The sequence below is a fragment of the Ammospiza caudacuta genome, chromosome 1 (genome assembly GCF_027887145.1).
Source record: "Ammospiza caudacuta isolate bAmmCau1 chromosome 1, bAmmCau1.pri, whole genome shotgun sequence".
In the NCBI taxonomy this organism is placed as follows: Eukaryota; Metazoa; Chordata; class Aves; order Passeriformes; family Passerellidae; genus Ammospiza; species Ammospiza caudacuta.
In genome coordinates this window covers 116,600,795-116,672,883 of record NC_080593.1, presented here as the reverse complement: position 1 = coordinate 116,672,883, position 72,089 = coordinate 116,600,795, and the positions used below count along the sequence as shown (strand labels likewise).

General features: G+C 40.7%; 1 protein-coding gene across 1 annotated transcript; it reads left to right on the top strand.

Annotated features, from left to right (window-relative positions):
* Window positions 1-37,906: 37,906 nt before the first annotated feature.
* On the top strand, window positions 37,907-55,347 carry BPNT2 (3'(2'), 5'-bisphosphate nucleotidase 2). The gene is made up of 5 exons (XM_058811065.1): window positions 37,907-38,293; window positions 50,528-50,687; window positions 51,634-51,729; window positions 53,563-53,724; window positions 54,885-55,347. The coding sequence occupies exons 1-5, from the start codon at window positions 37,907-37,909 to the stop codon at window positions 55,154-55,156; spliced, it is 1,077 nt and encodes a 358-aa protein (XP_058667048.1). The 3' UTR covers window positions 55,157-55,347.
* The last annotated feature ends 16,742 nt before the right edge of the window (window positions 55,348-72,089 follow it).

Genomic DNA, 72,089 nt, shown 5'->3' with positions numbered 1-72,089 from the left:
AGCCTTCAAGGTTTTTCTCGGCAAAAGAAAAATCGATGTTTCAGTTTTGTCGTTCTCTTGTTACTGTTGCTTTTAGAGGCAGATCAATTTTAAATGAAAACAGTGCTCTCTTGAAATGAAAATGAGAAACTTTTTATCTAGAATATGCCAAGATAAATAGGCTGATATTTTTCACTATTAAAATGTCTAAATTAATGCTTCTGCTCTTTGGTATCTTCCCCCATTTTTTTCATTTTTTGACTAAAATTATTGACTCAGGTTCAGAAAAAAATGGTGCTTATGATATGTCCACAATATGTGCACTTCTTTTTGCCAGGACAAAAGCAGTACATGACAGAGCCTGAGGGCCAGAAGAGCCAACAGCCATCTGCTGAAGCCACCCCAGCCAATGGGAGCTGCCCACCAGCTGAAATCTGTGCACAAGAAGCCACTGCGACACCCAGGCTTGGTGAGAAACAAGACAGTGAGTGGGGGCAACAAAACACATCTGCTTTGGAACGCTCTTTCTCTTTGCAAAGCTATCAGTAAGTGGAAGGAAGGAACACAAAAATACCTACCTTTGGCTACAGAGCTGCTAAAATAACTTTGCTTTGGCTAATAAGTTGTTAGGGAAAGAACTAACAGACATTTAAAAAATTCTTTCTTTTACCTAACCCTTCATTTCAACTTCCACAATACCTGCAGTAAGGTTTCCTCTCAGTGTCAAATCAATAATGCCCCTTCTCTCTGTGTGCTGAGAAGCCCACAGTAGCATGTGCAGGTCAAACCACCTGCCCTGGATCACATCACCTGGCCTTTTTTTAACCAATGGAATTATTGTCTACCTCCCAACTCCTACAGGATGAGGAGCTTCCTGGACTGTCTTATGGAGGCAGCAAACCAAAAACCCTGGTGAGAAGGGGGAGGAGGCTTGCCAAGGCAGACTTCTGCTACTTCTGCAAGCAACCTGAGGAACTGTTCTTTGTTAACTCACATGTGCTAAGCTCCTCAAGCTCCTTTCCCACTCTCCTCACTGTCTAAACTCAACGTCTCAAACCTTTTCTGAAGGGTTGACTTTGGTAGGAATGACTCAATTTTGCAGCAATAAGTGATGAATAAATCTCCACATTGCTTCATGGACCATGCACCACACTTGTGAATCTCTGCAACTTTATTTCTTCACTTTAAAAAAAGAAGGTTCAAATCATAGACTTGCACACTAACTGAGCACTGAAGCAGCCTTTAATTCTGACATTCACTTAATGCTGACAAATTAGTTCAGCTCTTGCAATTTACATGAGGTCTTATCAGAATATAGTCCAATATTCAATTAGGAACATTTTTGGCGGGAGGAGGCATCATGCAGATCTTTGAACACTGTGATCAATATATTAAAGAACAGGGAGCCTTTGAAGCAGAGCTGCTCTAATTAATCCACTTTATTTTGCATTTTGCTTGTCTCAGAAAAATATTCTTTCACTTCAGTCTGTTCCCAGTATTGATAACTGATCCTGTCCCAGCATGGATGGACTGGATGAGCAACTCTCCCAGGAGATATTCAACTGAGATTCTGAGATACTCTACTGAATGAGCTAACCTTGAGCAGCAACCTGCAAACAAAACCAAAACATATTGTCTCCTTGCAAATGCATCCTGGTCATTCTACCTTTACAGGCATGAGCAATCTTGTCTGCTTTCTCTAAAGCATTTAGTGATGTTGTACCAGCCAGGCCTTGGTCTACTGCAGCACGCCAGACTGGGAATCCATTACAACACAACCACTAAATATATGCTAGCAGCAGATGTGCTCAGTGGCTTGGGAAAAATAGATGTTGTATTTAATTATGTGACATAGTAAAACAAAGCAGAAACAAAATCACATGTGCAGTTAATGAAAAGCAGGAAACTTAGATTGTTAGATTAATTTATTAATTATTTTAGATTTATTTATTAATTATTAGATTTAAGAACATAAGACTAAGAAAGTGTTTTGCTCAGATGAGACAATTTACTGAATTCAAGCCACTGCTAAACCTGAACAGTCTGTCTGGATCCTACACTTCTTAATACCTAGAATCAGAGTGTAGAACATTAGGGTCAGAGTATCTGAGGTCAGATTCAAATACCTCCAGAGGGGAGTATAAATAAATGGTTTAAACTTGCAGCCATCTGTGGCGAGGGTTATCATCCCTTGACTCCAAAGAGAGAGCAATTACCAGTCAGCCTCAGCAATTATGAGATGCAGAGTGATGTTACTTCACCACTGCAGGCTTCAGATACCATTACACATACCTACGTGACACTACAATTATGGGATCCCCAAATTGTGTCCTATGCTGCACTGGCAGCCCTCAAACTCTTCCTGTGCAGCCTGAAAAGGACAGCAATGTATGGGGATTGCAGGAAGAGAGCACACACAGCCCCAGCCCTTTCCCAAAGAAAGATCACAAGCTCACATCCCCCCTTCTCTTTCTGCTCTGTACAGGGGCTGAGCACACCAGCACAGGTCACAATTGTGAGGACAAGAAATGCTGGCCTTGTCCACAAATAATGGGTTGTCACTGCTTTCTGTACAAAAATCCCAAGGGATGCTTCTCCAGGGCATCAGTTCAGGCAAGACACTGCAGTGTGGGCTGAGTGAAATGGGTGCATCTGCATTTCTGCCTCACCATCAGCACAGGTGGCAGAGGGTTTGTCCTGCTTGAAACTTCACAGGGACATATTGTGCTTAGCATGGGATAAATAAATTAATATCATATATAATAAAAATATATTATATAACGTATGTATATTACAAATTACATGTTACATATAATACATTATATATTATGTATTATGTATTATAATAAATAAAATTGTACTCCCCCATTCATCTCCCTCACTGTTTTCCCCACCTTTTCCTGATTTTCCCTGGCCTGCACATTTGAGAGCTGTGCAACTGGATACAAAGCTAAGGGGTAAAAATGATTGCTGGATACAACTTTGAGCTTAGAGCATAACCAATTTTGTCCTTCTTGATAAGACTGAGTGATTTGAGAGATAGTCAGACTGTGATTATGCCATTATTTGGAAGACTGTGGTGCAGCCTCAAAAATGCAAAGTGTAAATCTTTGATTGTACAGGCAAACTTGCCTTTGGCACTACATATAAGTGCTTTACCTTGCAGATCTACCACTCATTCAGTGGAGGTCTTGATGAAATACTATTTAACATGAAAAATTATTGGTACCTGAGGACAGATAGATCAACAAATATTACTGAGGAAAAGTAAAAAAAAAGAGCTCTTAGTAAGAATAATACTCTAAGCCCAGTGCCCTTCACCTGTCTGGGGTTTAGGGCAACATTGCATTTACTGTATTTGCAGCCCAGTACCCAATTGCAGGATTTTGCTAGTAATTGACAATTGCCAATACAATAAAAAAAAAATCTGTAAGGTTTATGGAGATTGTAAGGCTTAAAAAAAACCAGAAGCCATCTTCAGCTGAAGGAAAGATCTCTGGACAACAGAGTAAGACATAGTTAGAGTGGAATTTCAGCTAGCTCTCATTGTAATTTGCAAACATAAACTGAAGTGGTTACTGTATATTCTGTGGTAATAATTTATTTTTAGAGATATCTAGCACTAAGCAAGTGGCCAGGAGCACTGTAATGTATTGATAATGAATTATCTTTGAGCAGCACTTTGCATCTAGATTTTGCCAGTGCACTTTCTAGATTAAATACCTGGCTCTTGTAACTCCACTGCAGCTGGAGTGATTTCAGAGAATCCACACTTCTACACTTGAGTGAAGGACTCAATAATATTTTTCTTTTCATGCACGTTGACATTCAGCCACTGGTGAACAGCTGTCTATTAGCTAACAGCACTGCTTCATGTGACCTTAGATAATAATGGTATGAATGAAACCTGCAGGGAAATGAGACAGACCCAAATCATAAACTGAGAGGTTTGCATCTGAATAAATCTGCCGGGGCCCAATTAGCAGCACTATTATTGATTCACATGCTGGAACGCATAAGACAATTACTCAGCTCTTGATTTTCCCCTATAAATCTGTCCAAGAACAGACAGTTTTGTATACAGACTTGTTGAGCCCTTTTTATACCTAACCACTACCATTCCCATCACCAAACACTTCATGTTGGCAGTGAGATTCCCCCATGTAATTCCTTTGCACATCAAAGTCCTTATATTCCTTTCACATGTGGCAGAAATCCCACAAGAATTCAGGTAAAAGTAAAAATAAAAGTGACTCAGAACCTTGTGATTAACCTTCAAGCAATTTATCTAGGATTGATCAGCCAGCTCAAGTCAAATATTAATTACTCACATCTGTTCCCGAGGTAGGTGGGCCTGCCAGAGCCCTCCAGCACGTGGATCCAGAAGGCAACTTTCCCATGTCCATGGGTGCTTGGCTCCAGTGTTTTGCCTGGGGTTTTGCCATCTCTCCTTTCTCTGACAGAAAGCTGTGCTATTATAAATAAAAAACTCCATCTGCCGTACGGGAAAGCAAATTGCAGCTAAAGCGCATGTACTTCTCTTGCCTGTGCTCAGGGAAGGGACTGCCATTCACTGTCACAGGGCTGTACTGATCCAGACTGGCTATTTCTGGGTCTTGGACTCCTCTCCTCTAATGTGTAGTAACAACAGCAGAAAAAATAGTTAGTTCTGACATGGGCAGGGTGGAGTTGCTTCCACAGGAGTAACCCACTGGGATCACCCCAGAGTTGTGTGGCCAAGCACAGGAGGGTAGGGATGCCATCGATCTCAGGAAACTCTGGATCAGGTCTGAGTGCTTGCACCACTTTTCTGTGCCCCTGTTTTCAACAGTGCTTGGCACAGCTCCAGTGCTCCCACAGACCCACCTGTGGCTCACAGCCTGCAGCAGGCTCCTGCAAAGCCTCAAACAGAGGAAGGGCAATCCCTGCAGGAAGGCATGGGGCTCCTTGCTGGGACCCAGGACATTCCTCTGGCTGCCCTGGGTGATGTGAGACTCTGGCAAGGGGCTCAGAGAGCTTTGCACAGAGTCAAAAACATCTGTGCCTTCAAATTTAGTCCATGGAAAAAAATTACCAACTTTGTGTGAAGATTTACAAGCCACAAGAGTTTGAGTAGAATGATAGTTAACTTGTCATGGGGTGAAAAAGTAGAATTTTAGGGGTTTAGAATGGGGGTTCAAGGAGCAAGATGGAGGAATCTGGGCATGTCCTGTCCTTCTTCTCCTTCTTCTTGTCCTCCATCTTCTGCTGGAATGGTGGCACTTTTGGATTGGTTTAGAGACAGACTGTGTAACATAAGTGATAGGTATTGGAAAATAATTGTAAATAAAGTACACGTAGTTCGTTGTATAAAAAATTAACACCACCCCAAAGGCAGGGACTGTGCCACAACCCAACCTGCTGGACAGATCTTGACAGGTCAGAGAAAGAATGTAATAGATAAGAAAAAACAAACAACCTTGAAAAGCAGAACCCATGAATCTCGAATTTCTCTTCTGTCATGGGGCTGGGAAAGAAAAGACTTTTTAATACCTCGGGAGTCATCTCAATCACAGAAACCTGAGAGCTCCTGAACAGTGGCTGGAGCACTGCAGAAAGTCATTAGGATGTTTAAGAGATGAGATGACAAAAGCTTAGAGATTTGCACTTCAAATAGCCAGTTCCCTGGTGCAACACACGTCTCGCGCCATGACAGCATCTCATAGCAACTCCTCATTAATTTGTCTAAATATTCTTCCTGTAATGGACTCCCAGCCTCTCTGACTCCTCTCATTTGTATACACCCATCCAGAACCCCTCCTGCAGAGGCAGGTGTGATGGTCCTGGGAGCTGGCAAGGCAGGTGGCAAGGAGCAAGGTGGCTGTGACCACACAACAGAGCAGGACAGCCTGCTCCTTGCCCCAGGCAGCCGGGCTGTCTGGCACAGGGGGCCAAGGAACCAGGAGGAGGTGATAAATTAGGAGTCCTTGGAATGTCAGCAGCATTCTGGGGCATCAGAAACAAAACCCTGATGTTGCAGGCATCATATTCCCTCAATAAATCCGTTAATAAAAAAGAACACACTATAAATTTTGTTATTAAAATACAGAACTACAGAATGACACCACAGTAGCAATTCCAGACAAAACTAAAGAAATCTGTAATGCTAGTTGAGATCAACTGAGAAAAAGACCTTAACACACGATGAAGAGGGAACCTGAATTTCACATCTTATTCTTTTGTTCTGGGGTTTCAGAAACTTACCTGACATTTGGAACATGCAAAACTTAAGAGATTTCAAAACCAACAAAATACAATCAATGAACTTTATCCAGTTGTCGAAATGTCAAAGTTGTTTTTTAAGGAATTACCCACACTTTAGCATTTGCCTCAACATTCCACTGGTTTAGTATCTACTCCTGATACTTTTCTTCTGGTACACATTAAAGAGGGCACCAGGATAACTGTACTTGCATCACCGGGTTTGGAATGTTGTGATCCCAAATTAAAAAGCATCAATTGTAGTGAGTTTGTAGAGGCTGTTCTCATATTTTACATATGTCTGAATGCCCTCATTTGATGCCAGTGTACATAGCCTGCAATCTGATCAAACTCACGGTAAAGGGTCACTGTGTGACACCTTCAGAGCCATCATGGCAACCCACCAGGCTACTGTGAACTCACTACTTTTCAAAAGTCAACCTGAATATCCAGCTGCAAGACCGTGACACACACCCATCAAGCCCTCTCTATTTTCCTGGGAAAGTAGTTTGCCCAAGTGCCATTCACACTTTATGGCTTTTTGTTGGTCGCTGTTCCAGAATTCATTGTCAGGAGACAGCACTTGGGAATTCAGAGTTTCCGAAGATTTATAAAGCAACTGGGAAAAAAAGCCCACAGAGCTAACAAATAAAAGCATTTAAAATAGATTCCAGAAAAAAAATACTGCCCTGCTATAATAATAATAATATCTCCAAACTATTTTTATACACAGGATCCACCCTGGCCAATTAGACTGTGTTAGATAATCTGGAGAAAATTGTTTTGTGATCATTTAAGATTAATATCTTGTACAGAGCTATGCTTTTATGTCTGCTCTTATGTCAAGCTGTCAGATAAAGTGCTAAAGTAGAAATAAAACAAGTACCAGATTTCCTTTTTTGTCTGGCTTTAAGAAAAGTATACTGAGTGCCCCAAATAAATGCTCATTATGTTACTTTTTTAAAATAAGATTAGTGAGAAAATAGTGTAGCACATAAAAAATTCCTCTGTTATCTTAGGTTAGTTGACAGGCCCTGAGAGAGAGACTATAGACATTCCTTTTATCTGATGGAATAAAATCTTTCTTCCTGGACTGAGTAATGGCAGCTTTATTCATTAGTATTATTATATTTTTCTTTTTTTTTCTTTTCTGTAGAAACATGCCACTGGATGAAGAAGTAGACTATCTTTGGAAGGACATTATTAACCTAGACTTTGGGAAGCTGCAGTTTGCTGCTCCCTGGAGGCTGGGAAAATCACTGAAATCCACACTTGCACTGAAATAAATTCCCTGAAGGAGCTGGGACATTATTTCTCCATGCCACTGCTCACAATCTGGAAAATAAGGGTCAAGTGTTTTGTAACTTTAAAGGAGACCTGAAAGAGTGACACTGCTTGACTTACTGGTAGTCTGAATACAGATATCCACTAGCAAAGGATAAAAAAGTATTCATCTCTGAATTTCATCTCTTCAGCCGAACAGAACTGTCACCTGTAATCAGTAGAACATTTACCACCTTGTACTGAAAAATATTCTAGCACATGCATAATGAGACATAAGGAGACGGAGGGTTAACCTCTCTAGGATGTGCTTGGAGGGTTAACCTCTCTAGGATGAGCAGAGGTTGGTGCCTTTGTGGTCCATGGGATTCGGAGCCACAGAGCACCTTCCTGTTCGGGGCTTGTGCAGTCATCAGTGCAGTGAGTGTCCTGATCAGTGACAGGTGCTCACAGGCTCTGCAGTGCCACTAACAACACTGACAAAGAACAGGCTCAGAAACAATTTGAGCAACCACTAATCTTCCTTAGGTTCAGAGAGATCAGAGATTTAGGGATGTGCAGGTAATATATTGCAGGGTTTTGATTTCTTTTCAAATTGCCAGGCTGGGGAATGTCAGTCGCTGAGCCTTTAAAGGTATGATCAAAATAAGCACACACAGAGCAGAGGAATGCACCACATTTGTCAAGTGGGGTATCATGATGTCTCCAGGAAGACATTTCTGTCAGTTGTGGAAGCTTCCTGAATACTGGGAGTGTCATTTACGTAGAAATATTACCAGAAAAAATGCTTAAAATTGGGACCAAAACTATTACCTGAACTTTTGAAAATTGATGCCATCTACAAGCCAAACAGCATTGTCCATTGCCCAGCAAGGCTGATTAATATCAAAAATTATGTAATATTGTAGCAAATGTCACTTCTGACTTCTATGTTGAGAAACTGTGGATTAAGAGTTTTCTTTGGCAAGGCAAATCAATGCCTCTTTCAACTACAGCCTACCTGAGTCCTCAATGGTAGACACTGGCACCTTCTTACTTTGGTTTCTGAGCTAGCGATGAGCAATACCCCACAATGTGTGGTTCTCACTACCAACACCTTCCCACCAAGGGCAAGACCATAGCAGATTCACCCAACAGTTATTTCTTGCACCATCTTCAAATCTTTTTCAATAGCTTTTGATCAAAACAGCCTGGAAATTCTGGATACAGTGCAAGTTGTCAATGCACACATAGCTTGAACAATAACCATGGCATTGCTCAGCTACTGCTGTGCTTTTCAGCATCCAGCCTGGGCAAAACACATGTGAAATCTCCAGATGTGGAACACAGTGCTCTGATGAGCTTCTTGACAAAAATTGCCAAATTAACACTCTGTTAATGATTTAATCTGGCACTTGCACACTGAACTGAAATTGCATAGCTTATGAGGAAAACTAGATCAAGACTAATGTCTCAAATTTCTTATTTAGGAAAACATTCCAACATTTTTTAGATGATAGGTTTCCTATGATGAAATTTTCTTCTTTTTTGCTTGTGAGGAGAGGCTGAAAGAGATGGGACTCCTCAGCTGAGAGAAGACTTAGGCACCTGATTAATGTACATTGATTAGAAACACCTGATGGGAACAAATGATGGTGGGGAAGCCAGACTGTTCTACTGGCCACTGATTGGACAAGAGGTAACAGACACAAATTAGAACACATGATATTCCAACTGCACACAAAAATAATTTTTTACCATAAGGGCTGTCAAAATCTGGCGTAGGCTCCTCAAGGAAGTTGTTGAGTCTCCATCCTTGGAAGTGTTCAAAACCTGATTGGACGTGGTCCTGGGCAACCTTTTGTTAGGCGACTATTCACACTGAGGAGTGGAACTAGAGGGCTGGTATCAACACAGGCTGAGGACAGACAGGTCAAGAGAAGCCCTGCTGAGAAGGATTAGGTGTGCTGGTAGATGAGAAGCTGGACATGGCCCAGCAATGTGCATTTGCACCCCAGAAAACAAAATGTGTCCTGGGCTGCATCCAAAGCAGGCTGGCCAGCAGGGACAGGGAGGGGATTCTGCCCCTCTGCTTCGCTCTAATGAGACCCCACCTGGAACACTGCATCCAGATCTGGGGTCTCCAGCACAGGAAGGGAAGAAGGACATGGACCTGTTGGAGCAAGTCTGGAGGAAGACACCAAGATAATTAGAGAGATGGAGTACCTCTCCTATGAGGAAAGGCTGAGATTTTTCAGCCTGGAAAATAGAATCATTCAGGCTGACCTAATTGTGACCTTTCAGTACCTGAAGGGAGCCTTGAAGAAATACAGAAAAGGACTTTTTACAAGGCCATGTAAAGAGAGGACAAGGGATTTGGTTTTCAACGGAAAGAAAGTAGGTTTAGATCACGCATTAGGTAAAAATTCTTTATTCTGAGGGTGGTGAGGCATTACAACAGTCTGCCCAAAGAAATGGTGGATGCCTGTTCCCTGGAAGCATTCAAGGCCGGGCTGGATGGTGCTCTGAGCAACCTGCTCTAGTTGACAGTGATCCCACCCACAGCAAGCGGTTTGGAAATGGATCATCTTGAAGGTTTCTCCCAAACCAAGCCATTCTATGGTTCTGTGATGAACTTCAAAAGTCCCTTCTGACCCTAATCATTCTGTGTTTCTTTGCTTCTGTTTTACTCATAAAGCATTGCATCTCAGACATGATGTAAAGGTTTCTGAGACCATGGATGATCCCAAACTGCTCTAGTAGGATTCATCACAACCAAAACCTATGTATTCCAGAGTATCTTATGGCAGCCACAGTCAGTCATCAGAAAACTTCTGAAATATAAGAAAGAAATACAGTGCCATTCTGGGCACAAGGTACAAATGGTTGGTCATGGAAATTGGCATCTCTTGTAGGTGCTGATGGAAGTATTTTAAATCTGTTCTAGGGTTATAGCATTTGGTGTTGGAAATCAAGTTCTCTCTGGACTCTCACATTTAGCATGTCAGAAATTACTTTGCTTCTCAGACCCAGAAAGAGTTGCGGTTACCCATTAAAAATCAGATAATTTTCTGCAAGAAGATGTAATAGAGCACTGAATGGTCAGGAACATGACTGGGTTAGAGGTATTATGATGGGTCATGCTTCATATGTGATTCATGATAAAACCTAAAAATTGAGACCAAGAGAATGAAAATATGGATTTTCCTGACACCCTATTTCATCCTTCATTGCTGAAAATAACTCCATGTTTTCAGTCAAAATTAGTGAAGAGGGCTGAATCCTTTCCTTAGTGGGGAAACTAAGTAATATATCTAAGGATTTGGGACTCTGTTGCTGCAAATACTTCAACTGGTAATTAGTTTTCTTCTAATAGTTTCATTACCCCTGGTCATACTAATTATTTGCATGACTGGAAACATAAGTCAAGTTCCAGTCTATTAGTAAGGTGACCCTGAAGACACAGACTCACCAAATAGGGATGAGGAGCAAGATGGAATTTAGTTAATGTGATTTGAATCTTCATTTTATAATTAAATAAAATTAATTGTGAATATATCTTCATTATATAGTTCACATTAAAATGTGAAATTACAACCAATAAATGTAGTTCATTTGAAAATTTATGTCTTACCAAGCCTGATTGTAATGTAAGGCTAAGTTCACATCTTAATGTTCTCTTCATCACATCTCAAATCCACAGATATCCCTTTTTACTTTTTTAAAAAAACAGCACATTAAAGTCTTGGCTAACTTCATAATACTATGTAGAGTTACATCCACCAATTCTTTGACCCAGAACTGCATCTTGAGAACAGAATATACACATTTTATGAGGAAAATTAAATGGAAATAGGCTAAATTTAAAAAATGAAAAAAAACCACAAACAGTATTTTTTTCACTTTTGCTGTTTCAGTTCTGTCATCTACATAAAAGATTTGCAAATGGTAAGAGAAATGTGGCATCTGGCTGTGAAATAAAGAGTATTTTTAATAGATCTCAGAAACATATCTGTTGCAAAGGCAGACCCTCAGATCTCTTATCTAACACTAAATAATTAGCTTCAGTAGTGAAAAACTCATTCCAAATGAATAAGCTTTTGATAGGAAATGATCAAATTTCAGTGAAAATCTGATCATAGGAAAATTGCTCATGGAAAAAAATGGCTCGACACCTGATGCGTGCCTTAAAAACAAGGTGTCCTTGGTATTATCTCATTTAATGGAGATATTGAAAACAATAAAATCCCCATATATTACTCATACTAAGCAGCTTTCTTCTGATTAAAATGCATTAAAATTGAAATTTAAGTTTATCTTGAGTTAGAACTTTATTCCATGGTGGATGTTTTTTTGTTGTTGTTGGTTTTTGGTTTGTTTTTTTTTTTTTTTAATAATGCAATCTGGTTTTGTACTTCAAATTTATATTTAAATTTATGCTAGACAATAAATGACAGGCCCAGGAAAAACTGAAAGCTAGTAATTTTTTTGTTTTGTTTTGCATGAAACATCTGTCTTTTTAATATTTTCCCCACTGTTCAATATATTTCTTCTCCTGTCTTAATCACAGGTAGTTAATGATGGGACCTTTTCTTTGCAGATAACCAGTGGAGGTCTCATCATTTTGCAATATATAGCAGCCACCATTGCTTTTAATGGGTAAGAGTTAGGGTTAAGCACTTTTGCAGCTCTGGTAATTTCCTTTAGTTACCTAATTGCCAAAATGACTCTTTGCAAAGGCCTGCACTTCTCAGAGTGAGCGGAAAAGGAAATATTGATGAAAAGTTCGGAGTATTGATGGGAAGCATGAAGGTAATTGAAATGGAAATGCCTTCTAATTAAATATCTGGTTTAGGATTTGGAAATGTACATTGTCCTAGATAGGCCATTGATCTAAGACTATTGCAAAGCACTGTGTTCTGCAGGACAAGTTCTTGGGACAGGAAAGAAATCACATACAAGCTTGTCCTGTTCCACCTCCTTCCTGGCCACCCAGGGTCACCACTGTTATGACTATTATGTTCTCATCATTATTAAAGGGTAAAATCCTAGAACAAAAGAAAAATTGCCAAAGTTACTTTAGCTGTTTGGTCATTTTTTTTAGTGATTTAATTCCAGCCAGCAGCAAAGTACCCCACAGCTGCTCCCCCACTGCCTCCCACCCCTGATGCCAGTGGGCTGGAGAATCAGAAAGAAAAGATAAACCTCATGGGCTGAGATAAGAGCAATTACATAATTGAAGCAAAACATAATAATAATAATAAATATGCTTATAATAATAACAATAGTAGTACAATACAGTAATAGAAAGGATAAAGAGAGGGTGAAAGTGACAGAACCCAAGAGAAACAAGGGGTGCCCAACACAGTTGTTCACCATCTGCTGATAAACAGCCAGACCATCCCTCAGCAGTGGTCATCCATCTTCCAGGTAACTCCCCAGTTCATAGACTGAGCATGACCTTCTGTGGTGTGGGACTCACCCTTGGCCAGATCAGGTCTCCTGTCCTGGCCATGCTCCCTCCTGGATTCTTGCACAACTCTTCATCAATACATCACGAGACAGTGAAAATTCCTTGTCTTAGGATAACCACCACTTAGCAGCAGCCAAAACACCAGTATTATTCTCATACTAAACCCAAAAACCACATCACTGTATCAGCTGCTAAGAAGAAAATTAACTCTGTTTCAGACAAAACCAGGACATATGTCCAAACTCAAAACCAGTTCTTTTTTAAGAAAGGACTGACTGTTATTGCCATGGAATAACACTTCTAATGCAGCAAGGGCATGTGGTTTTTAATATGAGGTGTGGGGATGACTTCTAACATCTACCTCCCCTCAGGTTTACTTCCTTAATGCTGACACACTGATTCACTCCAGGATGAGTGATGGAATCTCTGGCTAGGACTGAAATGAAACATGTATTCAGTAAAGCCATTCTACTTAGGTCAAATTTTCTCAAGCTTCTCAGTTATTTTTTTGTTCTTTTTTTTCCTATTTCTACAACATTTTGGTTATTGTCACCAAAACCAGACCAGGTACATAATTTCTAATTAAACTTTGACCACTACCTCATTTGTTCAACTTTTTCAAATATTGCACATTTATAATTTTCCTGGCAAGAATCAAATTAAAAATTTTGAATTGCTGATACCATCTCAAAGTCCTGCACTCCTACGTGCTCTCTTTTGATTGGGATAACTGTTTTGTTAATCTTCAGACTTGGAAGATTATTTGTCATATGGGTTTACACTTAATTAAATATCAGTTACCTTGCTTTTTGACTGTAGCAATTTGAACTCAAATATGCCCTAGGGGATTCTGAAGCAGAAAATTGGTCTTCTACCTCCCACTTCCAATATGTTGATTAATTTGTTCTGAAATTTCCTGAGGTGGCCAATGCCATATAGACCTTGAAAGAGAGAAGAAAGTTCTTTCAAACACAGGGCTTTTACTTTTTATCCCCCCATCAAATACTGTTGGTTTTCAATTTTATTTTTCTTTTCCTCAAAAAGTTGTCAATAATCACTACTGAGAAATCAAAAGGTAGTTAATCAAAATCTACTTTGACACAATATCTGAAATTTACCTGTCCTACAATACAATCTCCTAAAGTTACTCTTCTCTTTTTCCCTCTATTCAAATTACCTCTGTGTGACTCAAAACTGGAACAAAACTTGGCTTATCCACCTCTCACAAAAGTAGTTTTGTCAGCAGTTTAGACCATCTGAAACAAGTTTCTCCTAATTTCTTCTTTTGGAGCTCTACCCTTGGATGCACTTAATTAAATATTAATTGTACCCAGAGGAAAAAAATAATGGGGAGAGGGTGACTTCTGCTGGGTGGAAATGGGAAAGCCACGTTGCAGTCCCTGCTCTGAAAAGTATGTAATTACACATACAAAGCAGAGCAGAGGGGTTTTTTTAGGGGGGAAAAAAACCCCTTCTGAGACATCCATAGGTGCAACAATTTATCTTTTCACCAATTTGTCTCTCACTGGAAATGTTTTCAACAGTGAAAGAACTGGGAGGTAGAGATGCAGCACTAATAGGGCATCTCCCTGGGCTTTTTCTGCAGGACTAAGCATATCCTGAGACTGTTTAGTTTCAGACAGCCTTGTCACAAGATGGGTACAGAGGTGTGTGCTAAGCCACAAGCTAGCAAAACTCGAGTAGTTTTTATATGTGCACACAATTTGTGAGCAGCCCAGTCAAGGTCTCAGGCACAAACGAATTTATCGCCCCGTGTGAGCAGCAGCCCTTCACCACCACTGAGTAAAGGACACGCTGTGAGCGAGGAAACTGGACAGGGAATTTCATGTGTGACAAATGAGATGGGCTTTCCTCACCAGCACTACAGGCACAGCCATGGATGTCTTCATCACATCTGACCTTAGCCTCTCTGAAGGGGCAATGAGAATTGCAAGACATCTGGACAACAGATGTGAAATGCAATCCACCCTTGTCTACTGTGTTTGTACCATAATACTCTGAGCAGAGCTCAGGGACGTGTATCATCCTTGTAAATGACAACACAAGGTGAAGGATAACTGGGACTCTGGCAATCCACCTCCAGATGGGCAAGGAGATGTGCAGGATCAGAATAATCAGGCAAACAGGAGGAGTGAGTCTGGTAATTAATATATGAGAAGGAAAAAATTGTTTCTGTAATAAGAAGTAAATTGAGTGCCTTTGGATGAACCTTGCTGAAGTGATCACTGTCCACACTGTACTCTTGTGTGTTTCTTAGCCTCTTGCTTCCCCTGGTGGCAGAGGTGCAAACTCTGGTGACCAGAGATTGTTTTTGGATGCTTGGAAATTTATGCAGTGATATGATTGGGAGGAAGAATTGCTGCCTCTCACTTGGGGCTGGCAGGGAGCAATGACAAATTCAGTAATGCAGCATGGGAAACTGTAGTGCCTCAGCAAGCTAAACTGAACACAGTGTTAAAACTGGACCATAAATAGGGCATTTCCAACACTGGGCTGGAAATCCCAGTCCTTTGTTTCTTTTTAGGTAGGCACACAAGCCCCAGTAAGAGAACAATACCCCATCTTTCTGTCTGCTATCTAACCATGTATGGAGAGCTCTGCTTAAAAGTGATAACAATGGAAACACGAGATAAATGTTGGATAACAGAAAGTGCACCAATGAACTCCAGCTGACTCAGATTTTCCATAGAGCACTTTTCACACTGGAAAGTGTATGGAAAGGCTGATTTTGAACAGTCTTATGCTGAGTTTATCTGATTGGCTTGGCCTCCCTAGAACTGTAATACAACTTCCAAAAAGTTAAAATGTGCCAGTCTGTCATTTTGCATTTTTACACTTTTTTTTTCATTCTGAAATACTTTGTTTAATTTTTTTCCTTAGATATCAAGATAATTTCAGGGAACAAAAGCCCTTTTTATCATTGTCCTCCTGAAATAACCTGAAAATCCTTTTTCAGACAGAAACTGAGTTTTGTTTTGTCTTTGTTTAGAACACTTAGAAAGCTGTCATTTTTGTTTTCCTTTTCCTTTTTTTTAAATAAATTAATTTATGAAACTGAAAACTCAGTTGCTTACAGAGCTACAAACCAAGATGACCATGCTCCTACACTCCTCAAACCACCAGCAGCAAACCAGCAGGGCTGATTGCTTATAAGGTATCACAGAAGAAATTAGCTTTCAAGAAATCTTAGAAGAAAAGTCATACATGGAATTTTGGCATGGGAAACCCTGAGAGAACTAGATGGGGGTTTAAGGCCAGCAGGATCATCAGGAAAACAGAAAAAAGGGAAGTTACAGGATATAAATTGGTTACTGGAGGCTGTCTCTGTGCAGTATCTCTGTTCTGTGTTCCTTAATAGCCTTTGTGTTGTCACTCACACTTGTCCTTCCGAGGAAGATAAGACCTTGCAAGGACTTGAAGTTAATAAGTCTATAGACACTTTTTAAGAAGATGAAAAATACTTTTGCTATCTCATAACAGTTTGATGTAAGTACGGAGCATTGCAACTGTTCAAGCAATGCTAACTTGCCCTACTTTCCATCCTGTTTTCTGGTGAGGGTACTCTGGGGAGAGTCTTTTACAAAATTCTGGAAAGCAAATTAGTAACATAGTGAGTTGTAATGTCAAGCTTTATTGACTTCCGTATGCCAACAAATTCAGCTGAATTCTCACATAGACAATATTTGTGGTTAAAGGCCTGAAGTTTTATATGACATTGCCTGTCAGAAAAGTTCTAGAAATGCAGGAGGAAATTCCCTATTTTTTATTATTTGTACTGCATTTTTCTACAAGCTATTGGAAAGCATTCAAACAGTCTCATTTTTCATTTAAATGTTGCATCTCTTCATACCGCTGATGTTATGTGTAATAGTGGATCAGGTTTTACTCTCACATATCAAGAGTAGATAGCACAGGCTATCAGAAAGGAGATAGCAGATCACCTGCATTTGTTGTGCTTGTATCAGTAAAAGAAGTTTGCATTTAGCACCTCAGCCAAAGGATAAAGATCAAATGTAGCTATTAAACTCAGTGAGTTATTGATCAGCAGATTTAATTCAACATGTTAAGGAAAAAAGTTGCACAAGAAATGTTATTCTATCTACTACAGAGGTTATTCTATCTACTACAATATGTTTTAGAAGGTGAAAAGATAAAGAACCCATCTCCCTCCACCCAAAAAGCCCAATAAACCCTTCAACAACCCATTAGAGAAAAAAGTTTCAACTTCTAGGCAATTAGGCTTTTATTCACCTAGTCAATTTTTGTATATTATTACCATTCAATAAGACACTTTTTCTGACTTTCTGCCTCTAATGGGTACCAATAAGGAACTCTGCCAGGAAAAAAATTACACAAAATCTTGTACAGCTATTTTCCCATGCTGTGCTCTGAAAGATGCTCAGAAATCCTTCCTGACATAGATTTTTTCACTTGCATCCAAAAATATCGAGTATATTTTCACTTGATAATCTACAGCAGCTTATAATGGACAAAAATACATGTGAGAATGAATAGATTGGATGGCAACTCTGCTTCAAAGTCAAGGCAGGCTGATTAAGATTCCCTGTGCAGCTTCCCCGAAGCCTCTTTCTGTGCACTTTTTGTGACATTGTCTCTCATTACATGCTCACATACAGCTCTTCTCACAGGGCATGAGTGCAATCTGTGCCTCAGATGAGCAATGATCACTGACAGAGGAATTACTTCGTGTTTTCTGCATTGTTCAGCATGCATTGCACATTTTCTGCATTACACCATGGCAGAGAGCATCTCTTCACTACTCATTTTGGTCTATTCTTCTCTGCATCAGATTTCTTATCCTATCCATTCCTGGCCCCACCGTCTTCCCATCTTAGTCTCAATTTTCCCAGTCAGGCTCAGACTTATCTGGTCTCTGACTCCTGTACATTCATTCCAGGCTAAGTGACATTGCAGTTGCTTCAAGCAGATGGAGCCTTTGTTAAGGCAGCAGAGACAGCTCTAAGCTAATTAACACAGGAAGCATAAAGAGTGAAACCCGGACTAAAACCTGCTAAAGCCCTGAGCAAACACTTGGTAGTCCCATAGGGCTGAGCCCCATGTCACCAGTGTTCAGTGCTGCTACAGCAGTGCAGTGCCCATGGCTGCCTCTCCATTTCCAGTGCCAACTGCTTTCAGTTTCTATCCATTTCTATCTTTCAGTTTCACATCTATTTTCTCTATCAATAATCAAACCAGTTTTGGACTACTCTGCATACAAACTGGGATAGATGTCATCATGGAGGGGTCCGGAGACATTTTCTAGACAGCAGAAGAAATGTCAGTAATATTGCTAATTATCTCTGTGTCTCCAAAACAGCTCTACCATCCCTTTAAAGGCTTCCACTTTGCCTCACGAGCAGAAATGTTGCTCTGTTCAGTCTAGTAATATTCACACAGGCTGGATCTTGGACACTAGCTCAGAGGCAAAAGCAAAGCTGTTTGGCCACCTTGCCTTGATATTCTGTGGGCCATCAGTGCAGAAAGCAGATGCTTACAGGAGTCCATTCATCAGAGCAGAGCTCTATCTCAGGCTGATTCTCAGCCTGCAGCTCTCAGCATTGCCCAGCTAACAAACACATACAGGGGCTTTCTGCAAAAATGCAGTGCAAACAGGAAAGCTTGAGGCAAAAGAACACATGATAATCAACATCAATGCACTAAATGCTTCTATTCAGGACAACATAAGCTCATTTTACGTTTGCTTACCCAGGACTTACTGTGTCAAAAGAAATACTGAAAGACAATTTTTTTTTAGCTTTTTCATAAATTTCAGCTTCCAGCTTTTATTACTTTGTAATTAGCCATGCATGTTGCTTTAATAAAAGCTACACCCAGAGAGAAAACTCCCTAAATAGTCCCTAAATTGGTCCCTCAAAGGGAATTTGCCAACCATCTCAGATGATTAAATGGTGATCAAGTAACCACCTAAAACTGAGAAGCAAGATGCTGCTCTGCAGCCTCCCAAGCTTTCTGGTAAATAGCTGAGACTTGCATTGCCCCTGTTACCCAGGGAGAAAGGCAATCTGCTGGATGGTGCTGAAAATTAGATGGTGCTCTTCCCTTATCTTCCTATCTTGCAAATGTAATATATGTTTGGCTCCATGTTTTATTGCTTCCATTCTCATCCTGTAAGGAGCCTGAGGCTTTATGCATCTTCCCTGGTAAGGATTACTGCACAGCTGGGATCAATGCAGTTCAAGGAGAAGGTACTAGCCTGGTGAGTTGCCTAAGCCTATTCTCACCAGAAGACTTACCTGAAGAGTTTCCATCCATCTTTTTATCAGATTCGGGAGTAAATTAGCCCTTTCATTCATAGTATCTGCTTCACTCAAAACTTGGTTTTGATTCTCTATGTTTTTCTTGTGGTCAGAAATTTTTTGGCAGGTTTCAGCCAAGCTTTGAGTGAAATTTTTCAGAACCTTCTAGCCAGATATACACCCATATGTCTAAACCTGCCAGTCTGGGTTTTTATTTTCAGGATGAAACTGATAATCACTTTTGCATTCAGCAAGACACTGCATGAATTGAAGTTATGGGGCTTTCCCATCAATTTTTACTCATTGATGTAAAAATTTTTACATTTACATTTACATTTTGATGTTTACTCCAATTTATGCTCAACCTGATGACAGCAGTTTGGCCTCCTGTTTTTCCTCAATCAAAGCCACCAGGACTCCATCATGGACTGTCAGCATGAGTTCCAGCTGCATGGATAAGGCACTGAGTGAATTTAGAAACTTCATCTGTAACCAGCTGTATGCCATGTGTGGCAGCACAACCTCTTCAAGCTGGTGGTGACCACGTCCTCCAAGAACAAACCAGTTCAGAAATATGTTAAGGACACCATCATGTGGCACAAAACAGCTCCAACTCCGTGACCTTCCTTAGGAAGCACTCTGGGAACCATTCAGGAAACTCCATCAGGTTTCACAAAAAGATCAAAATGTCTGCCATGGTGGCAAGTAGAAGTCCTGGAAGGAAACTGTCCTAGAGTTTTCTACTGCATTTGTTCCTAAGCGTCAAGTTATTTTCTGTACAGGTATTTGAGCACATGAAATGCCTTTATTCACCCATTACTCTCTCTAGTAGTTTCATTGTTGGAATAGAGCAATGTGCACTTGAATTTCAGATTTATTTTTTTTTACTAAATTAAAAAACCAACAACTTTAAACTGAAAGAGTGGAGGTTTAGACAAGATATTAGGACAAAATTCTTTACTGTGAAGTGGTGAGACACTGGAAAGTTTGCCCAGAGAAGCTGTGGATGCCCTGAACCTGGGACTGTTCAAGACCAGGTTGGATGGGGCTCTGAGCAATCTGGTCTAATGGAAGGTGTCTTTGCCTGTGGAAGGGGAGGTGGAACTGGATGATCTTGAAAGTCCATTCCAAGCCAAGCCATTCTATGATTCTATGATTGATTCTATGACTGATTCTATGATCTATTCAATAATTGAAGAGTTATTTAATAATTGCGTGCTGTGGGAGGTTATTTGTGTCCGCAGGCACAAGGTCGTACAGACAGAAGTATATGTTTATACACATACTTCTACACAGAAAGGAATTCTACTAACAGCTAAATGCTCAAATATCTGTTTATGATTCTCTGAGTTCTGTTTACTGACAATTCTTCTTTCAGTCACTAAAAACATGTGCTCATTGATTTCACACTATGAACTCCCTCTGCAGGGAGATAGAGGTTTCACATAAAATAGGACAGAAAATGTAAACAGTGAATAATGAGGAAAACATGAGTTTACAGCAATCTCAAACTCAGTTTCTTAAATTCTCTTTGCATGAACTTTATCTATGCAGATTCTCTCTGTCTTCAAGCAAGGAAAATATTGAGCTGAGAATGAACAGAATTATTCACATTTCAATGGCCACAGATAAAAAGGATTCACATATGCTCTTTAATCAGACACCAAGCATCTAAAAAACAAGTTTGCTACACCATTTAGACTGAGTATTCTGTTTTGAATCTTGACAGATGTTTGAGGAAAATCCTTGTGGCCTTGGCTTCTCTGCTGAACTCAGGAACTAAGATATTATACTGAAGCCAGTAATAGTGTTGTCATTTTCCACAGCTACCAAACATGCCAGTCCACCAGACACAAGTCAGAAACATCTTCTAGATAGCATGTAAGAGAACATATTAATAGGAGAATATTCTCAGGTATGTGTGCTAGCTGTCTCAGGAAATCTTACTCTTTTATTCTCATCTGGGATGCAAATTATGCTTTTTTGTTGCTGTGCTGTCTCTGCCTCGGGCTGTGGGGCAGCCAGAGGGGAGGCTGGGGTCAGGGGCATGCACAGGGGCTGGCACTTCAGCAGTGACTTCAGTGTGCTTCATGGGAGAAAGGGCCTCCCGGGTTTCCAGTCATGCTAGCCAGAATTAGCCTGAGTTTAGTGCAGTTTTGCACTTTCTTTGGGGGTTACAGGTGTACAAAAGAGAAGGCAAAACTGAAGGAAATGGACCCCATATGCAAAAATCTACCGAGAAAGGGAAAATTTATTTTTATATCTTCACATATAGAATGCTTAATCAAGCAGATGGGAAGGTGTTAGCTCTAGTTTAGACTTTGTGTCCTAAAATTAGACCTGTGGAGACTAGGAACCCTTTGGCCAGCTCCTTCATAAAAGAGGTGGTACAGCTTTACCTCAAAGTTCTGGCTGATGCAGGATTCCTCACAGTTTAAATACTTTGTTCTTAGTATTGTGAAGGAAAGCTACTGAGGCAGTGGGTGGGTGCATTTTTCCTTAGGGATATGGTATAATGTGATCAGAGCACTTTTCAACTGATGTTAGCTATAAAAGAGCTAGCTTGTCCTCTGTTGCCTGTCTACTCAATAGAGAAAACCAATTTGCTTGAGAGAACAATTCACTTCAGTTCATGAGCAGATAAATGCAATCCAGTGGTTTTACTCTGCTTCCACAGACTATGATAGAGCCTAATTACTGAGATTTACGAAGGTAGGTGAGACGAATCCCACACAAGCTGTCTCACCTTGAAAAATGTATGTGGGTCTTGCACAGCCCCTCAAAATCCAAGAAGCATCAGGAGGTGCTTGAAATCAGGCAACAGGGTGAATATAGGCATGTTCCTGCATATTTTTAAAAATCCACAGCCCTACTTCCTAGAAAACTGAGTGCAAGATTCTTTACTGAGTGTAAAATGTGTATGCTTAATTTCCCTGGTAATATATGAAGCTCTCAGTCCTGTCTCCTGCTATGCCCAAAATGCTTGGCATTAGGATGAAGAAAATATGTGTCATTTGTCCCTGAAACTGTCTTCCATTCCCACAAAGCAGTGATGGCCCATGGATTAATGCTAGGCAACTGGGGAGATGTGGGAAAAGTACCAAAGGAAAGCACTCCTACAGCTGCAATCAGTCATGATGCTTTCAAGCAATATAACCAAATAGCAGCTTTCATTCCAGTTCTTCCCCCTACCCAGATGCCACTATTCTCTGGTGTGTGCTTTTCTCGTCCTTCAGCTCTCCCACCACAATTTTCATCTGCTCTTAGGGGCAGTGCTGGCAGAGCCCTGTCCCAAACAACTTTCCCTTGGCTCATGGAGCCCCCTCCCTTATGATCTGCTTTCTGATTGCTTTGGGAAGACAGAAACTGGAGACTTCTCTGAACCACACACACCAAGAATAACAGCAGTTTGAGAGTCTCTAAGTAGAAAATAAGTAGCACAGTCAACAAGACTGTGTTAAGTCTCAAAAACCCATTAAACAGAAATGAGTTTCTGTAACAGCATAGTCCTGCCACAGTTGGGTTTTGTCTGCATGAGACACATCAGCATCTCCTAATACAAATGAGAAAGCTTTACATGACATCAAAATAACACCTTTCTAAACTCAGAGTGTGCTCTGACTGAAGGTGGCATAAATCTCAAGTAATTTCACTTCTATAATTATTCTAGGTTTAAGGCAGTGTAATAGGGAATAAAATATATTCTAGCAAGCACTGCTAGTCCTCACTTTAACATCACATTTTAATTTCATAGAGAATTTTCACTAACACAGTTGAAAGAAGAAGATGGAACTAGAACATGGAAACAAGTCACTTTCAAATGAATTTATTTATAATGACTTCCTTTGAAGCAGCTTGCAAGCAATGCAATCACTCATCCAGAATGGGGTTATTTTTCTAACTTTAGCTCATGTTAATTTAAATACCATTTTAGTATCAGTGAAAGAAAACTAACACTTGATTCCTTTTAATTTTGATTAATTATTCCAGTATTTCTAAATATTTTTTGTGTTAGATTTTCATTACTTTAGTTTCATTTGTTCTAAATAAATTATTACAGATATTTGCCAGGATAATGTGGAACATAAGCATTATCTAATTTTAAATAATCATTAAAAAGTGCATAATACAAATGTTATTCCCACCTCCTTTTATTTATTCTGAACACAGGAAAAACCTAGTGACTCCAGGGAGCAGAACAGCATTCAAAGCATGATTTAAACACTACTAAAATGCAGGTCTAAATAGATTATTTTAATGTGGTTGAACAACAATAAACCCTGGGATCACATATTACATTACCATCTTAAAAAAAATAAAAGTTTAAATAATAACATTTTGTATAAAAGGGCCCAAGGACTGAGCATAGTGAGTGCTTTGAGATGTGCCTGATTCTGCAGCCTGCATTTACAGCTTTGAGACATCAGCTGCTAAGCAAGGAGCCTCCTTCATCTCAGCAGAGCTGCTGAGCTGAGCCTCCACAAGTAACAATTGTTTTCTCAGGAGTGAAATAACTCTTTTCCCAGAAGTAAGCCTCTTTAAAATGTCCAGATGGCAACATTACCTAAGTAACATTCTGGAGTGATGCTAAATTTACAAGGTGCCCACAGCAAGGGATATGCAGAGAGACATCTGTGTTTCAATGATACTTCACCAATAGTTAGAATTATCAGCAATAACAAAATAGAAAAAAAAAATCCCCTCATGGACATAACTTACAATAACTCTCACTGATAATAAACTGCCATACAGACTTCACTGAATGTAGACTCCATATGCAAGTATGGAGAATCAATCAGTCCTTTTGGCAAACTCTGCAAGAATTTGATCACCCTTACAGTAAAAAAAAATGTTTTCTTGTGTGCAGTTCGAATATTGTGTGTTCTAGTTTGTGTCCATCACCTCTTGTCCTATCAGTAGTCTTCAGGTGTGTCAAATGTATCACAAAATGTTCATTTACAGAATATTAGAATGTTCAGACCTTCTTTCACAGAATGTTAGAATGCTCAGGTTATATTTCAAAGAATGTTGGAATGTTTTATCTTCTTTTCCTTAAGTTTATTTTCCGGTGTGACCTCCAGTTATTCAACACAGACTTATTTCTATAAATGTATTTCTCTGGGAATTCAATTGCCCATTAAATAGAGCTCTTACACACAGAGTTAGCAACAACATGCAACAGATATGTTGCATGAGGAAAGAAGTAAATTTATTGAACTATAGTAGCAAAAAACTCAAAACAGTTTACTTCTTCAGTCATTTTAGCAATTTCATCTTTAGCTGAAGTACTACTAACTCACACACTGTGATTCTTTTTTTTTTTTTTTTCCTAAGCCTTCTGCTGTTTGTGGAAGGTTTTAGAATTCACCACAGTATCCAATTATTAATGTACCCATCTTTTCACTGTTTCCAACCCACCTCACCTATGAGATGCTTCAGTGGATATTTCCACTAAAGGCTTCCATTAGTATTGACTGTTGCCCACATCAAATGTTTAATGTGCACTGTCAGATTTAATCGTGTGTTTGCTTGAACAAGATCCATTATTGTCTTTGCTTGTATTACAGAGATAGCTTAGTCGGGTTTTTCACTTCACAAATTATTGAATTTTTCTTTGATGAACTGTGCTGTTTGTTTTAATTATTAAGAATCTCAGAGAATTCTGAATGCTACAAGACAATGGTTTTTCAGTCAGCACTTTTGACTCTGACTTGCCCCAGCATCTCTTGCCTGCCTTGTGGAACAAATCTAAAATACACAACACAAGGAAGCATCAATGATTGTCTGTGTAATACATACATATATACATACATACATAGAGAGAGAGATCCCTGGAGCACCAGCTAAACCAATTTTGGTTCAGGCAATGTAGTGTGACAAATTTACACATGGACATTTGCTTCAAACACTTTCTGGACAAATTCAGCTCTGTTGAGATCCATCACCAGTATGTTAAAGTGCTTGTTAAGGCTGCATGTAGCCCTCTGGTGATTGTGTTGATGGATGACATCTTTCTACTGCAGGAAGAGATTGAGCGCCTAGGGCTGACTCTTTCACATGTGTTAGCCTTATTTTTTTGACCATGGAGTTTTGTTCATGTGCCAGTATCTTAGCAACAGCAGACAATCTGATTCTACCAAGTTCACTGTTTCGTCCCTGGGAAATTAATACAATAATGACATCCCCCAGTTTAACCTTCTATTTGCCTTTTGGGGTATGGAATGTCAGTTTATTTAGTGCTGTGCACTACAAAGCAACAGCTCAGGGAGGAATCAGCCAATAAAGGCTCTGAACACTGTTGCTGTGATGGGGACAGCAATCATACCAGAAATATAGCACCAGATACACAAGTACTCTGGCAGAGTCTTACGTTTGAGACCTAAGAGTTTTAATGTCCTGAAATTGGGGACCAACAATAAGAAGGTAACCTACAACTTTATGAAATGTCTTAAAATGCATCAGAAAGAAATTAAAAGTTTCTGGAAATAATATATTACCTAGACTACAGAGGAATAGACAAACTCTACGGGAGATTGTATCTGTACAGCAGTAGGACTGCAGTCATGTTCAGCAATGCATTACTTGAATTGTTTGGAAGACAGCATTCATAACCATATATCTCCAAATATTTTGTGCTTAACCAAAGACTAGAAACCAAGCATTTCCTTCTGAAACTTCTGGCTCATCCTTTAAGGTTATCTCTTACGATGTGGAAAGGCACTGATAAAGTTGAATGAAATAATAACATGACCTATTTTAACTAATTATTCCTTTAGGGTCCTGCTTTAAAAATAGCTTTTTCCTATCTCTTTGTCATTAGTATCCAATGTTCAAGGTTATGTTGCAAGGTATGTATTTAGAGTCCATTCTGCTGCCCCTATAAGGAAGAAAGCTGAACAGGGTCTGGGAGTGCCACTGGTCTAATGTACACAATAGGCAAAAAAACCACCGCAAAACATGTACTGATTCCAGGCTGATGGGGTTTTTTTCAAACATGAATATGGTGCACAATGCTCTGAACAGCAGTGCTTATCTGTCTCCCTCTCTTCTTGTTCAGATTTTCCAGCTACATCTAGAGCCTGGACCCACATATTTGGTTGAACTCAGCTCTAGCACACCCCAACACTTCTGTGCGACTTTCAACAACACTCCTTGTCTCTGATGTTAATGCAGGAATCTGGTTGGTTGGAGACCTGCCCAGTATGTGCTAACAGACCACAGCAAACTTGTATGGGAATGTGAGCCACATCAGCTTCATGAAAACTAGTTTCTCTCTCTTTCTGAAACTACAACACATATTTCATGCTTCCCTGGCTGTTAATTTGCTTCAAAACTTGACATTTCCACACTGTGATTGAGGAATGATAACAAGAGGCCTTCATAGTGAACTGGCAACATTTTAAAATTGGAATTCTGAACTAAATATGTTCATGGTCATCCTGAGACTACACACTGAAGAATGGTTTAGCATAATGTGCAAAGAGTTTTAACAAAGGTGTTCACATAAAGATTTTTACTCTCAAAGAAGAGTCTTGCTCATTCACTTGCAGAAAAACAGGAAGAAAAAAATGGGATTTGGAAGGAAAATCCTTATTTTATTGGATTCAATGTGCTTCAGACTAAGTGTCTTGGAAGACATTAATTTTATTCCAGAGAAACACTGTCATTAGGAGAAAACTGGCAAAATTTTGTTCACAATTATTCTTAGGAGTAGAAGTCACATTAACATGGGCCAATTGCAGAAAATAACTAGGACATATTACTAAAATAAGGGATTGTTTAGCCTGGAGAAAAGGAGGCTCAGTGGATACTTTCTTGCTCTCTACAACTCCCTGAAAGGAGGTTGTAGCCTATTCTACCAGGTACAAGCAATCAGACAAGAGAGATTGGTCTCCAGTTGCAACAGGGAGTTTTAGACTAGATATTAGGAAAAAGTTATTTCCTAAAAGGTTTCAAGCACTGAAACAAGCTACCTAGGGAACAGATGGAATTATCACCCCTGAAGCCTTTAAAGAAAATGTGGATGAGGCACTTGGGGACATGGTTTGCTGAACATGGCAGTGCTGGGTTAATGGTCAGACTCAATTATCTTAGAGGTCTTTTTCAAACTAGACCAGTCTGTGATTTTATGATTCTATAATTCTATAAATATTACACACAAGACAAAAACTAGCATTATTTTTATTAACAACAAGGTGAACCACTGACAATTTAATTAAGGGAGTATAGAAGATAAAGAAACAAGATATGGGTGTGGCAGAAAGGGAAAAGCCAAAAGAAACTAATTACCATTGGTTTCAAGAAAGGCTAGGGTTTGGAAAATCATAAAGCCTACAGTTCCATGGACATTGGGGCTGCAAAAGGCATGCCAAGGGGGGGTGGCATTGCACCAATGCAAATTTTGAGGGCTTTTGCCAGGAGTGCTTAACTACCCTAGATTTTTAGATTGCCCTCCATGTACATTGTCTATGGGAAGGCATGGGGTTTATTACTTCCTTTCTAGGTAACCATCCTCAGACATTCAAAGAGCACAATCTCTTTTCTTGAGGGCATTCATATTACAGCGACCTGAGTGGGTCGCTGCTGGTGAGAGAGAGATGGTGAATCTTGTATCTTGATCAGAAGGCTTATTTATTAATATATGATATAATACATTATAGTTATACTAAAAGAATATAGAGAGAGGTTTGCAGAGCTGCTAGCTAAGCTAAGAAAAGATAGAAAAGAATCCATAACAAAGTTGTGTCCAGGGACTCAGTCCCCTATCTTGCACTGATGATTGGCCCTTAATTATAAACATAGAAAATGAGCCAATCAAGGTGAATCCTATTGCATTCCACAGCAGCTGATAATAATTGTTTACCTTCTCTTCGGGGGCCTCTGGCTCCCGAAGACGCAGAAATCTGAAAGAAAGGATTTCTGTGGAGAAATGTCTGCGACATCTCACCTTTCTAAATTGTATAAAAATAAAAAAAATGCTGATGTGGAATGAACAGGAAATTCCTTCACCTATAAATATAGAATACTAATAAATCACTAAAACAATCCTACAATATAAGAAAATTGCAAGAAACAATGCAAAGAGAATTCAAGTCCATGCAGCTGAGTTTCAGGAACAGTCCAAGAGCCGAAGTTGTTTCCCTTGGAATATCTGAGAGTCCTTTCAATCCTGAAACAGACTTCTGCAAAAGAGTTCCATCAATATTTATCAAAAACCATTGACAGTCTTAATACAATTTTAAACAATTTAAAACAATTTGTACAATTTTGAAATGTCCTTTCTTCTTTCTTTCTGGCCTTTCAGTGCTTCAGCGCTTCAGAGCTGCTTCCCAGTATTTTCAATCTTTTTTATTTAATTTTTAAATTTTTTTTTTTTTTTTTTTTTTTTTTTTTTTTGATCGAAAAGCAAAAGAGCAGCAGCCAGCTGAGCAGAGCAGTGCCAGAGAAGGAAAGGCCCTGGCCCATGCTGGACCAGGAACCCCAAAACTGGCTCACAACGGGAGGACCCGGACCGGTAGGACAAACCAGAATTCCCAGAAACATAAGGAGGCCAAGTGATGGCCCTGGCCCAGGAACCTCCTGAGCCCAACATCCCAGGCCAAACCCATGAGGAAGGCTGTGCATTCCCGCAGGCCTGAACCCTGCTGCCAGCACAACGGCAGCATGGGTAGTGAGATGCTTCCTTTCCCCTAAACCACTGAGGCATGCCAGCAGCAGGGAAATAGAAGCCTTCCCCAGAAATCCCATCTGGGGTCTGGAGATGTTTGTTTCCCACAGCAAACCAGCTATGGTCTCCTCCAATTGTGCCCTCTCCCTCTGCAATGCATCAGGTTTGTCTCTCATCCGCCCCTTGGCATCATCCCCATCCCCTCTGGGCTGGGGATCAGAGGCAGAACTCTCTGGATGCACCTGCCCCCCCATGCCAATAGGGCACAAGAGAGGCGGCGGCCTCCATGGGACAATCCCCGAAAAACCACCCCCCAAACCGCCGAGAATGCTGATCTTAAAAACAGGCAGCTGGACTGCCACAACAGTGAGCTGGCGGGCAGCCCCCGCTCCACGGAAGGAGAGACCCCCCCGCCGGAGCAACTGCTGGGACGTCCGGTGGAAGCAGCGGGGAGGGAGCCGGAACCGGGGGGGGAACCGCGCTGAGCGTGGGATCCGCCGCGGGCTGCTCCGAGGGTCCCGCGGGCTCAACTCCGTTTTGTGCTGCTGACTCTGGGGTCCGCTGTGGAGGCGGCGGGGACACGCGGGAACACGCTGTTGCTGCGTCCCTTGGCTCTGAAAGCGGCAGCAGACACGGCACGGGCACCAGCGGATCCTGGAGAAGCGGCGAAGCGTCGCTGTTGCTTAGCAACAGGTCAATCGCTGAAGATGCTGTCTCTTCGGCCTTCTCCGACACAGGCTCTGGCGGGGGCAGGGAGGCCGGTGCAACGGCGGGCGGGACCGCCTGGAGAGGCGGAGACGGGATCTCCTGGAGTGACAGCTCTAGCAGGGCCATGGAGGAAACCTCAGAGACCGGTGCCGCCCTCATGTCTGAAGGCGGAGTCTGAGAGGCCGGCGCTGGCTTGAGCGGCCGCTCCCATCCCCCCGGAGAGAGAGAAGGGGGGGAAGGAGAACACTCCATCTGAGCATGCTCCGGAGAAAGAGTAAAAAAAACTTCTTCGCGCCGCGAAGTTTTGCCCCCCCCTGCCGTGAAGCAGGGGGGGCTGGGAAGAAAAATGTCCTCCCCCACCGCGTCTTCTGCCAAAGGTGGTGGAAACGGAGCTTGGCCATAACAGTTAGAGATCCATTGAAAACAAGCTGCTCTGCGTTTCAGGACAGGGAAAAGCTTTATAAATGCTGGGTAGATAGAAGGCAACACGCATCCCTCAATGTAGACACGCTGGATAATGGAGTCCATGCACTCCCAGACAAAAACATCTAAAGCATATAAGACATCAGCAAAGAACCCAAAAAGCTTTGCCCATCTAAAGAACCCATAGATATCTGTTTTTGACAAAAAGCAACCATCTTCTCTGCACCAATATTTCCAGAGGGCTATGAGTTTTTCCTCTGAAGGGGAGAATTGAATCTCTTCTGGCAAGGCATGTGTTTGCCATACGAACAGCCACAAGCTACGAAGGGCTGGTTCATCAGGGATAGAAAAGTGAACAGTACCTTCTGAAAGAGTCCAGCTTGCTCTGGCCAGCTCCACAGGTCTGCTGCTCTTTTCCATCATCTTTCCTGACGGTTTTCCAGAAGAAAGGTTCTCTTTGTGGTCAGCCTTGGCTGTGAACTCTGTCCAAATCAGGATCTTCGGTTCTTCAGCTCCTGGCTTGAATCCACTTTCTGAGGTCACTTCAAAGCAACCCTCAAATGCCACACATACAGGATTTTTACCCAGTGCAGCAATTTTGCTCCTCTGGTCTTATCAGATTAATTTTTGCTCTGACACGAGGGGTCACCAGATATTACAGCGACCTGAGTGGGTCGCTGCTGGTGAGAGAGAGATGGTGAATCTTGTATCTTGATCAGAAGGCTTATTTATTAATATATGATATAATACATTATAGTTATACTAAAAGAATATAGAGAGAGGTTTGCAGAGCTGCTAGCTAAGCTAAGAAAAGATAGAAAAGAATCCATAACAAAGTTGTGTCCAGGGACTCAGTCCCCTATCTTGCACTGATGATTGGCCCTTAATTATAAACATAGAAAATGAGCCAATCAAGGTGAATCCTATTGCATTCCACAGCAGCTGATAATAATTGTTTACCTTCTCTTCGGGGGCCTCTGGCCTCCCAAAGACGCAGAAATCTGAAAGAAAGGATTTCTGTGGAGAAATGTCTGCGACACATTCACACTCTTTTGTGAAGCTATACTGGAGCTGCAGTAAGAAGTACAGGAGGCAGCTTCACAACACAGGACTTTATGACAATATTTAGGAGCTTTCAAGTGTTCTTAACCCTCACTTTGAGCCCATGACACAACATGACATCCAGTTCCTTAGGACACAACTTCAAACATGAAAAAAATCAAATTTGCCATCCAAAAGGGCAGTTCAACACTGAACCTGCAGGCTATGCCCAATACACTCTGTTTGTTTTGCGGGGTTAGTTTTCAGACGGATGAGCTCCCCAGTCTGCATGGAGGAGATAGAAACACAGCTGGGGACACGTTGCAGAGAGATCAGGCAGATTTTGGCTTGTATCCCTGTATGCCTGTGGGCAGCACCACACAGGGATATAAACCTGCTTTAACTGGCTTGGTTTGCAGAAGAGCTCCATGATTAGCTGCCCTGGAACAAACAGGGGTAGAGGTATGCAAGGCCAGAAATGAGCAGTCGTGTGGCAACAGAGAAGCAAAACCTCCCTTCAGCTGTGATTGCCACCCAACTGCTGAGTAGCTGGCAGCATCCAGTGTCAATTCTGTAGCTTTCTGCAGTGCTGGAAGCAAGAGAATATACTGGCTTGTTTTGGGTGGACAGAAAATCTGTGATCGCTCTGGGAGGTGCCTCTGTTAACCAGCATGGTGTTAAAATGAACTTCTGCCTAGCTGAGATGGTCTTGCAATCACAACCCTTTCTGAAAGGCTCTGTTAGAGTCCATCAGCCATTAAACCCCTCAGGCAATATATCAGACTTTTAAAGAAGACTCTCCACAAAGCTTTGAAATACAGTTTTTCACTGCCTTGAACTTACATGTCATCAGTTCCTTTATAAATGGAATGCATATCTCACACTGATAAATATTTCTAACTCATATGCAAATGCTGTTCTAATTTGATACCATTTTTACTTACTTTATGTACTTTTAACTTTTGCGTACAAGACCAGAAATTACTATCACGTCATTTACTATTACTCTTTTTCTTGGATGCTTAATCTTTACTCCATGCTAAGCTAAGTAATTTACTTGATCAAAGTGTAGGCTGTACTTGACAGCTGTCATAAAATCCCTTAATATTCCTGCAGTTTGATGGCTTCTCCACTGCTTTATTGTCAGCACAGCAGTTTCCTTGCTGTCACCAGCAGCTTTTTCTGCTTTCCTTGATTTTTATGGCACTCTCCCAGACTGCTCTGTACAGCTTCAGTGCAGTTCACAAGTGCTGGGCATTTCGTAAGCTGTGGTTTAGAGTCTCCACAGCCTTGGTATTCAGTTACCAGTGAAATTACATTTAACTCCCAAGCTGTTTACAATTCAAACAAAAGGATTTCTCTGTACAGCATCCAAACCCAACAAAGTTACAAGTATTTAAGCTTTTTGCACAAAGATCAAATATAAAAAAATCTCCCTCCTCATATTTCCTTTGGTTGCAGTCTTCTGCACACCATATAGCTTAGCTTGTATCTACAGAGCCTCTTTTTATGTAATCCATAAGCTTTTACTGATAAGCTCGCTCTTCTAATCCTCTAAGGGTTCCATACAAATTCAGTTTTTTCCCTTCTAAACTTCTTAATTTCTTACTTATTCAGAAGATATTTCTACACTTGAGTCCTTAAAGAGTTTTTTTTTTTTTTTCAGAATAGCTGTTAAGCCTTGTACCTAACTGGCCTATTAACAAATCTATCAAAAAAAGCTAAATTCCACTCTTTCCCATTTTCCTGAACCAGGCTTGACTGTACTCACAAGATGGCGTAAGGTCTTGAAGGAGCACATTAAAAAATCTTCAGTTAGCTAAGTGCCAATCTGATTTATAAACCATGTGTCCATTAAAATTTGTTCCAAACATTTCGGCTAAATGCCTTTCTATCAGATCAAGCAGTAGGTGCCTGTATCAAAATTTCCCTGACCCCCTCACAGATCCTTTTAGGTATCTTCCCACTCCTTGACTCCTGAGCTCACAGCACCTGGCTGCAGCTGCTCTTCTGCAAATCCAGGCTTGGACCACGCTCCTTTCCAGAGCCTCACCATAGACACCTCTCTTCCCATTATTACACTTTGCATCTGTTTTCACCTTGGATGCTCTCCTGGATCAGGGTCTTCTGTTTTCCCTTAGGCATTCTACTGTAACAGAGGTACTGCATTCTGTAATCTTGGCATTGCCACAAAGCCAGATCCAAGCTTGGCACAGAGCCTGACTTGCTGCAAGCAGCATTCCCTGGAAACAGCTTAGAGCACTGAGAAACTCATGAGAGCAAGCAGGCAGGAGGGCAAAGCAGTGTCTCCTGACAATCAGACAGCAAGCAGCATTGCTGTATTGCTGCTGGTAGAATACCTGTGTCCATGCTAAGCATCCCAGGAATGCAGGGAACAGGCTCTGCACAGCTCATACTTGGGGACCATGCACACCCATGACAGCTCTAGTTCTGGCGGTGTGACCTCTTGGAAGCTCCAGGACCTGGATTCTCTCCTAGTGAGGAACACAGATGTAATTCCCTGGACTGAAGATTATACTCCTGGACTGAATATTATAGCCCCTTCCTATATTTATATTTTACAGAATCACACACTTATTAGGGTTAAAAAGGACCTCTGGAGAACATCTATTCCAACTCCTTCTGCGAAAGCAGAGTCACCTAGAGCAGTTAACATAGGCACAAGTCCAAGTGAACAAATGTCTCCAGAAAGGGATATTCCACAACCTCCCTGGGCAGCTTGTTCCACTGCTCTGCCATCCCCAGTGTAAAAAAGTCAAGGTGTAAAATTATTTAAATTTATGGCCATTGCTCCTTGTCCTGTCACTGGGCACACTCTTTTCACCCACTTTTGGGATACTTATAAATAAGATCCCTTCTCAGTCTTCTCCTTTCTAGACTAAACAGGCCCAGCTCCAGAAGTCTTTCCTCACCTGAGAGGTGCTCCAAACCCGTAATTATCTTTGTGGACCTCCAGTGTAGTGTGTCCAGTAGCTCCTTGTCTTCCCTGAACTTTGGAGACCAGAACTGAACACAATACTCCAGGTGTGGCCTCACTAGGGCCCAGTAGAGGGGAAGGATCACCTCTGTTGACCTGCTGGCCACACTCATCCCAATGCACCCAGGATATTATTTGTCCTCCTGGCCACAAGAGCACTGCTGGCTCATGGTCAGCTTGCCATCTACTACGAGTCCCAGTTCTCTGCAGAGCTGCTCTCCAGTAGGTCAGCTCCAGCCTGTCCCAGGGTTATTCCTCCCCAGGTGGAGGACCCTACACCTGCCCTTGTTGAATTTCACTAGTTTCTCTCTGTCCAACTTCCCTGCCAATCAAAATTCTGCTGAATGGCAGCCTAGACTTCAGGTGTATTTGGAGCCATCCTTTCTCCACAAAGGAAAAGGAAGCATCCATGAAAAAGGAGCATACTATGGGGAGAAAACCTGGACTATAGGTATCTAGGAACTCTTCACTGGGATGCACTCTAAAACAGAGACATTCCTTTTTTTTTGCCTTGTTTAGTCCACCTTCATGCTGCACATGTTTTGTAACATTCAGCTTTTATTTTACATAAAATAACATTTTATTTTACATTAAATAAAGGCTTTAATAATACTCTTAGGTTCAGTATATCTTTGCACAATCCTCCCAAGGCTCTCAGCCCTGCATGGTCAGACGGGATATAAGAATGAGTTATCCATAACTGCCACTGCTGCTGCAAACAGGATTGGATGAGGTGGTATCACAAACAAAATAAACAGAAAAGAACAGGAAATATGAAAAAAGGGAGAGAAATAAGGAAGAACCTGATTGCATTAGCCAAACGACAACTATGCACAGCTGCCCATACACACACACTGCTCCAATCAAATGCCCTGTGCAAAGGAGAGCTATCCCTTGCTGTGAAAGACCTTGGATGGGACTCTGTCATGGACTGCCTCCCAGCACTGACTGGGAAATGTAGTGGCTGCAGCTGGTGCTGGCACTTCCACAGCAGGTTCCCCTCAGGTCCTTTGGTACCACCCGACATCCATCTGCTGTCTGTGGGGTTTTCAGAAGCACAGACACAGCAGATCTTCATGTGCTGCAGAGCAAACTCAGCTTTGAACCTGAGAGACTCCTTGTCCTTTCCACAGACACACTGCAACTGCAGACACAAAAACTGAGCACTCAGGAAGGTTGCCCATGAATGGTTTCATAAAGTGCCAGAGTCACAGAGAAACAACAAGTGCTGCAGCACAGCACTTCTGTGGCTGCTGACACACCCTGTTAACCTGCTTGCGTGGCTGGAGCTGTGCAAGATGTGGGCACTTCCTGTTTTCCACTAGTCAGCAACGATGCTGGCAAAGCAGGCACGACAATACACTGCACTGTAAAGTACTGCTGACAAAACACTGCTAGCCTGGACAAGGATGGGAGCTCACTAGTTCATATGTTCTTGCCATAGGCTCTAAAAGTGAGACACAAAACTCCCTCTGCTCTGGCACACTCCCCATTTTCAAAAGGAACATTTCCATTAAAATTTGTCCTTAGCTCTCATGTAAAGGGATAAATCTGCTTTTGCTAATAACACAGATATATAATTTTTTTTTCACAAGCTGACTTTATTTTATGCCTACAGCATGGTCTCTGGAAACTCATCTTACAGGTTGAAGCAATAAAGAAACCTTGCCTGAACTATCTTTATACCATCTGCCAAGAGCACTTTGCAAAGATCTCTGGGGTGCTCTGGAGCCTAGGTGAAGCCAACAGCACCCTGGATAACACAACACCCTGGATAAATATGAAGAACCTGACTTATGGATCTTGGGAAAACAACATGGAAAATGCCAGACTGCAACCTTTATAATGATATTGGTAATTACAGAGTAAGGTTGCTACAGAGAAAGAGGCTGGCAGCATATTGTCTGTTGGTTGTGTGATTGCATTCAGTAATGAACAGTCTCTTGTAAAACCTGGCACAGATGGTACATACAGTATCACAGAAATAAGGAGCCCTCTCTCCACCATCTTCTTCAGTTTACATTACTGTTAATATTTTCTATGTTTACTGCAGGCATAAAAATGTAAATAGCAAGTAATAAATCCATTAATTTTCTACCTCTGTAAGATCTTTGCAAACTTCAGTGGGACAAAAAGCCTAGTATTTCACTTTCTTTCCATTAAGAAACCAGTTCATAAAGTAGCAGGTTTTCTTCCTTCTTCTGAGTTTCCTCCTTCATAGTGGAGTTTAAAGTTCCTGTTTACTGAACACATACAAAAACTGTTACTGATAGCATTAAGCAGCATTTGCTGCCTAGCTATTTGCTCATTACTGACACAAGTCTACCCTGTCTAAGATGAACCCTGTATTGCTGCACAGCTTCTTACCAGTCATTATTATATGAAATGTTGAACTGTAAAAGCGATGTTAAGGAAAATGATCAGTGTACCCTTTCAAGCTCCCATTCTGCCAGAGAAGCAACTGCAGAGAAAAAAAAAAAACCAAACCAAACAATAAAATCAACAATTTGCACCTTAAAAGGAATGGAAAGCTGGAAAGCATGGATGTTCTACTTTTTGCCTAATAGCACATAAAGTTTAACCTCAGCATGGCTGGAGTAAAACCCGACTCCTGAATACAAATTAAATGCTTTCCCATTCTATGATCCTTTAACTTTCACTCCCTGCACATGCACTTGCACTTCAGGGAGGGTGCAATCCTGCAGGACACTGGATATGTAACCATGTACATGTAGATGCCGTTGAAATGGAAATGCAGAGGAGACTATAGGGCAACTTCAGTTTGCAAGGCTGGTCTCAATTTTGGTCTTTATAGTTTTCGCATTCTTGGTTATGTAAGTTTAACACTTAAAAAAAAAAATACCCAAGCAAGAAACCAAGATACTGCATGATCCCTAATAATCACTTCTTCCCACAGTCACTGCCAAGATCTGCTTCTACAACCTGTGTATCAACAGACAAAAAAGCTGCTCTAATAAAAAGCATTCAAACAATGCTGAATTAACATGGTTCTTTTGTTTTTAATTTACGGAAAAACTAATAAAAGGAATCAGAAATGAGACCAGAAAGAAATCAGATTCTTCCTAGTTCCCACCCCAGATGTCCATCCTAGCTATGAAGTTTCACACTCCCCCAAAGCAACTGAGGTGCAAAGAAAAAGTATAAATTAAGCCAGGTAGGCTTTTATCACATCACTTGGCTGAGGAGATAGTTGGATTTGCTTCATTTTACTGAATGAGAGGAATTCTTCGAGGAACAGAGGGGTAGACAGTCAGAATGTCACTATGACAAAAACAAGAATTTCTCAACAATGATGCTCAGCACCCCTAACAGTGCACCTTCAGAAATTTAGCAGCAGTTTATGCCAACAGCAATTTCCATCAGAAAACTCCCTCCCAGCGTTCCGGGCGGGCTCGGGGTCCTGCCCCGCGGAAGGAGCACCTCCCTCGGCCCCGCCGCTGCGGGCTCCTGGCGCATCGGCTGCCTAGAGGGAGATGAGGGAAAAACCAGCCCAACCCACAGAGCTCAGGAGAACCAGCGGGCGATGACCGTGTGTTCTATCATGGATGAGCTCGGCAGGTAGCGACGGGACTCGCCGTGCTCCCGCCGGAGGCACAGAGCCCGGGGGCAGCGGGACGTGCCCAGTGCGCGGGGCGGGCTCCGCCTCCGCCTGACCCGGATACAGACGGCGCTGCTCCCGGCCGCGAGCGTGGAGCCGGCCCGGCGCCGCCGCAGCAGCAGCCGCGGAGCGGAGCGCCCCGGCCGTGCCATGGGACTGTGGTGACCGCCCGGCTCCGCCGCCCGCCCGCCCCGCGGCCATGGCCCCCATGGGCATCCGCCTCTCGCCGCTCGGCATGGCCGTGTTCTGCCTGCTGGGGCTGGGAGTCCTCTACCACCTCTACTCCGGCTTCCTGGCCGGCCGCTTCGCCTTCTTCATGCTGAGCGAGCCGGCGGCCGGCGGGCCCGAGGCGCCCCACGGCTCTGCGCCCGGCGGCGCCGTGGACCTGCGGGAGCTGCTGGCCGTGTCCGTGCTGGCCGCCGTCAGGGGCGGGGAGGAGGTGAAGCGGGTCCGCGAGGGGAACGTCCTCAACGCCAAGGCGAAGGGGAAGACGCGGGAGGGGGCCGAGGAGCAGCTGACCACCGGCGACCTCCTCTCCAACCGCAGGATGTTCTACCTGCTGAAGGGCGCCTTCCCCGCCGTGCAGGTGGGTGCCAGGCGCCCTCCGTGGGGCGGGGGCTGCTGTGGGCCCGCTGTGGAGCCCCCGGCGCTGGGAGCCCGCTGTGGAGTCCCGGTGTGGGGCTGCTCCGCGCCGGCGGCTCTCCGGTCTGTAACAGCCGGCGGGAAGCGCTGCCCTCGTTTGCGCTTTTCCTTCCCCTCCCGCTGAATTTGTGGCAGTGCCACCTCACGCTCCTCGCCGTGGGTGTTGGGTTGCAGGGGAAAGAGTTGCAGCGTGTTGCAAGCGAAGCCACGCTGGTGAAACAGTATCAAACACTGCGGGCATGGAGGGGTGCGGGGAACACCGGGTCTCGCTGTTGCGGATCCTGAGCTCTGTGGTTAGGGATGCAGGTAATTGTGCAGCGCAAATTCCGCCTGCGGTTAAGATGCGGAGATGAGGAACGCCGTTGCTTTGGTAGTTATCCGTCCTGCCGGTTGTCCTTGCTGCCGTCAGTTGTGGGGAGAGCCAGGGGCGGGAGCAGCGACGGAGAATTCGAGGCTTAGGAGCATAGCGCTGCAATAACCGAGTGATTAGCGCTCGCGGCTGGGGGACAGCTGATAAGCGTATCTGTGTCAATACTGTGGATCACTGCCTACCTGAGCAAAATGAGTTTGCTTTGCTTTCAGAGGCACACACCCCTTCCTGCGCTCCTTCGCTCCTGAAGTCTGGATCTGTCTCTTAAGGTCGCACCCTAAGCTTTGAACTATATTTCGAGGATTTTTGGGGTTTGTTGGCATTGTTTCCGCTTTCACTTCAGTCAATGAGAACTTCTGTCTTTTGGTGTTAAATTCCTTAGCTTTTCATGGCCATTTGAAATGGGTAGAAAGCCCTAAATTTGGATCTCAGAAGTGGTGATTTCTGGAGGGGTTGGTAGAAAAAGTAGTTAAGTCCAGTTTTTGGTTATTGAGTTACTATTCAATTTTCAGTAGCTGTTTTGAAAGTTTCACAGATAGATGTGTAGTTTTTTGTTTGTTGGCTTTTTGGGGTTTTTTTGTTTATTTTGGTGAGGTTTTAAAAGTGTTGTAAAGAACTTATTGAATATGAAATCTGGAGGAAACAATAAATTCTTCAATGTTTGAAATAAACTTGAGATGTGACTAATCTTCCTCTACAGAAAGATTATGCTGGTTTTGTTTTGAAGATTTCCTGGATTTTGTCTGTTGGTGACAAGGCACCTTCACAGGCCCAGTGTTAAAGGAAGAAAAAATATTGATCCCTGTTCTCTTGCATTATTCAGTGCCCTTAGAGATCTTGGCTTTACAGCTTAGCTGGCTTGAAACCTCTATGCTTTCTCCCCTTTCACAGATGGAGGGACTTAATTAATCTAGATTAAGAGTTGTCTGTGCTTGTAGAGAAGGCTGTGTGTTCTGTCTGGGCTTGAAGAACACAGTGGACTGTGTATTGCCTGCTCTGTGGTCACATGTAAACTTGCTCTGGAGCCTGGTATTCCTAGCAGTGACTGTCTGACTTGTGTCTTTCTGGCAGAGGGTGTTAACTTTGAAAATCTACTTTTTAAAAACTTGGGTACTCCCTTTTATTTTTCTCACAGGTGATGTGTGCTGCTAGTCTTTAAGAATAGATGGTACTTTGGAAAGTGCAGATGTGTTCTCAAAGGCAGTATAAAACTGAAAATGTGTGCATAGGTCCGTGGAACTAAAATACCAGTCATATGTCTTTTCTTTTTCCTAACTCTTCCTTAGACGGAGCTTGAGCACTGAGGTTATCTAGGATGAGTGTACTTGACAAATCTTTCAGGTGATTTGGAGTTATTCAGTCTGACAGATCAGCTGTGGGACAATAAGTATTCTAAGAACATGATGGGGATAATAACAGCTTACCTCATGTGGTGTTTAAAAAATACTCACCAAGCTGTGTATACACTGATAAGCCCATGATGAAAATGTATTCATAAACATTTGCCCAAACTAAAATCAAAGCTTTATTTTACTACTGTGTACGTACTATGTGTGCTTCTCAGGTGTGAAGGCAAGGTATCATCTCAATCTAGTAATCCTTCAAGTGCAACTTCAGAGCAACCCATCTAAAACTGCAGCTCTTTCATGGAACAGAGCTGCTGAGTCTTGGTGTGAATATAAGAATTATAGAGGATTTTCTGAGGCAGTATAAATTGCATAATGTAAGAAATATCTTCTTTATATCTGTAATTTTATCCCCCTTGTTCAGAGTGACACTCCAGCATAAAAGATGCTGCTGAAGTCAAGTAAACCTCCTCTCCTCTCCTTGCTAGAGAAAATGGTGCTAATAAAAGCTGTCAAACAAAAACAGCAATAATTCCAAGAGTAAGCTTATGCAAAATGCCAATTTTCCCACATCCTGAAGTTCTTGAGTTTAACAGGAGAACTTCAGTGTTTAAATTGTTGCCAAATGCTGCATCCAGGAAGAAGATGAACAAGCACAAAAACTAGGTGCTAAAATATGCCTGTAAAGCAAAGGAAATGGAGTTGTTCAGTCTGGACGAGAGAAGGCTCCTGTGAGACATTACAGAGCCTTTCAGTGCCTGCGGGGGGCTGTAGGAGACCTGGAGAGGAGTTTTGTACAAGGGCATGTGTTGACAGGACAAGGAAGAATGACTTTCAATTGGAAGAGAGCAGGTTTAGATTGGACATTAGGACAGAATTCTTTACTGTGGGAGTGGTGAGGCAGTGGACCAGCTTGCCCAGAGAAGTTGTGGATGACTGCTCCCTGGAAGTGTTCAAGGTCAAGCAGGATAAAGCCTTGAGCAACCTGGTTTAGTGGAAGGTGTCCCAACCCATGGCAGTTGGAGTGAGGGGTTGGAGTGAGATCTGGAAGGTACCTTCCAGCGCAAACCATTCTATTACTCTATGGTTCTCTAAGAATAACTGTGGCTTTCCAATATTTCAGAATAACCAAGGGGAGTAGTCATTCAACTGAAATAAACTTAAGTCAGTCAACAGTGTTACATTCCTTGTTTTGTGCTGCTGGACATAAAAAGGGAAAACATGCAAACAGTTTTTGTGAAGCAGACCTGAATCTCATAAAGTGTGGTTATTAAGAGAAGATAGAAGAGTTAGGCTTCTCACATGCAGAAGCTGAAATAAATCTGGAAGAAGCCTTATCATACTAAGAGGTGGGATTTATTAAAAAAGCCCTTTCAAAATCTGAGGGGAAAAAAATCCCACAGAAAATGTTTGCCTTTGTTCTCTTGAGTAAAGGTATTGGTCTCTACAGAGGAAGAGGAACTCCACTGCTGACATCAACTGCTCTGTTTGAAATAAATAGATGCATTTGCATCAGTTGAGACTTCTCAAGGCTGTGTTAGGTAAGATCTAGGTAGGAGTGTCTCAACACAGTTTTAAGACTGTGTAGATTTAGTTTCGATTTAGAGGTGGTGTTTTTATATCCCTCAGAAACAGGCCTGAGAAAAATAAGGGGCAACTCACTTACTGCTACCTTGGGTATTACCCAGTGTTGTGTGATTGCACTCAACATCCAGCAGTAAATATTTACATGTGTATTCCATGAAGCATCTTTGTACAGTTGATTTTAAATATACTTGGTGCTAAAAGAGATGCATTGCTTTCTCTTGGTGAAGTTCTCAACTGCAGTTACAGGCTTGAGGTGTTACTGCTCCTGCATTACCAGCATGTTGTCCTCATTCATTTGTCATGCTAAGAAAGAGTTAAAGGTCTCATCCAGCTGTAATCATCCCCTCTGCTGCTTTCATTTTTTATTTATTTTGTTTATAATTTCTGGGTTACTTCTTTCCTGGTTGGTTCTCCATGCAGCCTTATTAATTCTTGTGCTGGCACAGTGGTGGTGTGATAAGGACTGGGGTGGGAATTAGGTGAGGAGATTAAGGAGATGCTTGACCCAGCCCTGCTGCTGGGATGGGAGTGGACTGGGGAAGCATTCTTTCCAAATTCAATGCTGGTATGTTCTGCTTAGAAGAGGTTCTGTGAAGAAATGATCTCATGATAGCAGGGTTTCAGCAGCATTACCTGCTAAAAGATCCCTCTCAGATCATGCCTTAGGGTCTTACTCTTTTAATGTGGCCTGTCCAGGGATCAATGTCAGGATCTTGATAACTGATTGTATCCCAAGTAAAAATTTGAAATAAAAGTTATTTAAAAGAAAGGTTATTTAGGAATACCCTGGTTTCAGTTCCCACTACAGCCCATCTCCAGCACATCTGAAGGAGCAGCCCTGCTTGATCACAAAGGGAGGAATGACTGACAGACTGTTCCTTAAACTTGCACTTTGACCAGATTACCTCTTATCCTCTGACTGAAAAAGCCAATTTTAAAGTGACCCACACAATTCTGCTAGAGTTATTTTCACAGGATGCAGATTTCAGTCTTACTGGTCAGATTGTATTCTGCCCTGCATTTTCATTTTGAGCTGTTTTGGCTTCTTTTTGTTCTAAAGTCGCACCAGCTATATCTGTTGTTTTCTAGTGTAAATACTGAATAGACTTTCATCTTGTCCGCTCCCTTTTTTTTATATTGTGACTGTGGTGGAAATGAAGTCTTCCTCCGTCCCAGTCTTTTTCTTTGAGCGTCTTTTTTTGAGTCTTGTCACTATTCTAAATCCAAATCTTTCCCAGTTATGACTGATGATAAATACCACATTTCAAGCTTATGCCTGATAATGCTGCAATCAGCGCTTGAAATGAAACTTTTAAGAACACGTCACTTTTACTTTGATTTTCTTCTAAATTAATCTGACTTTTGAAGATTAATGACTGCAAGCATTCCTTTTTATCAGGCTATCTGAAGTACTGTCTAGGTTTCAACTCACTGTTTACAGGCTTCTGATCACAGTGCCAACTACCCAACGTAAAAAACTGGAATTTCATCTGAGATGGCAAGCTCTGTAAGTGATACTGAGTCTCTGTGAAAGGCAGGTGTATTAAAGAAGTGGGTTTAAAAAAGGAAATATTACTTAAACTTCAGAGGTATTGCACTTTAATGAGTAGGTTCAGTAATTTGTCTTTTCATGTTGTGAGAATGGCCTCCTCAGGTCTTAGGGAGGAGAACTTTTAATAAAGTTTGTGTTCTTCTGACCCAGATGATCTTTGCAGAACCCACTGCCAGTGGGTTTCTAAGTTAAACAAGAGGTGTGCATGTTGATCTGAAATCTCAGTAATAGGTGTTGTCTGGAGGTGATACATCTCCTTACATGGGTTCCAAATGATGCCAGATGACTTATGCCCACTCTCTCTGCATGAAAATAAAGTTACTGTCAAACTTTATGCTAATAAGCTCTGTGATTATCTTTTCAGATGCAATTACAAATAGTTTATTTGGCTTGTTTGTACACTGCGGGTGTTTAATCTATCATCTGAGCATCTGGAGAGCTGCATTTCTTAGTGTAGCCACTCACAAAGAGTGGACTTTTTTGGGTATTATCTATTTTATTGGTAAATTTCTAATCTGTCCTTATTTGGATGTTTTCTTAAAATGAAGTTCTACAACTCTTGTGACAAAGCAAGTCATCTCTTTCTCTTTGCTAGACTTGGGTCTGTATAGAACTGTAATAGAGAATTTTGCCATCTACTGAAACCACTTGTGTGAGCTAATAAGCAAGTGGTTTTATTTTTCTGGTCTAAAATTCTAGATATTTCCGCAGATTACTGGTGGAAACAGTGAATCCTGTGACCTGTGCTGATTCCCTCAATTCCACTTTGTTGTTTTCACCAAACTCTATTCATTGTAAGTCCATAGAAGCAGAGTTGTCATTGGATGTCTTTATCATTTATTAAATCCTGTTTGTTTCAGTCAGCTTCCTGCTGGCTTAATGGCCAAAGTCACCTAATGAGTGTTGATAAGCACTAATTGAACTTCTTGACATTTAGAATTGTCCAGATTCTTCTTTGCATATTCTGTCATCTTGTTCCTGCATTAAGGAACTTCTTGTTGCTAAAATAAACAAAGATGTAGTTGATGATAGAGGAAAACCTCTGTCTGCTTTGACTTAGGTGCCTTGAAAAAGGCATGTGTCCTTTTTCAGTGTTGTGGCATAATTATAGAAATACTTGTTGTTTTCTGATCAAATCAATGGCAACATGAGACCAGTGGGTTTTATGCCTCTGATTATTTTATACATTTGTATGATTTTATACCTTACACATTTCTATACAAATATGCTTTGTAGTTTTAAACTTAATTAAAAGTTAGGACTTTAAACTTATAGTTTCTGAACTTAATTACCTTTTAATAAGTTGGTTTTTGGTGTTTTTTTTTAGAAAACCATATAATTCTACAAGGTCTTCTTTCCATTCATAATAAAATCTGCCTTGCTAAAACTATGTAAATTGACCCTTGTCAAGAGGAATATTTTTGAGAGGCATGATGATCACCGCTTATTTTTCCTTTCTAATATGTTGTGGTAATCTAAGGAGGAAAAGAACCTTTTCAAAAGCAAGCAGCTGGCTTTAAAAATGTCAATGTATTGAATAAAATCCGGGTTGGCTTTTTTTTTTACTGTGCTGGTAAGGCTACTATTCAAATTTTTTTAAAGCTTAAAGGCATTTTACATTTACAAAGAGAAGTGGTACTTTGATTTCCCAGTTTGCATTCTTTTCAGAGTTAATTAACCCAAGAAACAGTTTTCATTCACCACCCCTGAATTTGAAAGTTGAACAGAAGGGATCATAAATGGTCCTGGATGCAGGTGAGCTAAGTCTTGGCGTGATCTTGTGTGAAAGTACACCCCTCCCTCTGTAACAGATTCTGGAGCCTTGTTTTGTAACCAGGGGAGGTTAGATATTTTCCTCAGATACTGGAAATAATGGTGCTTTGAGTGCTTTTTGCTCTCCTGGAGAATGCTCTCCTTTTGAGCATATTGATATGTCCTGACTTGTCTAGTGGGTGTTTACATTCAGAGGTTTTGGCATCTGATTCCTTCACAGACTTTGTGTATGTACAGATGCTGTGAGAAGCTGAGACAGCTTTCACCTCTGATACATTTGAGGAGAAAAACAGAGAAGCAGAGCCAATGGAGGCAGAGCAGTCAGTGTAGCACAGTGAGTATAGGGTTGCTCTTCAGCGCAGTGCAGCAGCAGTGGTTGAAGGGGTCTTTAAGTGGGGGAAATCCCAAAGACTGCAGCTTGAACCCCTCTCCACAGAGTTGGGACATCTCTGAAGCACAGTCACATAAGAGCAAATCAATTACAGTCCCATGAAACTACCTTGTAGGTCAGTATATCTTTCAAGATGTGTAGTTGTGGGTATTGTGGAGTCATAAAAGCAACTTGTGTTGGGAGGGACCTTAGAGATCATCTTGTTCCAACTACCCTGTTGTAGGCAGGAATGCCTTCCACTAGACCAAAGCTGCTCAAAGCCCCATCCAGTCTGCTCTTGAACACTTTGAGGGATGAGGCATCCACAACTTCTCTAAGCAATATGCTCCAGTGGCTCACCACCCTTACAATAAAGAATTTCTTCCTAAAATCTAAGCCAAATCTCTCGTCTTTTAGTTTGAAACTATTCCCCCTTGTCCTATCCCTATCCGCCCATGTAAAGAGTTATTCTCCCTCTTTTTTTATAAGCACCATTTAAGCACTGGAAGGCTGCCTTAAGGTCTCCCAGGACCCTTCTCTCCCTTCCAGGCTGAATAAACCCAGCTCTCAGCATGTCTTCATAGGAGAGATGTTCATTCTTCTCATTATCTTTGTGGCCTTTCTCTGGACCCACTCTAACAGGTCCACATCGTTATTGTGCTGAGGACTCCATACCTGGTTGCAGCACTCCAGGTGGGGTCTCACCAGGGCAGAGGAGAGGGGGAGAACCACTTTCCTCCATCTGCTGGCCATGCTGCTTTTTGGATGCATCCCAGGAGGCTGTCTAGGCTGTGAGCACACATCCATAATAAACCACAAGTGTATCTCTGTTACGCTGCTCTCAGTGAGTTCCTTCAGTCTGTACTCATGCCTGGGATTACCCCAAATCAGGTGCAGCATCTTGCACTTGGACTTGTTGAACTTAGAGAGGTTCTCATGAGCCAGCTTCTCAAGTTTGTCCAGGTTGCTCAGGACAGTATCCCTTCCTTCTGCTGGGTCAAGTGCACTGCTTGGCTTCATGTTCTCTGCAAACTTGCTGAGGGTCCACTTGATCTTACCATTGTCATTGATGAAGATATAAGAGAGCACCAGTCCCAAAATGGAGCCTTGATGGAGACCATCACTGACCTCCATGTGGACGTACAAGTTGTTGACACAAACTTTCTGACTGTGTCCATCTATCCAATTCCTTATCCACTGAGTAATCTTTAAATCCATGTCTCTCCAATTTGGACATAATGATGTCATGTGGGACCCTATCAAAGGCCTTACAGAAGTCCAGGCAGGTGACACCAGCTGGTCTTGGCACCCTTGTCAACTGTTGCAGTCACTCCATCTAGAAGGCCACCAGGTTGGACAGACATGAACATGAACTCTTAGTGGCTGCTCTAGACATTAGTACAGAAGGTGTTATAAATATTTATAAATAATTATAAAGTATCTTCCACCATCCACAGAGGACATCTCTCAGTCTCTCAGAAAAATGGTGCTGAAATCACTGTTGGTTTGTTGTTTGCATTTACTTTTGCCTCTCCACTTCTTTCTTCCATCTCATGTCAGGTGGATACAGGTGGCAAAGTTGAACCTTGGGCATGCATGATCATGATCTTGGGCATGATAATCACTGGTGAAGTGGCTGCATAGGTCATGCAGCAACAAATTGGTTGTGCACCAACAAAACAAAAACAATCACCTAATAATGTTTTACTAATGTTCCCCTGTGCACACTCCAGGCTTGCAGGCCTCCAGGTTTTTAATTTCCTTAGTCCTATTCAAATCAATAGACTTATCTATTGAGTCATAAAATCAGAATAATGTGGGTTGGAAGAGACCTTAAAGGCCATCTAGCCCAACCTCCTTCAATGAGCTGAGACATCTTCAGCTCAGTCAGATTGCTCAGAGCCCCATCCAACCTGACCTGGAACACTTGAGGGATAGGGCATCTACTACCTCACTGGGCAACCTGTTCCAATCTCTGGTTTTGAAAGGTAATATCTGGAATACTCCTATTTTCATATTCTGACTGGTAAATGTTTACTTTTCTTGTTACCTGAACTCTGTCGGGATGTTGTTTTGGTTTTTTTTTTTTGTTTTGTTTGGGTTTTTTTTTTCAGTTTAAGCAGCTTAATTGGTATTTTTATAATACAGGTGTGATAATATTTGTGTTGTGCTTGTTTTATTTTCTAATGAAACAGCACTAAGATTTGGATTTCAGAGGACATCTGTTTGCATATATTTTTTCACTTTAGCTTACCTTTGATGAGTGAATTCAAAGGCAAAACTACAGTTCCACTCTTTCAGACCAGGAAAAAGTCTGAAGTGGTGCACCATGCCAGGGACAGCTAGCTAGTATTCAAGCAGGCTTTTTGGGTGATGAGCTGCCATAAAGACAGCATGAAGTGCTGTTAGGGACTGAACCAGCACAGGACAGAGAGCCACTGTGAGATTCCCTGAAGTCTTTGAGTGGCCAGGACTGTTGGGTGTTGAGAGCACTGCATTTATCCAGACAAGTTTGTGGTACACTGGTGTTGCTTCCTGTGTTCCTGAGCAGATCTGTGTTCCAATCACCAGCATGCTGGACAGGAGTGATCTCTGTGCAGAGGTTTCCAAAGGCTGGAAACACCTGCCTATTTTGGAAGGCACAGCATGAACTGATCCTGGTATTGGTGTTGGACCTCTGCTACTGGCTTCCATGAGCAGCATCCCTCATTTGTTATGGAATTCCTGCACCTTAGGGGTTGGTTTTGGGGAAGCTCTGCACTGGTGAGATACAGCCAGCCTGCCTTGTTTAGGAAATAAGGGGGTTTTTCTTGTTGTTGTTGTTGTGTGTTTTTTTTTTTTTCTTTTTAACTTTTCAGCAGTATTCCATGCACTGATTTACATATATAATATTAAACCTTTGTGTTTGATGCAGTTCTTTGTGAGGAGGGCTTTTGCTTCAAGCATAAGTGGGGAAGATTTCCAAAATGTAGTTAACCTTCATGTCAGTGCTCAGCTTCCAGAACTTCCCCAGATGGGCTTTTACACTTTACAGCTGTTAGATAATTAACCCCAGAGAGTCTTGCTTAAATAAGATCAAGTGCCTGAAATATCTGGCCTTGTGATTGTCTTTCTACCATAGCTACTCCTAATTTCTGAGTGAGGATTTGGGATTGCAGTGGACTGTGTATCCATATTGCTTGAGAAAAGTTTAAAGTGTAAGGTCATGGCTTCTGGAGGCTGCCAGCAAAAATGAGAATGACAAATAGGAACATGGAGTTAACACAGAGGAATGTTTTCCAGGCATATTCTCATTCATTAACAAAAAAAAAAAAAAAAAAAAAAAAAAAAAAAAAAAAAAAAAAAGAAAACAGGAGGAATAAAAGAAGTTTTAAGGGTTGGTGAGCCCCTCTCAGGCAAGTATTCAGGCAAAGCTACAGAGTAAATTCTCATGTGAATAGAAGAACAAGTGAACCACTTTGGAGTTTTGTTTTTGTGGGTTTTTTTACTTTCTCCAGATGTCTTTCCAACCTTATCACTCTTTCTCTATTTTTTTTCTAGTGAAATAATTATATCTGTTGAGAGAGACTCCTCACAAGCATTATAAATGCTGCAGTGTCACGGCCACTGCTACAAAATCTGAGCTAGTAGGTGGTGTTTCTCTGAAAACAGTAGCTTTCAGATAGTTTCAGACTTTACACTCTAGTGTACTGTAACAACAGGTTTAACAAGATATTCTTCCTTTTGAGCATTGGTTCCAAGCCCTTAACTTTGTGGAGGCCCCTTTCTTCTGTTGAGGAAATGTTTTTTTTATGATGGTATGTCATGTGCTGTAGTGGAACTTAGACTGCCTAGGGGCTATGTTGAGACTGCCAAGTCTGTGGAACTACTCATCTTGACTTTGCAGGACTGTTTTCCCCAGGGGGAAATGCAATCATCAGGTTTATTGTATAGTGACAGATGTTTAATTTGTAAATGTCACGGCAACTTCAAGAGCTCCGTGTTTGGCATATAATGCTTCAAATACTGGTTTTACGTGAGAAGACAGCTATGATGTATGGCTGGAGTTGCTGCAGTTCTGCTTCCTTCTTCATTTGGAGTTCTCTTGGAGAAAATGGCCCCTAACCCTTGGCCAATACCCTGTCACAGTTGAGGTGTGTGTGATGTCTTTTCTTGTCATGATGTGAGTTATGTAAAAATCCTGCTCACATAAGGTCTGTCACAGTCAAATGTAGTCTGATAGCTCTTTCATTTTCATTGTCTTTCCATGTCACTTGCCTACAACTTTTGGGATAACTGTGTCTCTGGTCATCTAAAACTATTGTGACACTGCAGTCACAAGGATGTTGCGCTGGGTTTTGCATTTTTGGAGTTTTACTCCATTCAGCAGATTAGTGCTGTGTGCTCCACTACCTGGCCAAACTCTGCTTGATGTACTGAAATGCCTTCTGGTGTGAAGTAAAGTTCATTAAGCTGGGTAGCAGTTGACAACAGGCTTAAAGATGACTTTTGACTGCTGTTAATAAATGTTCTTCATGGGCCATCTTAGGACCTTACCCCAACCTACCCTAAAAATGGGTATAGGATGTTATTACTTGTTTGTGAAATAAATTTGTCTAACAGTTGTGTAGTGGTTAAATTCAACTGAGCTGCTTAATCTTCTACTTGCAACTCAATGCTTGCAGCAGGAATATGTATACTAAGATTTCTTCTTGTCCAAGTCATGCAGAGTCTGCACAATATCTGGTGATAGTATATTTCTACATTTCCATGTGCTTCTACTGGTTTATATAAATTGAATTTTAGACCCCCTACTGTCTGTGTACTGTATGATTTCTCCAGAGTCAAATGTTCTGCCTGTAGTACTTGAAGCAACTGCATTTAAATATTGATTTAAAAAAATGTGATTCATACTGTGGGAATGTTCAGTAGGGAGACCTGCAGCCAAAGCAACAGTGTCAAGCTGTGGTGTGGTTCACAGTAAAATTCTGGACTGTGGTTTTGCATTGCTTATCACATGAGTGTAATAATGAGAAAATGAAAAAAATTCCTGTAATTGAGGTGAAGGAAGGAAATGAAAATGTGAGCAAACCTGTAATTTTCACAAGTGCCACAGTTACTGTATTTGCAGTTAATGCAACTACTTCTGTAGTTACAACATACTTTATGTTAATGCAACTACTTTTGTTGTCTTACCACAGATAAATTCTGAGGAGCGTGTTGATACAGCTGATCAGGAGACAGTCTCCTGGGATCACAGTATTCCTGAGGACATAAAGCAAAAAATACAGCCTAAAGAGGTGCCAGCAGAAAGTGTCACTGTCTGGATCGATCCATTAGATGCTACACAAGAATACACAGGTAAGTGATTCTTGCTGAGAAGTCATGTGTGTAATTCTGATGTTTGCCTTTTACACTGGAGACAAGATAGTAAGGAAAAGGACATCTCTTGTTAAAATGTCTTATGTCAAAGCTAGCGTGATTTAACTGAACAGATTGCATCATGAAATCTCTGTAGTTCTTATTTTACAACATTTGCTTTTATGCATTCCAACTCTGAAATTACTTTGGTACCTTTACAGCTATCTAGTTGCTATAATAAATGGTAACTGTCAATTATGGATTGTACTGGAATTACACATTTTTTTTATTTTAGTCATTACTGTGGTGACTCTAAGTATCTTAGATTTTTGGTTTTGTTTCTTTAAAGGGAATACTAAGTAAGTATCCTATTTAACTTGATATAAGAATTTTTTTGTTGTCATTTTTAAAAACACCATGCATAATTCAGTCTTCCCCCTTTTCAAATGTTTTAGGATGTCGCATAAGCAGTTCAAGGCAATCCAACTAAAATTCTTGCTGAAAAGTACTAAGGAACAACTGGAAAAGTGGGATTTTTTTTTGTTACCATGTAATTGATACAATTATCCTTTCAAGTGGATGTTCTTTGGTTTTTGAATTCGCATTTTTGAGCCAATAGAGGATAGGAGGTGAGGCAGAGAAAGGAGAATGGAGGGGCACAGATTGCCATGAAAAGATATGTTGCATAAGACACAGCTGTTAGCATTAGACCTGTAGGAGTATAGGTTACATCTACTGAACAGGAAAAATTGCTGGAAACCTGAAAAGTCTTCAAAGTCTTTTGCAAACTGAAAGGTTATTTGAAGATACATTAAAGTTATATAACTGCAAGAGGCAGAATATAAACTAGTCTTCAGAGAATAATCTGAATAATCTCCTGTCTATTTTCCTTTTGTGTTCTTGGCATCTGATTGTAAACTTGCTCACTTTCTTGTTTTGCCTGCAGAGGATCTTCGACAGTATGTCACGACCATGGTTTGTGTGGCTGTAAATGGTAAACCAGTAATAGGTGTGATACACAAGCCCTTCTCATCATACACAGGTATCTTCATGCCTTCACCTATTTCTATGATAGCCAGTCATAGGATTAATTGAAATTTGATGTTTGAGAGAACATCTCTAGGTATAAATGAGAAAATATACCAGCAGCAAAGGGGCACTGCAGCAGACCACACAATTAGAGCTGTAGGTGTGTTCTGTGCTATAAAACCACAAAGGAAAATGCTGCCCTTGTTTAAAATAAAAATGATGCGTTTAGAACAAACAAACTGAAAATATTTTAAAGAGCTAAGATCCCTTCAATTAGAGTGCTTAATTGCAAACAAAAAAAAAAAGTTAAACCTACAAATACTGACCAGTTTGATGTGTGCTTTTAGTTTTTAGCAAAAAGAGCACTTTGCTCATTTAGCAGAATAGCTTGGATCTGTGATAATATACCCAGGAGCTGCTGTGTATTCAGTGTGAATTAAAAGAAGATTTAATAAAGATCTTAATGGCAACTGTTTGTGTGTAGCAGGCAAGACTGTCTAACATAGCCTTATTGATTATCTGACATGTTTTTAATGCCACAGCTATGAAGTAATTAATTTTTCAGTATTAATGATGTATCAGCAAGCATTGCTGCAAGTTTGACAATTTTCCTGCACTTCTCAAAGCTTCAAAGTAGTTTCAGTATTCATGTGTATTTAAAACAGGAATTGCTGTTTACATTTTCCCTTAGGCGATACTGACCTCTAGAGTTCTGAAATTTTGCAGTAGCTCTGGAACAAAAACTAAGTCTGAATAAATGCATTTTGTATTTGTTGTCCTTTTTTGGCCCTAAAACACTAAACACTCAACATTTTGTGCTAAATGTTTTGCTGCCTATAAATATGAATTTAATTACCAGTCACTTAAGTATGTACTATATTCCAATATGCTTCAAGAATCTTGGAGATTTTGGAACATATGTTTTTAGGTGTCAATATCTATCTAAAGAAATGGGTTTTTAGCATTGTAATGTTGAGAATTTATCTCCTTTGCTAAGAGTGAAGTGTGCAATGTTCAGACATGGAATCGGAGGAGATGCAATGAATTCTGTCATTCTGCGTGACAAGTATTCATTTTTCAAGCTGGAAATACCAGTATGTTTTGAGTCAGATTGTTCCTAATACTACCACACAAATACAAAGCAATAAAGGGCAGTCAGCATTGTTATTACACAGAGCTCAGTCTGTTGCCAAACAATCTGGTTCTCTGCTGAGATGAAATTGCTGGGTAGTTTACTAAGTAAATGTCAGATTAATGGTTAGGGGATACCACCTGCCAAGCTTGGCTTTGAACTTCGTGATGAAATAAGTGGGAAGTTGTGGATTCTAAATTCTATTCTCTGAAACACAACATCAAATATTTTTCTTTCTAGCACTATCCTCCTGAGCTATTTCCTTCTTTAGCATTACTATCCTTCTGAACTAAATGACTCCACAGCATTTTTAGTATCTGCTTTAAAGGGTAGTGGGGCTTTTTGTTCTTGCATGAAAACATTGTCTGAGGAAATACTGGATGTATTTCTGTCTAGGAGCCATCCTTTTAACTTTGGTGGGTTTCTAATTGCAAATTCTGAATATTAACTACTTGGGATTTTTCCTTCTTATTCTGTGTTTTGGAATTATCACACAAGAACAGTCAGGTTTGGGATAATGCCATATGCACCAATGTGTGTGTGGCCTGTGTCACTTCCCTTGTACTCGCCCCATCCTCTGTCAGCCCTTTCTCTTTTACAGGAGTGAGACATATTCAGTCAGAAGTATCAATTCCATATTGTTAATAAGTACCCTTTTGTCCTTACACTTAGATTGTCTTGTAAATCTTAGTAGAACTTTTGTTTCTCTTGTAGCTTGGGCAATGGTGGATGGTGGGTCAAACGTAAAAGCTCGTTCCTCCTACAACGAGAAAACTCCGAGGATTATTGTGTCCCGCTCCCATGCAGGAAAGGTTGAGCAGGTTGCACGGCAGACATTTGGAAATAAAACTGTGATAATCCCCGCTGGTGGAGCAGGTTTGGTTCTTTAAGCATCTTATCCATTTTGTTGCTTTTGGATATTTTAATGGAGTAGCGCTTGCTAGACAAAAGGGTATGCTGTAGTGTCTTATCTTTTTCCTTTTGTCTTTTGATCTTCACATCACTGAAAGCAAACACTTGACAATAGAGACAAAGTTTTTTCTGTATTTAGGAGCCTACATGCAAACTTGATTCAGGCTGTTCACAAGTCAGTTGTGTTACTGAGTCTAAGCCTAGGCCAGCAGTGCTGTTGTGGTCCTTTCATTGAAACACACTGATGAGTGTTCATGGAAGGCACTGATGCCTCAGTGGGAGAAAAAGTGTTGTGTGACCACAGGCACAATCATGGAAGAAAATCTGTTAGTTGTTAGTTAGCTGTTAGTATGGTTGATTTAAAAAAAAAAATTAAGAAAAGGGCCATTAAAGTTTGGTATTGTTTATTGCATTTATGTCAAAAGAGGAAAATTAATATCACTAAAGTCCATTTTTATCTGCCTCATACTCAATTTAAAGGAATTTTAAAATACTTTTTATTTATGCAATGTCCTTGTGCATGTTATTGACAGAACGTACATGGGAGACACTAGGATTTTTTTCCTTATTTTCGCAGAAATGTTATCTTTGTGTCTTTAATGTGAAAAGCCAGAATTCCCTTACAGATTGTTTAGTCAAGAATGTCTTGAAGCACTTAATCAAGTCAAGTCAGGTGCTTCTTGATAATGACTGTAAATGTCAAAGTGAAAGTGTAACTGATTATAGCAGGGCTTGTCTTGTCCAGGGCTTGACTCTGTTTAAGAAGATAAAGAAATGAACAGCTTAATGAATCAAGAATATTGCTCAAAGAGTTGAAAATCTGAAAGAAATTCCATAAAAGAATGGATACTAGTTTGAGTAATTACTTTGTAGTGCATAATGAATAATAAAGGGGAGTGTCCTGGGCTGATTTACTTTATTAGAGTGGTATATACATCTTCCTTCTATTGCAGTAAAAAGCCAGGGAGAAAAAGATAGACTTGAGCATGGTGTAGAGATTGAGAAATGAATGAGTAAACATAAGAGCAGAACTATATTTGAGTGTCTGGTCTTCTTCTTTTAATGTGTTTTGACAGGAAAGCTTGGTTTAATTTTTTTTTTTAACCCCTGCCCATTTCTTCTAGGTTATAAAGTGTTGGCCCTCCTTGATGTGCCTGAAAAGAATCAAGAAGAAGCTGATGTGTATATCCATGTCACCTACATTAAGAAGTGGGACATATGTGCTGGAAATGCAGTGTTGAGAGCTTTGGGTGGCCATATGACTACCCTGACTGGTGAAGAAATTAGTTACACTGGCTCAGATGGCAATGAAGGAGGACTTATAGCCAGTATCAACATGAACCATAAAGCACTAATTGAAAAACTTCCAAATCTGGAAAAAACATCACACAAATAAGCATGACTGGTGGAGAAGTACAAGTTGTACTTTTGTAGCCTCCAGATGCTCTGTCTGAAGAAGCAGGTGTGAAAACCTGCTGGAAAAGATGCACAACAAAGCAGTTTGGTGTGGGTTTGGGGACTATATCTTGCATTGGGTTTTGTCAGCGGTGGTATTTAAAAAGAATAAAATAATAATAAGAATTGGAAGTAGGAAGGGGACGATGGTCTCGCACATCAGTTTCCATGTTTTATTTTTTTCAGACTGTTTTCATGCAATTCTTATACTCAAGGTGCATTTACCATATATATTGGTGAACATAGGTGAACTAAAGAAAAATCCAATTTTTTTGTTAAAATAACCTAAGTATTTCTCACAGGAATTTCTTGAAACCTTTTACATCTTATTGTAGTTTTAGTGATTCCATAATAAATTAGGTAGAAAAAAAGCTTGATTTTTATAGGCATCTGATAACTGTAAATGGTTTATCAGGAATCATGACTTCATATTTTGTATCCCCTGAATGGAAAGCACAAGAAGGTTAATTCAAATCTATATGCAGCAACAGTTTATCTTTGACAGTGTGGCACTCTCTGCTTTTTAAGAGAAAAAAGGAAATGTTTTTTGATTTCTTTCCTGAAGATGTAAACCAGTTTTAGTTCAGGTGGGTTGTGAATATTGGTGTTTTATTAATCAGTGTAATTATTTCCTTATACCTTTTTAAAAGAAGGCAGCATTTCCTTGTATAGTTTTTAGCAGTTACTTCTTGTCCTTGATTTCTGCAAGCAGTGTTGAAGATGCATGCTAGATTTTTCTCTAATGTAGGGCTTGTTCATCATGTGATGTTTGTGCCTATAGAAGCAGCTTCCTTCAGTACCTCTTATTTTGTTTGTTTGGATTTTCTTTCCATTGGACAGAGTCACAGGGAATGAGTTTTACAGAAATAGTAGGTTGACTGGTTAGTTCCATTTCCAACACAAGATATAAACCAGCACTTTTTCTACAACTCCAAGAACAGCTTTTTCTTTTTAGCTTGCAGCACACTCTCTCCTGCAGAAAGCTCTTCAGCCATTCCAAACAGCTTGTGCTTATTTGGTTTGTGGTAATTTACAGAGGGAGAAGAAACCGTTTGAACTTGAATCTGCTTAAGCAAGTTTGAAGAATGTGTGGCACGTGAAGTACAGCAGGGTGTGCAAAATTTTACTGAAAAATGTTCTTTGCAATCCAGTACATACAGAACAAAATGCAGGTCCTTTGATATCAAATGAAAATTTGTTGTACCTCTAGAAGTTGTGGACTTCTATCTCCAAACATGTAACCATCTGCATTGTTGTTCTCTGCACCTCCCTGAAAGGTTTCAAAATGTTAAAATATATGTGTTATTTGAATTATCAGAAAATAAGCTGCCCATCTCTCCTCCAGAATGCTAAAATTCTGAGTTAATATAGATGGTTTCTGTTCAAAGTTTGTTCAGTAAAGGCTTAGGCTGCTTGATCCAAACCCTTAATTCTTTAATTTTGACTTCTTTCATATTGTTAATGAGAACTGCTGTTCTGATTAAAAAGAGGTTTTTCTCCTTAGGTCAGTAATGGAGAATGTTTAGATACTACTTTCAACTTCTAGCTGAAGTTCACATTTCCAAAAAACTTCCCAGATGTTACATTACTACAGATGCAGACTTTTATTTCTTAAACTAACTGGCAAAGGAGACTGAAGCTTAGTCCTATGAGCCTTTACAGGTAGTTTTTGGAGAACTTCTTTTCCAACACAGACACTATTGCTGCTCTTTGAAAATAACTTTTACACATCTAGATAATACACAAAGCAATTTTACTTTCAATTCTTAAATTTAAGAAACTTCTATATGCTATAAGTGATCATACCGTTTTTAAAAAGGATTTGATCTATTTCAAAAAGTTGTTGAGCTTCCAAACTTCAGTGAAAACTAAAAGAAACATATTTATCAAGGTTTTAAGATTTTACAAGAAGATTGCAGCTTTATAAGGCAGATTTAAATGTCTTAAAGCCTAATTTAATAAAAACAGCTGTTTGTATGTTTATTTGTTAAAGAACATGGATTAAAATTTAAATATGAGAAATAGCCATAGTATAAAAACCTGATTGTGTCACAGAGAAGGAATGCACAATATTTAAGTAGGCAATTAAGATAAAATCTGTGGCAAGTTGGGGTTTTAGAATCAGCTTGAAATCCTATGTAAACATGCTTCCTAAAAATGGGACTGCTTTTATTCTGGGGAATGCTTCTATCACATCCTTGCATAAGCTCTGATCAGACTTCCTGTATGGGAAATTAAAAATGTTATGTAATGTGCAAGGGCTTACTTGTATCAGTTGAAGGCATAGACCAGTGAACAAAAGTATTTGCCTACATTATTTTTCCTTAGGAAAACAAAGTACCTTAGGAGAGGCCGTCCTTTCCTTCCTCCCTCCCACATGCTGTCTAAAATGCCTAGCCTTCCATTAGGAAGACTTGTGCTTGTTTAGACAAATTAATATCCTAAATTGCTTTGTTGCAATGGATCACAGTGTTCAGTACCTTTCACAGGGGACCATTATTGGCCTAATCTCACTCCTGGTGAAATTGAGGAAGCGGTGGGAGTGTGGTGCCCAGTTAATTACTTGTAGTAGAGCCTGAGCTCGTTTCCCACAGTTGAGGGCTAAGGTAGTGCTTGTGGTCTCCCAGTGTAATTTAAAGAGCTTTGGTGTGAGAATAGGTGAGCAGCTGGTGAGTATCAGTTTCAGATGTCATTTTGCAATAAATGTCACTCTTATGCAGACCAGCAAGTATTCACAAGTGCTTGCTTAGTGCACGCATCCTGGTGCACTTTGTTTGTATGGTGTTAACACTCAGCTTGTCATTTCTTTGACTGTTTACACTCCATTCTGAAACATTCTGCTTAAATTCTGGCTTGAATATTTGTTTGGTCTCATCAGTGTGGATGTGACTTAACCTTATGCCCAGAGGGTAGGAAATCATCCATACCCAAATCTGATGCTGGGCTACATCAGTGTTCTTTACATCTTAGCCTTTTCCACATGAAGCTGTCACACACCATTTTTAGGGATGCTACTTCAAACAATTGCATGTTGTAGGTAGGTCCTACAAAAGTATATATTTTAAAAAATCTTAATTAAAAAAAAAAATCATAGTAGCATTCTAGCTCCAAATAAGGGAAGTAAGATAATGTATTATTTTAGCATTGGTTTTCCAATGGTGGATATTTTGAGTGGCTATTATGATTAAGGTGGTTGCAAGTGAAATTTTTCTAAAGCTGTATGTATTTTCTCTTTTTCATTCTTCTAAAAAGAGTGTATGATAGCATAGATAATACCTGGTATTGTACCAAGAGCCCTAGCTTTCATTCCTTGAATGAATATTTTTAAATAAATGGAGACAGAAATTAATGGGTTGAATATTGTATTTAACTGGTTTTGAGATTAACCTGTTTGCCAGACTTTTACAGATGGATTTAAGAACCGTTTGTTCTGATCTACAGAGCATGTAATGATAATGAAAATACATAGCAGATATGGCATACTATGGCATACTTGGAGAGTGAGTTAACCATACAGGTGAAGCTGCAAAGTTATCTAGTGATATTGTTCCATATATTTACTTCATGGTTGTTACAAGGGACAGATTTTCTAAGTGGCTTCAGGTGTGAGAAAAATTTTGATTTTTTTTTTTTTTAAATGGCCAATGGCTGGAGACCAGAGGTGGGGAGGGGAGTCAGTACGGGGTTAATCTCTGCTTTTTTGTTTATAAGTAAGTGTATTCCAATGTCTTTCTAGCATCCTGTTACTTATTTGGGTTGCACAACAGTAGTGCAGTGTTGGATACTTGTGATTTAATGTCTAAAACAAGGAGTCCACATCTCCCAAGAATTGTGCAGTGAGAAGTGACCAGGTGTCATTCTGGGCTTCTGCTGTGTTATGCCAGCAGAGAATGGCTGCTTTGTGGTCTCCTGGATGTCATTCCAGTAGCGCTTTCTCTCACAGAAAACTGTTTTTCCAGGCTACTGTCTCCCCAGTTATGCCCAACTTCTTTGTAGATCTGTTTTCTGAAGTAAACAAGCAGTTGAAAGAAGCAGATGGATGTGCAACAGAGGACAAATATTTTTGTTTCTTTGTTTTTAAATTGCAGTAATTGTTTCATGTCTCTTGTCTTTCAGGAGTTAGTTAATGGTGCAGGTAAGATTCAATGGACCACAAATAAATGCCTGTGGGATTTTAAGCCCAAGCAGGAGGAGGGCAGGAAGGACTGCCTCTAACCAAGGCAAACGTCAATGGATGATTTTCAGTCAGGCCAATCATGCTGAGTCCTTCATCTCTGCTTTAGCGGTTTAGGCCCTTTCACACAAACAGTAACAAATTTGACTTTGCCAAAATATCACTGATAGTCTTGTCTTCTAATCTGCTGTCCTCAGTGATAAAACTGGACTATATCTGCTTCACTGTAATGTAACTCCTTGAGGCAAGAATGTGGTAACTCTGAGGACCCAATTGTGACCTGTGAGCCACACCTTCCTCGTGGCAGCTCTTGCAGTGATGACCTAGTACTTGCTGCAAGTGTCTTCCCACCCCACAAGCAGGCCATGCATCCCTTTTGAGAAGCTGTTAAAGCCTTACATATTTTGGTTTTCAGGTGCCACAGCAGCTCTTTCAGCTCTTCTGTAAGAAGTGCTCATCCAGTTTCCTCTCTCTGGAGCCATTAATTAGTGGCCACTTTTCCCTCTTTGCTCTTTCTCTCTCTTCCATTCTGATCCTTGATCCTTTTTTAGTCAATGTGCACAAGGAAAATGAGAGACCAGAGATGAAGACAGTCCCAGAATGAGAGGACTCCAGCAGTCAACTATCCAACTTATCCTGAAGCTGGTAATGTTTGGGACTAAGGTCTAAAGCAGTGACTGATTCAACCAGAAGTTGCCAACGAAATAATGGGAACATGGAGAGGTTCATGCAATTAGGGGTACTGAACATACGGTTCAGTAGTTAAACACCCAAAAAGAAGGAGAAAGTGGTTTTTCATTATAATGTTATTATAATGTTCCAAGCATTTGTCATTTGTGCCCCCCCAGGTGCAGAGCTTCATTGCTTATGAAAGAGACTGCATTGGTCCTCTGCGAAAGAATTTGTCGATTTTGTTGAACGCAATAGCAGTATTCCACAGAACTCAATGTGAGCAGCACCAAGTCAGATAAAACAGGAAGAGTAAATAAAGCTAAATTCTGAAAAGCTCAACCTCTGTCAAAAGAGCAAATAACCTGGGTTGTGCTAAAGTTACCTCTTAACAGCTTCAGTCTACATTTGGAAATGTTATCCTAGTGTCTGAAGTCTTTCAGGTTTTTTTGTGTTCTACAGCTGATAGAGCCCACTTTCAGGTAACATTGTTTTCTACACCAATTGTTCCTTATTTGCAATACATATTTCATTTATTCTCTCCAAAGAATCAGCAACACTCCAGCATTTCTACTCTTGTTCCACCAAATTGTATTAGCATTTTCCAATTGTGTGCCAAATTGAAGTAACAATTCTATAAATAAATTCTCTGAAAATACTGGTTTGTGAAGGTGTTTGTCTATATTTTTTATTTCTAGGGGGTATTTATTCTTTATGCTCCAGATTTTTTTTTCCAGTAATGCACATCATGTTGCTTCAGTTACACTGGATCCATCATGTATGTGAGACTTCCAGCCTGAGGAGTTACTGATAAGTCCAGCCAAGTTTATGGTAAATATAATTCAAGATCTCCACTGGTTTTGTTTTCATATCTGTGTTGCTGTGAAAGCTGGTCAGTTTGTGAAAGTGAGTGCTTAGAAATCCCCCAAATAGTATTGCTCTTTGGATCTAAAGTTTTCTTTTCAGCATCATTTACACATCTCTTCCTAATTATGTTACACCATTCTGCTCAAATCTGTTTCCATGAGGAGTAGCAGGGTAGTAACTGCACCATTATTAGCCCTTATTCTATTAGTGTACCGCTCTTCATATGTGAAACCATGGAGCAAGTTGAAAGATCCTTTAATGTCTCACATCAATATGGCATTTTGGGCAGTTCTTGGATGCAACTTCAAATATGTTTCTTTTCACCCTTACCAATATGTGCAAGACTGGATGTACAATGCAATTGTCTTCCTGGACTTGGGCAACATATGCCTCAGAGTTGTACACAGATGTTTTGAAAACCATAGGTCATGTGTGATCTATCAAGATCAGGAATTTGGAGTCTGTTGTGATGCTTCAAACCGCTTCAGAGAAGATGCAACCTGCAGGAACCCACAAAATTCCTCTGGCTGCCCTGGAGGACTCAAGCCCCTGCCCAGGGTGCTCAGAGACCTTGGCACAGAGCCCAAGACCCCTGTGCCTTTGATTTAGCCCTTGGAAAAAGCAATTGCCAACCTTATATGAAGAATTACAAGCCACAGAAGTTTAAGTAGAATGATAGTGAATTTATCACAGGGTGAAAAAGAGATTTTTTGCGGCTTTTAGAATGGAGGTTCAGGGGGCAAGATGGAGGAATCTGGGCGTGTCCAGCCTTTCTCCTTCTTCTTGGCCTCTGTCTTTTGCTGTGATGTTGGCACTTTTAGATTGGTTTAGAGTAGAAGCTCACTGTCTAACATAGAAGATAGGTATTGGAAAGTAATTGTAAATATTGTACATGTAGTTTTTAGTATAAAAATATAACACCACCCTGGGGGCAGGCAGAGTGCCTCTGACTGTCTTGCTGATGGACCTCAGCAGGTTGGGACAAAGAATTTTATAGATAAGGAACAATAAACAACCTTGAGACCAAGAAATGAAGAATTCTGACTCCTCCTTCAACTGCCAGGCTGGGAAAAGAGACTTTCTAACACATCCCGGGGTCACTCTGACCAGCTAGAGATCCCAAGAGCAGTCCAGAGGAGGGCGGATTCTTCCCACCTTGCACAGTGAGTCAGTGAATGTCTGTGTGCATGTGGTACATGGCTTGTTGTAAACAGCTGTATCTTTTGGGAAGCCTGAAGGGTCCAGATAGAGGCTGATGTGTGCTCTATGCTGTCAGCCCTTTCCATGAGGCTCTCATGAGAGCCTTTCTCACACCTGATCTATCATATCCTGCCCCAGGGCCAGCATTTTGCAAGTTTCACTATTTACAGTAGCGTGAAAGGTAGTATGTAACACTGTACAAAAACTATACAGCCTATGGTGGGATCCTGCTTCTCAACAACATAAACCAAATTTATGTCTCCTGTTTGTCTGTTGGGTCAGCTTCTTGCATATCTTGTGTTCCACAACTTCTTGGTTTTGTTTATTCTCTTCAGACAATCATGCTGTCCATATTTGATTTATAAATGTAAGCTAAGCTTGTTAAAAAATGCAGTAAGTTTAGTTTATGCTGTGCATGCCTGAGGGCCACTTGTATGGTTCTTTCCTTGTACAGTAGCAAGACTGTCCTGAGTAGGCTTGTCACCTCTTGGCACACAGGCATCCTGCACACTAAGTACAACCTGCACACAGAATATTTTGAGCTGGAAGCAACCCACAAAGAGTCCAGCTCTTAAGTGAACAGCCCATACAGGGACTAAATCCACAAGCTTGGCATCATTTGCAAAACTGTGCTCTAAGCAGCTGAGCTGAAGGCTCTTCTGTCACTAAAAGCCCTCTTACAAATGTTGCTTCATCCACATTGCTACCATAACGAAACTGTTTTCCAGGATAAGGCTGCACAGCGCTGTTTTAACTTGGCCTGGGCCCTAACTCAGCTGCTTAAAGGTATTCTAGGAGTCTGTCAGTCGAAGAGAATTTCTGATCCCCAGCAAGGGGTTGAAGTCCTGCTGGAGAGGATGAAAGTTTGGCCTGGCACCAGCAGTGGGTACAGAAGCAGAGACTGTTCAGTCAGGTGGCTGGGAAAGGGCTGTGGGAATGCTTTGCAATCAGGGCAGGCAAAATGGAGTGGCTGCACATCATCTCTGCTGTGGGCATAATCCTGATGACCCTTTAATTGTCATACATTTTAAGTAAAATGACAGGATTTCTTCCAAATTAACTGCTGTGTTCTAAATAAAAAGCACAACAAACATTGTGCTAATAGGTAATAATTCTGTTATGGTATGGACAGAAATGAAACTTGACAGATTTGACTGTTTTATTTGAAAATTGCTCATTTTTCTTCCAAATGAATGTGTTTTTTATAGAATTAAGGATGTGTCAAGTTTGCAGTGTTCTCATCTGAAATCCACCTGGGCTGGGTGAGTATGTTCTGCTTGTATTTGCAGAAGGCCAACATGGTGCACATTCTATTTCTGCAAGGGGATAGTGTTCAACTGAAATAAATAAAGGGGATAAAATAGATATGAGATCAGTACTAGGGGAAAAGCAAGGGCTTTAACCTGCTTTTGATAATATTCTGGAATCTTAATACTTGAACCTGTTGGAAATATTTGTATCAGCAGTAAAGATTTTAGTTTATCTAAGCAAAAGTAAAGTATTTCTTGTATGCAGCATTTTCTACTGGAACTGAACTGAAGTAACCCAGATCTCTCTTTGCTATTCTGATAAGATACCAATCTTCTCTTACAAAAATAGTTTTATGCAGGTGGAACAATGGTTTTTGGAACCTGAATTGCACTCCATCCTGACAGATTTCGACCAAGAACACTATGGCAGAAAAGTTTTAGGGTTGACGCGGGGATCTCTAAAAGGCTTAGAACAGAGGAGAACAGAGGGGAGCAGAGGCCAGTAGAGGGCTCTGTCTTTTCATGAATCCCCTGAAGAGCCAAAATGATCTTGATGCCTATGAACTTACACTCCTGTTTCATTTTTACAAAGAAAAGTCACCTTTTTTTTTCCTCGCTTGTGTCATGTCTTCAGTTAAGCGGGCACAACTGATACAATTAGATCTTCCTTCGAGATAGCAAAGAACAGGTTTCTTTTTGACCTTTCTTAAACATGAGAGCAATTGTACCCCTGCTTATCTGGAATTGTTACATCTTGAAGCAACTCCATCACACATTTCCAGGCTCTTTCAGGCCACTGTGCTTGCAAGAACAGTGACCACACTAATATTTTATCAGCTTCTTGCTACTGAAGTTGTTTGGACTTTATTTTTCTTATCTCTTGCCACTTGCGTTTCTTGTCCTTTGTGTTCACTTCTCACATTCAGGGAGAAAACAGAAGTAATTTTCTCTTTCAGCCTTTTGCAGGAAGCTAGTTGTGATTTCATCCACAACTGCCTTCCAGTACTGTATTATAAATGTGATATTACTTCTTTCTTTGCATTGCCTTTATTTTGTACCACATGGACATCTAGTGACTGTCACCTCCAGGCCTGTGGGACAGAGAAAAAAAGAAAAGCCCATGTGGCCCTTGCTCCAGCTGCCCAGCTGAAGCAGGAGTGCATTGCTCTCCACAGACTCTCAGTCAGCCAAACCTGAGGCAAGATGAGAGAGAGGAGCCGTTCTGGAGAACATCCATTTGCTACATCCCAAACTTCATTCTCCTGCAGGGATGGTTGCTCTTCTAGTAAAAACAATGAAAATGTGATCTTGTCTGCCAGAGATATGGTACGGATGCCAGAAAATCTAACAACATCAAAAAGAAGAGCTGGGGAAAGCTAGGCATCCTAACTTTAAATAGAGAGCTTATTTGGGAGTTGTTATTTATGTGTGCAAGTAATTCTTTCTGTTAATTATATAGAACTGCATATTTAAGTGCAATACTTAAAATGTGAAAATGCTTAGCTACTTTGGGAGATGAAAGATAATTAAGAAAAGAAAGACAGTGTTAACAAAAAAAAAACAAAACAAAAAAAAAAAAAAAACCACAAAAGAGAAAGCATTGTCTGTTTGTTTGAGCAGCTGTCCACACTATAAATTGAAATGCTTTGAATCACTGAGTCTTTCTTGGTCTGTATTCATCTCAGGCACTTTCTGCAGTGCAGTCTCTCTGCATCAGGACTTGGCTGAGCTTCTCTGTGTGTCTGTGGGGGTGGTTCATTGTCCTACACATTCACTGGGCTCATCAGAGGCAAGGCCGTCTGCAAACTTGCTGAGGGTGCACTCAAGCCCACTGTGCCACTGATGGAGGTATAAAACAGCACTGGTCTCGGTGTGGGCCCCATGGGGCATCGCTCATCACTGAGCTCCATCTGCCCTCTGCCCTCTGGATGGGACCTTCCAGCCAATTCCTCATGCACTGAACACTTCAACTATCAGCTCCACACTTCTGATCCACAGATCCACAACTTGGAGAGAGGCATGATGTAAGGACTATGTCAATGATCACTCAAACCAAATATTTAGTCTGAAAATTTCATGTCAAAATGAGATGAAAAATCATGATGATTACATATTGACAGCCAAGAAGAAAATATCCATCCATGGTATTTAATAAAACTTGCTTTTAAGCCAAAGCAGAAAAAATGCATAGATTAATTACTTAGGTTTTGGTTTGATTTGTGGTTCTTTGTTCTTTTGTTTGTAGGTGTTTCTTACTTGACCTAACATGCATTAAAACCAAAATTTATTAAAAATACAAAGTTCACTCTTTTATGCTTCAATATTTCAGTATTCTATTGTAAGTGCCTAACAGACAAAGAACAGGGATTTTGCTTGAAATGGTAATGAATAATTAATGATTCAAATATGTTTTCCATGTTGGAGAACCCACTCATCTGTATTTGTCTGCCATGCCCTAGTTTGTGGATGACACCATTTGAAAATGGGACAAATAATGTAAAAAAAATTAGATTTCCAGGTTCAACACTGCAGGCTTTTCAACATCTCTTGAAATATTTTTCTCTTGATGGAAGAACCTTTTATTTTGCTATACTGAATATTAAAATTCCTGACAGTAACAGACTGTTAAGAATTGTCCTCCCTTTTTGAGCCATCAAGGGATTTGGGGGTTTCTTTACATTTTCAAAGGCACAGATCTGAGCAATATTACAAATATCATATTCTAAGCCTTTTGTTAACACTTCTACCTTCACAAGCGTGCAATAAAAATGGCTATAAAAAGGGGTTTTCTCAGATCAGTATGATCATATGCTTCTTGTTTTGAGTGGTTCATTGTAGTAATCCTTCTCCTATGTCATCATTATGGTGCCCCTAGTTATAGAGTGGACAGAACATCTGAGGCTCTTCAGATGATGAATTACATCAATTTCCTGCTGCTTCAGTACAGCCATTTCTCCCTAAAAATTGTGAGCATTAGCCAAAGGGCAAAACTGTATTACTTTAGGTAGAAATTGGTCATCCTCTGTAAGGATATGAGGTGGATTCATGCTCTGTTTCCTTCTTGTAACCCTAAGTAGAAACCCTTGATTTTTATGCAGAGACAGGAGTTTTGTCTCAGGAGTGTTTCATGTCTTGAAGACTCTCCAAAGCATTTTATGATGGGATTTGACTCAAATCTAAACTGTTTTATTCAGCTGATTGCTACTGTGGAAGAGTTTGTGAGTCCTTAATCAGAACTGCAAATACTTGAGTGCTTGGAGAATCCTCCCAGGGATAATTCCCGCATAACTGTCTCATAAGAAAACTCAGGATGGGAATTAAAAGTAAAACATCACAAAGTTCTAATTTTTGTCTGAGAGGTACGATGGTTTTTGGCACGAGTATCTTTTGAGTTTCTCTTCTTTGTGTGGATGTTAAAATAGGTATATTTCTGAGCAGTTTTTATCAAAAAAGCTGTTAGATATCTGAAACATCAGAGACTATTCTCTTTCTCTATTTCCCTTAAGAGCCCTAGGTTGGCTTCAAATACTTTGTGTGTAAAAAAGAAAAGGAACAAATCTACAGAACAATTTCTATGATGGTGGAGGCAGATTTGAAGACAAAATCTGTTTTCAATTTCTCATTTGTTATAAGGCATTAAATGATTTATATCTGATTAAAAATCAAAACCTTTCCAAATTGCCACTTCCTTTCTTTCCTTCTCAGTTCCTGGTGCATGACTGTGTCCTAGGAAGCAGAAACTTGTGCTGGGAGATTAATTGGGAAAGGACTGGGGTAATGTTAGGTGAATTTAGGTGAATAATGTTAGGTGATCAGTTCAAGGAACTTTCAGCTCCTCTGTGCTATAGACAGTAGAAGCAGAGGCAGGAGTGCATTTATCTAGAGGTACAGAGTGTACCTTTCACTTTGCACTGAAAGGGCTAAATTGTAGGGAATGAGAAATTTTTCTTCTTTGGGCTCTCTGTCTGGAGTCAGGGACAAACTTGGCTTGTGAGCTCATAGAGCAATTTGTTCTCCTCTGCCTCCATTTTGATTTAGAAAATACTGAATTAAATTTAGAAAATTTCTTTTAGAATGCAGAATAATGGCAACTGTAAACATGAGCATGAATTTATATCTATGTTAATCTTACTAAGCTCATTGTCTTGGCCTAGCAATGAAGTTAAGGTTTATCTACATTTTTCCTGTTGCGATTTACTCTTTTTAAGAGTGCTAAGATATCACACAGTTGCTCTATAGGTGCTAAGAGAGGTGTCAAAAAATTGATGTTCCAACGTCTTTTTTTTTATTTCTTGGGAGGTGAAAGAATGAACCTTTTTATGGAAAAAGAAGCCTGTGGTGGACACCATAAGACGAGCCAGGATCAGTGTCTCATTGCAAAAAAAGCAAAATATATGCAAGGTGTATCATGGCAAATAGATACAAAGAAATTATGACTATTAAAACTTATGACTGTACTTGTTATTATTACTGTTACTTGGGCTTATAGCAAGGAGAAGGGAAAGCTAAGAGACAATTTTATAGCAGCTTGAGGCATAGCTACAGAGATATCAGGGATACATACACCCTTCTTGGCAATTGAAGATGGCTTAACAAAGTACTTTTGCAAAAACTTCTTCTCTGTGAGAGTAGGATGTGATTGTGGAATTTACAGGCTTGGAAGTTTTCAGCATCAGACTGGATAAAAATTTAAACAGCCAGATCTAAGTCTGGTGACAATTGTGTTTGAACAACCTCTGGGACGGTTGGACTACCGACCTTTAGAAATCCCTTCCTCTCAACATTTCTTGAGCATGTGAGATTAGGTTAATTTTGTTCTGAATAGTTATGGGGAAAGCCCTCTGGCAGGGCTTTTGGGTCCCCTAGGATTGCAGAAAGTTTTACATGGTTAACACATGGGTTTCATTGCCCCCTTTAAGCTCCTCAAGGTGTGAGCACTCGGCATTTCTGCAAATCCTGGTCAGATCATCAGACGATGGCTGTGGAAGTTGGTAGCTCTCATTTAATGCAAGTCAGAAAGCGTTCTGAAACAAAACTGTTTTCCAAGATTTGTTAGTGATTTTTTTATTGGGTTATTATTTGCCATGTTTGCTGACATTTTTTATCACAAATTTCTCATCTGTTATTTAAGCTGTTCATAAAAACTAGGATCAGTGTACATGGACTTCAGCCTCTTTCAGAGGTAAACCCTCTGGTGAGAATCTCTGCAGCACTGAGTTACTTCCATAAACGATAACTAAGCCAAGTCAAGCAGGGCAAAAATATCAGTGAGAAAGGAGAACAGGCAAAACTGGGACTATTTCCAAATTCAGCTGTTTCTTCATGGTAAAGAATGACACTCAGCAGACTTTTTTGGGTTGTGTAGAAAACATGTCCTGGGCAGAATAGCTCCAGTTGTTCAGGCACAGACTTAAGAAGGAAAACGTCCCTGCAGCTGAGAGACTGCAAGGCTGACATTCATGGGAATATTTGCTCTGTGTTTTCTTATTCCATTTCTATCAGGCAGAGGTAACAGAGAGAACCTTCAGGAAAGTGTCCTCAGACATATCTCCAAATGCTTCAGGTCAGCTTCTAGCCACATGGAGGAAAAGTTGATTTCAGAAGACCCCCTCTTTTATTTCTCACTTGTTACCTCCCCTCCCCTACATTCCTCACTCTAATCTTGGTATCAGGCATTGCCCTGCCGTGGATTCCACTGTTATTGTCACAGCAGAACAAACCCATCTGCTGCTGCTTTCCCCCCTGGCTTCTTGGTGCCTCAAGCGCTCTCCTGACCCTGTGCAGAACTCCTTTAATCTCTCCAAGGCAACACAACAACTCACCTGGCAAAAAAAAAATAAAAGGAAAACATTTCAGATCTGAGCTAGGTGGTCACTCAGAAGGAGAATGCAGGAGGCAGCAGCTGAATTGCACTTGCTTGACACAAAACTGCCTTCACGACACTGACCCACTGTCATCTTGTGCTCTTGAAATGCAATTGTACAAAATTGTATTGTTTTTCTATTTCTAGTGAAGTGAAGAAGCAGTGTATATTCTGTCACTTATAGTGTGTCCGTCTTGGAAAATATTTCACCTTCATATGTCCTGACAGCAGAGTCCAATACACTGAAATTAGGAAAGGACCATAGATCATTTTTATCGCTTCATAACTGGTCTCATGAAGACTTATGGAAGATGTTTGTGTGAGGAGGCTTCTGCAACCTGCACACAGTGGTGCTTTGGAAAAATCCCAGGCTGGCTGGCTGCTGCTTGAACATGTTCTGTTCCAAATTTTGTGATCTGGTTGCATTGGTGTCAGAAGGATCAGAGAAAGAAGCTTGGACTGTCCCACCTCTCAGCTTCAACAGTAGAACTGATATGATCCTGGGTACTGACCAAAATTCTGATTTTCATAGAGACATCAAAACATGAATGTGGTGAGTTGCAATTATAGAGATTCAAATTCACTTTGTGATTTTGTGCAAGTTTGCTACCCAATACAACCAGTAATAGTTTCCTGTTCACCTCTCCCAACTCTGCAACATTGAGGGTGCCCAGTTTAGTCAGAATATTTTCTACATTTTACTATTGGTGATGAGTTCAGATCTTTACTCCTCTGCCCTGTGACAGCCAATATTGAGTGCTAGTTTTAAATCCATCCATATACCGACTGTGCAGAGTACCAACCTTACCAACTCCTTGTACTCAGGCCTGTCCAAACAGGAACTGTGTCACAGGAGAGTAGCCAGGAATCTCCGAAAAGATCACTTTTTAGTTAAGAGACTAATGCTAATATACTCATTAAACCAGAGTATTTCTGGTGTCCCAGATTTGCTAATTTCTGTCTAAACTGTACAAACATGTCCACTGTGCCTTCTCAGTCTCATTTCCCAGCACATAGTGATAAAAAAACAGCCTCTCCTCTCCTTTCACATCAGTTAGTGATTTCTTTAGCCAAGGATGACAGCTGCCTCTCCTGCTGCAATGGCAATGCAAATGTGGTCTCTTCTGGTCTGACTGATCCATGGCCTGACTGGTCTATTCTGGGATCTCAGGTTATCATTCCACTCATTCTACCTGTTCAGATGTGTGTCCACACTGGGATTTAAGCAAGAAATGAAAGTTGTGAGAAATAACAGATGAAACAACACATCTTATTTTGTAAATATTGAGTCTAGTGCTGATAAGACTGAAAAAAAAAAAAAAAAAAAAAGTAGGAAAAGGTGAAAATGGACAATAAATGGCCTAAATGGCCAATGCAGAAGATTAGGAAATCAAGAAATAGTCTGTAGAGTAACAAAAACCATTCTATAAATCACTGTAATAATGAAAATAAAATTTCAGAGATTCGCTGGTCAATAGTTTGAAAGCCTAATTTTTAATTCTGTACTTGCATTATTAAAGGCACCAATATACTATCTTTTTTGAGATAGTGTAAGAATTAGCTTTTAATATATGGTCATATGAATTGTCTAGAGACATGGAATGCTTTCAGATTAATAAGAGAAATTTGATTTAATAAATTATAGACAACATGCCCCCCTCCCCAAATTTGAAGAGTCAGAGCTAGAAGACAGCAAAGAAATTAAAATACCATTTTCCACATTTAAAAGTAAGTAGAGATTACACAAATGCATCATTTATTTACCTAAAGTAATAACACTGCCTTCCAGAAACAACATAAAATAAGCAGACAGTTGTTGCCTATGTGTTTGTTTGGAGTCCTACTCAATCACCGAAATTTTTTTTCATCAGGTTTTACTCTGCCTTCTGCCTGTGGGAGGCTGGGGATTTCCTTACAAAGAAGAGTTGGTTGTGTGAAAGACTTACCTGTACCCCTGGAAAACATTGACTCATATTCCTGGGGCTGGGTTTCCTTGTGCTAAAAGGGCACTGCACACCTGGATGGACCCTCTGTTAAACACTTCAGCACAGACACTGACAGCACCCTCGGGGCTGCCTCCTTTTGGTCTGCTCATGGCTTTGGCAGAGGGCTGAGCAGGGGAGCAGCTCTGCTGCACCAGGGCACGGAGCTGTCCCACACCATGGCTGTCTCTTCAGCCCCACATGTGCCTGGGGCAGGATGGGGATGCTGAACTCCCCCGTCCTCAGTGCAAACCCTCCACCTCACCTTTCCCCTGGCACACAGCTGCCAGCCTCAGGCCTGGGGGTAAGTACAGTAACAGGGAGGTCTTAAGAAGAATACCTTGCATTGCCATCTATGGTGACAAAAGTAGTCTTGAAACAGGTGGAAGATGGAAATGAATAAAAATGAAAATTAAATTATAAAAATGAATGAAAAGATAATGAAAATAATGAAATTTAAAAAATGAAAAGTTAAAAATTAATTACTGTAGTGAAAGGATGAACGCCATTGAAACTGTTTCTGATAATCATTCCTAATTTCCTTTTTCTTACTCTTTCTAATTCAAGTTCTTCAATAAGTACAAACCTCCTCCATTCCATTTATGTTGCTGCACAACTGGTGAGCTACCAAACTCTGCCACAGCGTGGAGGCAGAGTATCATTGTAAATTCATGTTCGTGTAAGCAGCAGATCCAGCTTTCTGATGGAGTAAAAGCTGTGTCAGTAAAAGACAGAACTTCAAACTTTTTCCTGCACCAACTTTTTTGCAGCGTTTCCCTCTCATTAGTATTCATTATGAATGACGACAAAGTACCTGGAAACAGGATGCTCACAGGTTGGCTCCCCTTTTGGACTGTAATGTATTGTTT

Bases quoted from the DNA above. Each gene is read 5' to 3' on its own strand.
- BPNT2 (XM_058811065.1), top strand. From the start codon at position 37,907: ATGGCCCCCATGGGCATCCGCCTCTCGCCGCTCGGCATGGCCGTGTTC. The intron at 38,294-50,527 runs GTGGGTGCCAGG...GTCTTACCACAG, and splicing joins GCGCCTTCCCCGCCGTGCAG to ATAAATTCTGAGGAGCGTGT. The intron at 51,730-53,562 runs GTATCTTCATGC...TTTCTCTTGTAG, and splicing joins GCCCTTCTCATCATACACAG to CTTGGGCAATGGTGGATGGT.